This window comes from Vipera ursinii, assembly GCF_947247035.1.
Source record: "Vipera ursinii genome assembly, chromosome: 1".
Taxonomy (NCBI): domain Eukaryota; kingdom Metazoa; phylum Chordata; class Lepidosauria; order Squamata; family Viperidae; genus Vipera; species Vipera ursinii.
The window spans coordinates 316,910,905-316,971,055 of record NC_139512.1 but is presented as its reverse complement, the minus strand read 5'-3'; the positions used below and the strand labels follow the sequence as shown (position 1 = coordinate 316,971,055).

At 39.7% G+C, this 60,151-nt stretch overlaps 1 protein-coding gene and 1 long non-coding RNA gene across 7 annotated transcripts; both read right to left on the bottom strand.

Moving 5' to 3' along the window:
• Positions 1 to 12,497: 12,497 nt before the first annotated feature.
• SOCS5 (suppressor of cytokine signaling 5) lies at positions 12,498 to 53,581 on the bottom strand. 6 transcript variants are annotated; one of them, XR_014493446.1, is made up of 5 exons: positions 27,328 to 27,826; positions 20,984 to 21,086; positions 19,172 to 19,266; positions 16,404 to 16,568; positions 12,498 to 12,601 (listed from the first exon to the last, which is right to left on the bottom strand). XR_014493446.1 is itself a non-coding variant. In XM_083370810.1 (3 exons), the coding sequence occupies exons 2-3, from the start codon at positions 35,081 to 35,083 to the stop codon at positions 21,081 to 21,083; spliced, it is 1,227 nt and encodes a 408-aa protein (XP_083226936.1). In that variant the 5' UTR covers positions 35,084 to 35,095; positions 53,313 to 53,549; the 3' UTR covers positions 19,923 to 21,080. The 6 variants fall into 6 exon arrangements, 4 of the variants coding, with proteins under 4 accessions (XP_083226936.1, XP_083226934.1, XP_083226935.1 ...); XM_083370810.1 differs by lacking the exons at positions 12,498 to 12,601; positions 16,404 to 16,568; positions 19,172 to 19,266; positions 27,328 to 27,826 and adding exons at positions 33,863 to 35,095; positions 53,313 to 53,549 and having other exon boundaries at positions 19,923 to 21,086; XM_083370808.1 differs by lacking the exons at positions 12,498 to 12,601; positions 16,404 to 16,568; positions 19,172 to 19,266; positions 20,984 to 21,086; positions 27,328 to 27,826 and adding exons at positions 31,367 to 35,095; positions 53,446 to 53,581.
• Positions 26,804 to 31,198, bottom strand: LOC310645327. The gene is made up of 2 exons (XR_014493472.1): positions 29,653 to 31,198; positions 26,804 to 27,433 (listed from the first exon to the last, which is right to left on the bottom strand). It is a non-coding gene; the product is annotated as an uncharacterized lncRNA (long non-coding RNA).
• Positions 53,582 to 60,151: the final 6,570 nt, after the last annotated feature.

Below are 60,151 nucleotides of genomic sequence, written 5' to 3'. Positions count from 1 at the left end.
ATTTTTCTTTTTCATTTAAGGTTCTTTCAGGAAAAGATGGCCTATAATGAAAGAAGGAAAATGATTAATCAGATTTTTGCCATAACTTAATCATTCGTTTCAAGTGAAATTTATGCCAAGCTGACGGACAAACCGATTCTTTGATTTTCTTTAAAAAAATTAAGAAAATATCACTGTTTTCCTTTTTTATACACATTTTTGTAGGTAGTATTAGATTTACATTTTTCTGTTTAATAAGTTCTCTCTGTAATATATAAAAAACAAAAATAACAGTAAAGTTGCCAGTCATCAGATGACCCAATGAAATATTTGGGATGTATTTGACAAGCAGTAACAAAAATACATTTCAAAATAATTACAGCAAATTTCTGAGAGAAATTTTAAAAAATTGAAACATGGAAATATTAAAAATGCTCATCAGGGTCAGCTGCAAATATTAAAATGAATTCATTAGTATTATCATATACGGTACATACACACACACACACACACACACACTTCATATGGCATCAATTCCAATCCCATAAATTATTTTTGCAAGATTGGCAATGAACAGTTAATTAATTTATTTGGAAAGAAATGAACCTAGTGTAATTTTTTTTAAAAAAAAATAGATTGGCCACTGTGTCATTCTCCAAATTTGCTTGCTGTGTTTTTGTAGGTATTCAGTCTACAAAATATTCATCCCTATAGCCTTTAAAGTTGGCACTAACTGGAGCACTATCTGTCCATTGGCTTCCTTTAGCATACCAATTCAAGGTTGAAAACTCGTTCTGAGTTCAAAAATCTTTTGGAAGATTTTCCTTCTTTTTCCATGTCTGTTTTCATCTGCCTTGTGCCCAAATATTCTTTTTCCTTATCCTTTTTGCCTATGAAGGCAGCATGGATTCTTTTGTGTTATCTTTGTCCTGAATAATAAACAGTGTGATATGTAGCTGAAAACGTCCAATTGTAGTCCACTTCAATTTGCTGATGCCTAAGATGTCAATGTATAATTTATTCATTTAATATTTTACTATATTGAGCTTCCCTATGTTCATGTTACGGATGCGGTGGCTCAGTGGGTTAGGACGCTGAGCTTGTCGATCGGAAGGTCGGCAGTTTGGCGGGTCGAATCCCGAGTGCCGCATAACAGAGTGAGCGCCTGTTACTCGTCCCAGCTTCTGCCAACCTAGCAGTTCGAAAGCACGTAAAAATGCAAGTAGAAAAATAGGGACCACTACGGTGGGAAGGTAACAGCGTTCCGTGCGCCTTTGGTGTCTAGTCATGCCGGCCACATGACCACGGAGACGTCCTCGGACAAGCGCTGGCTCTTCAGCTTTGAAACGGAGATGAGCACCGGCCCCTAGAGTCGGAAATGACTAACACGCATGTGCGGGGGAACCTTTACCTTTACCTTTATGTTCATGTTTCTTCCATTCCATACCTGGAGTTTTTTATTTGTCCCTCCCAGGAACACCCATCCACCAACACAATTAGAAAGCCTTCTTAAGCAGATTAAAGCTAGGATGCTAGGATGCTGCAGTTGATCCCAGCATACTTTTCTAATGACTCAAGGGCTGGAGAAATGTACATTAACATGGCTATTGAGCAAGAGTCCACATGCTCTTCAGTTCTGTTGAGTTAAAGGAGGCTTTAACAAAAAGTGTGAATTATTTCAGTTTAAACTTACTGTACAGGTAGTCCTCGACTTATGTTCATTTATTGACTGTTTGAAGTTATAACAGCACTGAAAACAGTGACTTATGGCCATTTTGCACACTTATGACCATTGCAGTATCCCCATGGTCACATGATCAAAATTCAGATGCTTGACAACTGACTCATACTTATGACAATTGCAGTGTCCCAGGGTCATGTGATCATCTTTTGTAACCTTCTGACAAGCAAAGTCAATGGGGAAGTCAGATTCACTTAACAACGGTGGCAAGATAAGTCGTAAAATGGGGCAAAACTCTCATTTAGCAACAAAAAGTTTGGGCTCAGTTGTGGTCACAACCTGAGAGCTACCTGTATATAAAATTTACAATAAATATTTAAATAAATTCATATATGGCCATATGAAAAAGTAAATCAAGAAACAGATTAAGAAAAATGTTGGCTTCTTTCTCTGCCCAAAAATAGCATACGCAACTGCATACTGAAGGAGCCATCTGGTTTTGTCAGACCTGCAAAAGTTTCCTCATCTTTCCCTATGCAACAACATATTCCATAGTCTTCAGCTCATGTGTGCATGTGCATGCACACCCACTTAGAATGCCAAATTCTGTTTTGCCTTTATAGCGTTACATGCTCAGTGGAATCATTCTCAAGACAATTATGTCCACAAAACTGATTGGTGTGCTAGTTTATGCCTGAAACAAAAATCCTAAAATTAATTTTATATAGATTTCTCCAATCTGGTATGCTCCAAATAGGTTCATAGTGTGTGTTTGTGTGGATAGAATGGGTGCCTTAAATCTTTCCTAAACAATGCTGGGAAATTGACACTGTGGATTGTAAATACAACTGCAAAAATGGCTCTTCCCAAAACTCATTTGAAAGGTGCCCTAGAGTTTACCAGAAATACCTTCATAAATGCATAATGCCTGGAAATTTTTCTCTCTACCATGAGCTCATACTGATGGCTTCCTAATCACACACAGCCCTTGAACTCCTTCTTTCGTGGCTAAAATCCAGGCTAATGTAAGATTTAATTCACATTCTGAAGGCAACCTAATTTGCTTGGCCAAAGTAAAGAAATGACCGTTGACAAAGTAATTCACCTTGATAAAGAGCAACCACTTCAAGTGAGCTGTGAGGGAGGGCTCCTTTCAGATTCCCCCCCCCCAGGGCTGGCTAAAATGCTCCCAGGCTGAGCAGCTTCAGGTTTGCTGCAATGAACACCAAATAAACCATTTGAAAGCCTTCAGTCTCCAAAGCTTTTCGCAAGTGGCAAGGAGGTGAGTTTTGGCAAGTGCTGCGGAAGAGACACTGTTTGCTGTCTCTGGACTGCTGCCTTCCTCTTTGCTGAAAGCTGAAGAGGACATGGTCTCACCTTCCAAACTTCCAAACTTTTGGTGAACGCCTTGAAGTGGATAGTGATGCCTTCTCTGCAGCTTTCCCCCAGGAAGAAGCAAGTAGCACAACTTCCCCAGCATGTGTCATAGTATTTCCTGACTGAGCAAGGGGTTGGACTAGAAGATCTCAAAGGTCCCTTCCAACTCTACCTCTACTACTACTATTACATCATCATCATCATCATCATTCAACTGCCCAGCCAGGAAGACTTTCATGGAATGTTAAGGGCATTCTGAGCCCGTTTCCTTTGACATAGGCTACAGACCAAAGCCACTCAGTCTCAAAACAGCTGAATCAGCACTGTAGGAGAAGGCACTTAACTTTCTCCTGTAATGCGAGTTTTTCAGAAGATGAATAAATTAAAGTAACACAGTGTCAACAGTGGAGGGCAAAGACTGGTGACTTCCCATGGCTGAAATTTGGTTGGCATTAACTGTGGGAAAAGCCTGCAGCAATTACTACACATAATTTGTGCAAGGTCAGGACTTTTACAGCCCAGGTGTGGTTTCTAATTATTTTTTTCAAAGGTGAAAAAGGCATAGTGAGATAATCAATTTGATCTAATGTAAGTCCTTGACTTACAATCACTTGCTTAGTGATCCTTTGAAATTTCAACAGCACTAAAAAAGTGACTTATGACTGGTCCTCACAGTTACAAAGTTAGTGCATCCTGCGTCATGTGATTGCTATTTGCGACATCCCAACCAGCTTCTGACAAGCAAAGCCAATGGGGGAAAAACTGTGTGCCTTTAACAACCATGTGATTTGCTAACAGCTGCAGTGTTTTGCTCAACAATCATGGCAAAAAGGTTGTAAAATCACGCATAACTCACTTAACAACCATCTGGCTTTGCAACAGAAATTCTTGTCCCAATTCCTAAAAAGTTAGCATGTATGTATCCAAATCAACCACCTAAGTGTTGGAGATGTGGTAGTGAAGAGGCAACTTATTATCATATATAGTGGACATGTAAAAATGTTAAAGCCTTTTGGATAAAAATATGGTGGATTTTTCGGAAAGTCTTTAAGAAAAAAATAAGATTTACTCCACAGCTATTCTTATTGGGGATTATTTCGGATTGTACTGTTATAGAAACTAAATTAATGTTACACTTAATAATGGCAGCCAGACTGTTGGTGGTGCAACACTGGAAGAAAGAAGATTTACCTACAATAGAACAATGGATACTTAAAGTAATGGAAGTAGCTGAAATGGCAAAAGTTTCAGCATATTTGAAAGAACAGTCACAAGAAAAATACATTTTGGAATGGAAGAGATGGATTGACTATATTCAGAACAAATATGGGACTAAAAAGTTTCAAATAGCATATGAATAATTTTTACAATTATAGAAGTGTTATTATAATTACTTTAGTTTTGTTATAAGGGAGTTAAAGGGTGGAAGGTTTGTTAACGTTGTAATAGATATTTAGCATATGTTTGCATAAGATTGCTATATGTAATACCCTGTATTCTGCTTTGGGAAGTCCGGGGTGGGGGGGAGGGAAGGGGGGAAGGGTTGATGGGGAGGAGGGGGTTTATTATTAAAAATTTTGTAAAACTTTTCAATAAAAAAAAAGAAATTCTTGTCCCAATTATGGTCAAAGTTGAGGACTACCTGTAGTAATAAAGATGCTGGACTTAGAAGTGGGAAACCTGAATTGGCTTAATTACAGAAGCCAGCAGGGTGACCTGGGCCAGCTACTCTTTCTCCAAGGACTCTCCAAGGACTCTCCAATTAGCTCTCACACCCTAGGAAGAAGACATTGGCAAAGTAGCTCCAAAACTTGCCAAGAAAGTTGCAGGGATTGTCCAGGCAATCATCAGGAATCAATATATGTATCATACTTTCAAGTCAATATTGAAAATAAATAAAATAACTACTAGGTGGCAGCAAAGAGCTCACTTGAGCTTAATATTGTATAGTGCCCGGATAGAGACATAAGTGTTCTTGGGTATATTAACTTCTGGGATGCTCTGGGTTGTCCACATTTTTTTCCATCAAAATAATTAGTGACAGTTTGATCCACTACCTTATAATTGTTTGCATTTGTGCAGATGAGCTGCAGCTACTGGATAAGTGTTGCTGAAGAGTTGAAGTTTGAAAATATAGGTTTCTTTGCCTGTGTATAGATTGATCTACTTTGCAAAATACAGCAAATAAAGCAGCTTTGGAAGCCAATGTTCTGGTCCCTCACAGCCAGAGTAATGGTACAATACAGAGGAAGGTCCACTATATACCTCCCACCCCCACAGTGAACAAAAAGTCTTCTAGATGACTTCCTTTTCCCTGCAGCACAAAAGAACTGGAATTCAACAGCAGGTTTTCAGCAAGTGGGATTCCAATGTGATCTGAGTTGATTTGATTTGATTGATTTGATTGATTTGATTTATATACCGCCCTTCTCCTGAAGGACTCAGGGCGGTGTACAGGGCAATAAAAATAAGAATACATTAGTTAAAATAATATTAAAACCCAAATCCATCAGGCCAGGCCGGCTTGTTCGAATAGATAAGTTTTTAGATCACGCCGGAAGGAGCGAAGGTCGGGGGCCATCCGGAGTTCAGCCGGTAAGTGGTTCCAAAGGATTGGTGCACCCTCCGAGAATGCTCTCCCCCTGGGGGTCACCAGCCGACATTCTCTGACCGGTGGTACCCTGAGGAGGCCCTCTCTGTGGGAACGTACAGGACGGAGGGAAGTTGACGCCGGCAGTAGGTGCTCCCGTAGGTAATCCGGACCCATGCCATGTAGGGCTTTGGATGTCATCACCAGCACCTTGAATTTCACCCGGAAGGCAACTGGAAGCCAGTGCAGCTCACAGAGCAGAGGTGTAATATGGGAGTATCGGGAGACCCCCAAAAGAACTCGCGCAGCTGCATTCTGTACCAGCTGAAGCTTCTGAGTGGTTCTCAAGGGCAGCCCCATGTAAAGAGCATTGCAGTAGTCTAGACGAGAGGTCACAAGTGCATGGGTGACTGTACGCAAGGCATCCAGGTCCAGATAGGGTCGCAACTGGCGCACCAGACGAACCTGGGCGAAGGCCCCTCTAGTCACAGCTTTTATATGATCTTCTAAGGAGAGTTGTGAATCTAAGAGGACACCCAAATTGCGAGCCTTGTCTACGGGGGGTAATAACTCACCCCCAGTATTGCAATCAAGGCAGGAACTACCATTAGCTCAGTTAGTTGATCTACACACTAAAAAAATAAATCAAATAACTGTAGAAGTTGAAGTCCAGGTCTCTTGAACAATAAAAACAAGCATTACAGAACAGGAGCAAAATCCAGGATCCAGGGAGCAATTAGACCCAAGTGAAGCTGATCAGATCTTCTGACTAGAAATTTATCATCCCAAGCTTCATTCTCCACCTCCCTAGATCAGTGTTTCTCAATCTTGGCAGCTGCCTGGGGAATTCTAGGAACTGAAGTCCATCTATCTTAAAGTTGTCAAGATTGAGAAACACTGACTTAGATTGTCCAAATGAATTGCTTTGTGCCAGTATCACATGGAAAATGGCACTTTCATATTGGAACACATAATAAGGCATCTTTGGGGTAGCTTAGCAGCATGCTGATAAGAGAGAGGTGACACTGCAAGAATATGCACTGGACAGACCTAGGGTATCGTTCACTGGGTCAAGGAGGCTGTGCGACTGGGGCAGAGGAATGCAAGCTCAACTACAGCGAAAGAATGTAGCATGACAGAGACATGATGAAAGCAATCTGAGTCCTGCTATATGCTAGATAACTCTCTCCCAAATTAAGGAAGTGGAAGTCTTTGGTCCGGATCCTCTTACAAAGACAGTTAGCCTTCATTCAATCTGAGACCCCAAGTTCTTGTTGATGTGCACTAATCAGGGCATTAAGGGCTCCTATGAATTACCAGAAAATACAGGGGTCAGGTGGCTGACTGGGTGGGGATGACTACATATATCTTGCCTCAGCCTGCTGCTCTGAAGACCACTTGACACTTTTTCTACAATGTTTCATTAGCTAGCTGTAACAGCCATGATAGCAGAGACTTGGAGTATCTACTTGCCATGGTCTTGCACTTTGACCATGTGCTTCCATGGCATATTGACTCAATATCTCCCTACTTAGTAGATCCATAAACATTCATAGAGAGTGAATAAATGCATTGCTTTAAATAACTGAACCATGGCTGGTCTCTAATAACAGTCTTTTAAGTGTACTAGAAAATCAACGTGCCCTAGCCCTAAGCTGCTATTACTTCCCTGTGGTCAGAAGATAACATTTTTTTTCAAAATTACAGAACATAAAAATTACAATGCTTTGAAATTAAATGAACTATTCCCTTCCTTATCCATTGAGATCCTCTATAAATCCTTTCCTGCTCTTACATGAAATATTCTAAGGCATTAATCTTAGTGATTAGTTTAGTCATTCATTTGTCATGCACAACATCTTGCAAGCATGATAGGAAAAAATAAGAAGAAAAAAGCAAGGCAATTGGTATGCTTTGGCTCTGGCCAAATTTTACAATGATTATTCTGAAACTATATTATTTTTTCCAAAATACGGCTACCATACCAAACCTAGATAACCATTAAAGGTAAAGGTAAAGGTAAAGGTTCCCCCGCAGATGCGTGCTAGTTCTTTCTGATTCTAGGGGCCAGTGCTCATCTCCGTTTCAAAGCCGAAGAGCCAGCGCTTGTCCGAGGACATCTCTGTGGTCACGTGGCCGGCATGACTAGACGCCAAAGGCGCACGGAACGCTGTTACCTTCCCACCGTAGTGGTCCCTATTTTTCTACTTGCATTTTTTATGTGCTTTCGAACTGCTAGGTTGGCAGAAGCTGGGACGAGTAACAGGCGCTCACTCTGTTACGCGGCACTCGGGATTCGACCCACCAAACTGCCGACCTTCTGATCGACAAACTTAGCGTCCTAACCCACTGAGCCACCACGTCCCTGAGATAACCATTAGAAGACTGCAAAAGTATCCCTGCTGTCATCTAATAGCAGTCAGGATTTTTGCAGCCCCTATAGCACTTACTACAGCCTACCTAGATTCATCCTCCCAATTGTAAGGCATATAAGCAAAATCTTGAACTCTGCAAGGCACCCCGATATGGTGAGCTGCTGTATTTAAATAACACCATATTTCAGGGTACTGTGATTCCTTTTCCCTAGCAGCTATATGATAATCCTCTGACAACAATACAGGAACCTTTTCAAAAGGTTCAATGGAACTCTAATTAAAGCTAGGTTAAAGAAGAATATCCACATAAGAGCTGCATTTCTTAATGCCATTAGGCATCAATAACGAGTTTCAGATTTCTGTCAAGAGTTACTTAAACATGATAGATAGTTTTAAAAAAATCTTTGAACTAGGCCAAGAGTAACTTCCAAATAAATCTCACGGCTCTCAACATATGTAAATGATTTAGACCTACGCAATGACTTTTATTTCTGCAACATCCTTAATTGAGGATATGGGGGAGACAGAAGAAGTGCTTAATTCCTTGGCAAGCATAGACAATTAAAAAGAGAGAGATGAGTCACAGTGATATTTGACTCTGAATGGAGAATAGAGCCATTGCTCTGTTGACTAGTATGAGACTCATTATTGCTACCAGAACAGACTCCAACAAATTCTTATTCACTCTGTTTAGTCAGAGGAACTCCCTGGATAATATGATGGGAAGGAAGGAAGAGATATGATTTTTTTTTAAAAAAAAAAGCACATTAGCTATGAGAAATAACACATGCAGACACACCAACACCATGCTCCTCTCCTCCACCCCCACCCCCACCCCCCAAAAAACCCCTGGGGAACATGAGGACGTGGAGTCCTTATTGCTCTCAAAATCCTCTCAGCCAGAAATGAACTATGATTTCTACTTAACAATGGAACTCATTGCCCCTTAGATATGGGGGAATCCAAGGAGGTGGGTTGAGTTCACCAAGCCTTCTTGCTTGCTCACTGCATTGGTGGGAAGGTCTGCTGCCTTTCACTCTTTTGCTGACTGATGGTGGTGCTCTGATGGCAGAAAGAGCAAAATGGGGTAAGGAAGAGGAAGCACTGAAGCCCTCACAAAGACTTCACATTAACAGAAAGATAGGAATTGAGGAAGTTGTCTTATATCATCAGATTATCTGATCTACCCATTCATTATTGTCAGCAGCTATAAGCAACAGCTTTACAAAGGAGTTTTAAAGCCCTAGCTCAGGGGTAGGCAACCTCGGCTCTTTTATGACTCATGGACTTCAACTCCCAGAATTCCTGAGCCAGCTATGCTGGCTCAGCATTTCTGGGAGTTGAAGTCCATGAGTCATAAAAGAGCCAAGGTTGCCTACCCCTGCCCTAGCTGGAGGTACCATGAATAGAGCCTTTGAACTTGTCCATGGTACAACTACTTTCAACATGCCTCCAGAAATGGGAAAAAAGCAGCACGTTATCCTTGGGGATGCTGCATTTATTTTTCTTCCTGTTTGTTCCAATGGAGGAAATAAGTAAAACAGTGAAAACAGTGGAGATGGGCAGAACGGTGAAACATCACTCACTTTCTGCTCTCTTGGCACAGGCTCAGCAGGGCAAGAAAAACAGCAGTCTTTCCAGCATTCAACTACTTCCTCTTCTCCTAATTGGATTTCTCTGTAAAGGAAAACATAGTCTGGAAATGCACAATACTCAGTGATAAATGAAGGCCAAAACACACACATCCGGTTTCCAATATTCTGTAACTTAATACTGTCTTCCTTTGTAATAAGCCTTTTTATTCAAATCTAAGAATCTTGCTTTCTTGGTTGTAAGCTGCTGCAAGGGGCTTGAAATCTTGCTTCAAGCATTGAGAAAGTAAGTTTAAAGGAGCTTTGTTATACCTTATCTTTTCTTTTTAAATAAAAAAGAGCTTTTATATCTCTGCTGTGACCATAATGACTTCATCTTTAATATCTCTGGTGCGACTTCTTTTCTCCAATTAAGGAAGGAAGGACTGAAATCTCTTGTCACACTACTTTTATGCTATGTGGCGAGTAGGTAACATTATTGACATTATTTCCATTCTTTGCTTATTGACCTTTTAATTAGCAAGGTAGTATAAGGGATGAGAGCCCTATTTCTATCTCACGATGAGGTCAGCAAGAAGCAGGTTAGCAGGAAGACAATTTGTGAGATCCCTCAAATTGGCATAAGTGGCAGAGCAAGAACAGGGGTGTAATGTATTGGGCTTGCTTGCGTGGTAACGGCTGGTAGGCTGTTTAAGCTGGGAGCTAGCTAACAGCTCCCAGCACCTCAGACAACCCGTCTCCAGCGCTGCTATTGGTTGCCCCTAGGCAGCAATGGGTTGCTTCAAACCTATTGGCTGCCACCTAGGGGCCAGGGTATAAATTGCTGCATCTGCAGCCCAGCTCTCTAGTTCAGATCCTGCAAGAAATAAACCACGCTGTTTGCTGAACTCACTCGCGTCGTCTTCATTCCTGTGCAACGAACCGAGTACACAACAAGGGGCTTGTGAAAAAGTTACTGGCTTCAAATGATATATAACCGGTGGGTCTATCTTAGTTGAGAATGTCCCTAAGACAAACCTACCAAGCCCAAAGCATGAGACAGGGTCTACATGTATTCCCCTGAAGGGCTTCTGCAAAGAACATTTGAGACCTTCAGCCTTCTACCCCACAGCCTGAACGTTGACAGGTTGACACTCTATTGCAATGATCACCTTGCTTAAAAAGTTAAATATAATTTAACTAATTTTATACCTCATATAAAAACTAATGCTGTGGTGAAGAACAAGGAAGGAGTGATACCAATTGCCTTCTGTTTTCAATAACATCATGAAGGCATCATAAAAAAATAGATACTGGGGCATGTTCACACCATAATTAGGGATTTAAGAGGATGATCCTCCTGTCTCATTCAAAAGGCTGCTAAACCCAGTGCTGAAAACCACAGTCAAAAGACACAATAGTGCTCACCTATATCACTCACCTATATCACTCTCCAAAGCACCTGAAGGCAGGACAAGAAGCAATGAATGGAAACTAATCAAGGAGTGAACCAACCTAGAACTAAGGAGAAACTTCCTGACTGTTAGAGCAATTAATCAGTGGAACAACTTGCCTCCAGAAGTTGTGGGTGCATGAACCCTGGAGGGTTTTTAAGAAGGATTGTTATTCTGTTAAGAGACAGATAATTCTAGCAGGGCTATTTGGGACTAAACTATTGAAATGAGGCAGGAATGATCAGGAACATAAACTGTGCAGTTTAGCAGGGGTGTCAACCTGGAGGCCCACAGGCTGGATGTGTCATGCACAGGCCATGCCCACCCCAGCTCCGCAAAGGCAAAAAACATCACAATACATGATGATACATCACATGCCGTGATTGAGTTTGACACCTGTGGTTTAGAGTCAGAGACCAAGGGTATTTAAGAATCATCCTACTTGTGAATCTTTCTAGGATTCCTATTTTAGAATTTTTAGATCCAAAGACCTTCCTTGGGATTTGAATGATGTCCTTAAATTCTCTCTATTTTGATTTCTTTGGCTGCTTCCTGGTTTGTAAATCTGCTTGTAACTGTATGGAATTTCTGATTCAATTTACAACTTTGAGATAAAATTTTCAGATTTATCATAATCTTAATCCAGGCACGTACTGTGGCTAATGTGGTCTTAGATGCACTGAAACCCACAAATTTCAGTGGTACAAAAAGCACAGATGTGTTATAGTGGGCTTTTTATAAAGTAGAATAAAGTAGTTTACAATACTGTGGGAAAAATGCTTAACTTTTATTTTCAGATAGTGCTGATAAAATGTCTGTGCTCTAAAGAATATGTTCTTTTTTATAAATGTTTGTTAGCCATGTGACTAACAGTCACAAAGGGATTTGAAATTAAACAGCAGCCTTCAGGGAACATTGGTTTATTTTATTCATTGTGCAATCAAAAGTTATGGCAATTGTTTCATTTAGATTATGGATTAGGAGTAGCAGGTTAAACTACTTTTCCCCATGTATTACTATACCAATCATAATTCATCATGTGGGCCAATCTTTAACTTTCAAAAATTAGAAATACAAAATCTTTGAAAAAGATACAGGAATTCAATTTTGAGAGAGAAATACTAGGATTGAGACAAATATGGGAAAAAACCCTAGGGCTCTTCTCAACACTTAGTCCAAATGGCATTTACATTTTACACTCTTGACATATCACTTCAATGAAAATTTTAAACCTATGAAAACCAATTCAAATACATGTTGGAAGGATTGCCAAGGCAAAAATACTTTATGTATGTTCTAGTTACCTCTAAGAGTCATTAAATGTTTGGATATGGTGTTTTAGGAAATTGTACTATTACGTATCAAAAATAGAAAAAATAAACATATCTAAGTCTCTGGCTGTTATTTTCTGGTAAGAATAGAAATCTGAAAAGCAAGGCACCACTAATGTATTCATTTATTTATTGATGACTGGGAGATTAGAAATCCAAAAATATTGGAAATCTGTAGAAAGGGCATCTGAGAATGACCTTGATAACACATCAGTGGAAAAATTAACGCATCACTTGAAGGCACTAAAATGAAAAGAGACAAATGGTTGTTTCCATTATTACTTTATAAAGTCACTAACATACTGAAAAAAATCACAACCATCTAAATCATATTATGAGACACTATGGAAAATACAAATCATGTGAATGCAGTATATTGATGTAATGTCCTTGCTTTAAAAGACATTAAAATGTATTGGCTTAATCTGTGGGGTGTTATTGTTTATAGAGCTGTTGACATAAACAATTTATTATTTAATAAAAAATATGACTTTATGGTAATCACATTAGTAATACAACATATATTTAGGTCTTTGTTGTAGGATGCTCAGCTCAGCTGAAAAGTTGAAACTACTGTAGAATTTCAATGTGAAGTTATTCCAATTTTGCTCTTCATACATCACGACATTAGTAGTCTGTCAAGTTTCCGGCCTATGGGCTTTTCAAGTGACTCTGAGGCATTGTTTACCTTAAAAGTCCTTTATTAGCCTAATACACTGGCAAATGCTTGCTCGAAGGAAGCTGGAATCTGAAATCTCCGCCCCTTGCACAATATATTAAAACACAATTCTCCACCTTTCTAATTTTGTCATTAATCATATTCTCCAATTAATTTAAAGAATCAGTTTCCCTTCCATTAGAAAAGCCGCCAAGGCCTTATCTTCTTAGAGAGAGATGGCCTTGAAAGATGCAATCCTACTCATCCCCCCTCCTAACCTTAAATTAAAGCAATACACAAGTCTTAAAGCAATACACAAGTTTAACATATGAAATAGCTACTTCTTCATCTCTTGTCAAGCAATAACATTCGATGTTAGCAGCGTTGACATACTCCTTGCTTGCAATCATTTGTTTAGTGACTGTTCAAAGTTACAATGGCACTGAAAAAAGTGATATGACCGTTTTTTCACATTTAACTATTGTTGCAACGTCCTCATGGTCATGTGATCGGATGCTTGGCAACCGATTCATATTTCTGTTGGTTGTAGTGTCCTAGGGTCATGTGATCATCTTTTGCAACCTTCTGACAAGCAAAGTCAATTGGGAAGCCAGATTCACTTAACTGTGTAACTAACTTAATAATTACTTAACAACTTTGGCAAGAAAGGTCATAAAATGGGGCAAAACTTACTTAACAGCTGTCTTGCTTAGCAACAGAAAGTTTGGGCTCAATTGTGGTTGTAAGCTGAGAACTGCTATATTTCTAGTCTAGTGTATAGTAGGTCTATATATGGAAGGCTATTTTGAATCCTGTGTTCTTGTATAGATATATTTACAGGGCTGGGTAAAATATGTGTGGATCAGAAGAAATTTAGTGCAAAATTTTCATTTCTCATCACTGGCCCAATAAATCTAGAGGAAATTAGTTCCTGTAATGTGTTTAAGAAATCCACTGTGCAAGTTCTGATTATTATGTTTCAGTGATTAAAGGTAACTAAGCTTTCTTTGAAGTTGACCTTTAGTTTTTATTTAGAAGTGGGTTTTACAACTAGACCAGGAATATCTGAGAGACATATCAAGTATTCATTGGGCCCTTTGCTGCATTTTTATGGCCAAGTAGTACCCATATAAATGGGATGCGGTGGCTCAGTGGGTTAGGACGCTGAGCTTGTCGATCGGAAGGTCGGCAGTTTGGCGGGTCGAATCCCGAGTGCCGCGTAGCAGAGTGAGCGCCTGTTACTCGTCCCAGCTTCTGCCCACCTAGCAGTTCGAAAGCACGTAAAAATGCAAGTAGAAAAATAGGGACCACTACGGTGGGAAGGTAACAGCGTTCCATGCGCCTTTGGCGTCTAGTCATGCCGGCCACATGACCACGGAGACGTCCTCGGACAAGCGCTGGCTCTTCGGCTTTGAAACGGAGATGAGCACCGGCCCCTAGAGTTGGAAACGACTAGCACGCATGTGCGGGGGAACCTTTACCTTTACCTAGTACACATATAGTACATTTACCATTATGTGGCTCAATTAGTTCTCCTTAGCCATCATGGGGTTATTAGCTATGCCAATGTTTTTCCACCTGGCAACTTTAAAAAGTGTGGACTTCAATTCCAAAATTCCCCAGCTTGGTTGAAGTCCACACATCTTAAAGGTGCCAAGACTGAAAAATGCTGAGCTATAATGACTGGGGATGATGGGAGCAGGAATTCAATACATTTGAGGCACCAGGCTATGGAAGGCTGTTCTGCAAAACAAATAAGGTTCCACCTGATTTCTCTAGTTGCTTGTGATACAAGGAGGTCACTAACACAGCACCTGTTTTGACTCAAAGGGATTTTGTATCAGGCATGGAAAATTCCAAGTATGGGATAATCTGACACTTTCCCTTACAAGTCTGCTTTCAGACTTGTAATGAAACAAAATATAGCCATAAGTGACAGGAAAGGAAATGATTTTTCTTTTTTACCAAGTCTGCCAATAATATAGAGAGGAAATTAAGTCAGAGGGAGAAGGGAGAAAAGACAAATATTTGGAGGTCTTTTGACGGTTAAAGCTACTGATGGCTGAAAAGTTTATTTTATTATAGGATTGAGAGTCTGTTCACCTGTCAGTGCAACATTCAAAATTGCCATTTGGATTTAAGTTCTACTTGGTCAAGTTGTTTTGGAAATGCTGGCAACTTTTGTCTTTATTCTTCACACAACAAGCCTATGCACATACAAAACATATTTTAAAACTTGGGAGGTGGGTTGGTGTGTGTGTGTCCTGTTATACTCATGTAATTTTCCATGTTCTGTCATTAGTTCATTTAATGTAAGGATTTCTTGTGAGAGAATTTTCTTTCCTTTGGTCTTTTGTTCCAGTTTGCCGTTTTCATTCTCTTTGTCTGGCAGAGGCCTTCCTTCCTCATTACTCTTGCTTAGTAAAGAGAGTTTGTCTATCTGCTTGCCTGCCTGGTTCTACAGTCTTTCCCACTCCTCACTTGGCCGACAGACCCTTGCAGATTGCAGCCAGACCAAGCCCTCCTCTTCTTAGGCAGACCCAGCCTCCTGGTCTGTCTTCCCTGGCCAAGACCCATCTTCCCACTGTGCTTCCTTGGAGAGCTAGGTATCATCTCAGAAGCAGGCTCCAGCCTGGGATGCAAGAGTGAGTGGGGCTTCCTTGAGAGTGGCACCACTCAGCAAGAGGTTCTTCAAGTGTTGCCTGGATGACCCAGGCAACTAAACCCTGCTGTTGTCAGAAGATTTACCAGGTTTGGCTAAGGTGAATTGTGAGGCTCCCACTACCAAGCCATTTCTCTTCTGGGACTGCTTCCCATATCCACCTTGCAGATCTACTGTATGTACGGCTTAACAGGATTTTGATGGGCAGTATCTTCAGCACCAACCTTTTATTTTTGCATATTTGTATGGCAGGGTGAGATGCTGTGATGCGTACAAGTTTTGCAAATTGGTCTTGAGGTTAAGGAAGCTTTGTTTGGGTGCCAATTCCATGCAAAATATTACTTACACACTGAGAAGCTTATCTAATTAAGGCATTTGTAAGTAGGCACATCTGGTTTTTGGAGAAAGTATATAAGAGGAAAATTTGCTAGACAATGAGGAGGTTGGTATTGTGGTTGTGCTGCACACCAAAGATACTGTGTATCAGAAGACAGAATCCTGGAAGGTGAAATCTGCAACTCAGCAGCCAGCAGGATCAGAAAAGGAGCAGTGCAGAGCAGCCTGGCCGGTGAAAAGGATTTTATTTGGAGAGGACAGACCAGGAATCGGTGAGGAAAGCTTGACTAAGAGTCTGAAATTCCCCAAAAAGTTTGGGAAAGAGTTGTTTTACTCTTTTTTTTCTGTCCCCCTCTCTAGGCTAACACTGTACCCAGAAGTGAAGATACCTTTGAACTGTCGGATAAGCTGAACATAAGATGAAAATATTAAGGAACCACCCAGACGTTTACTTGAAATCCAGTCTGATTGAATTGGCCGAGGATTCAATCCATCCTCACTCATGGCAGCTCACTTGGTAATTTTGGCCCAATCACTCAACCTAACTCACAGTTCTGAGAAGAGAAAAGGTAAGATGGAGCACTGTCAGCTTGAAAGGCAGAAAGGAAGGATGAAACTCTAGCAAATAAGTTAGCAATGGACATTTGTTGGCCAAGAGTAAAGAAAGATTTTTAAAAGGGGGACTCAGCCAGTTTATAATAATAGCTACTCATTACTCAGCAACAAGGAATTAGCCGTTACTGAAGGGAAGGGGGAAGAGTCAGTCATGTGGGTATTTCATTAAATCTGTGTCCCTCCAAAACTTGTGGATTTATTTTCCAGAAAAACAGTTTCAGGAAGATAACTCACTTTTTCTCATAAATAAGCAGCAGGGCTTTTGTGCCAAGGCCTTCAACAGTTTCACCCCTCCTGCTTGATCTTTTTCATTCTTGCAGGATACATTCTTTTCTTTTCTTTTTTTAAGCCTTCAAATTATAGCCATACTTCTGCTGTCCATCACCCCAAACCAGGTCTTGTTCAAAGATCGCTCAGATTATATGCATTCTTATTAAATGACAACCCTCTATAGTTCTTCATTGCAGAAAATAGAAAGTGGCTCTGCTCCCAAGTTTATCAGAAGGGCAGCCAAATGCTAAATTATGCTGTAAGCTCTTGAACGGAGACACTACATTAATCAATGGGTCTTCTGGGAAAGTACATTTAGAATATGAGAGAGAATGGTACTATCTCTCTCAGCAGACACACATGTCCGTCCCCTGGTCACTGCCTTATGTGATCAAGGTTCCAAAAAAAAAATGCAATATTTGAGATGTATATTGCCCCAATTTCAAAAATGTCCTTTAGAAGGTCCTTTAAAATCTGGTTATTTCCTATGACTCTGGCTTAGGGTGGAGGGCAAGGATTTTGTATGCTAAGTTGAAGATATATCCCTTTAGATTTTCCTGGGCTCCAAGATCACTGCAGATGGGGACTGTAGTCAAGAAATTAAAAGACGCTTGCTCCTGGGGAGGAAAGCCATGGCAAATCTAGACAGCACACTAAAAAGCAGAGACATCACCCTGTCAACAAAAGTGCGTATAGTCAAGGCTATGGTCTTCCCAGTTGCAATGTATGGCAGTGAAAGTTGGACCATAAGAAAGGCTGAGCGCCAAAGAATTGAAGCCTTTGAACTATGGTGCTGGAGAAGATTCCTGCGAGTCCCTTGGACTGCAAGGCGTTCAAATTGGTCAGTCATAGAGGAGATCAACCCTGACTGCTCTTTAGAAGGCTAGATCCTGAAGTTGAAACTCAAATACTGTGGCCACCTAATGAGAAGGAAGGACTCACTGGAGAAGAGCCTAATGCTGGGAAAGGTTGAGGGCAATAGAAGAAGGGGACGACAGAGAATGAGGTGGCTGGATGGAGTCATTGAAGCAGTAGGCGTGAGCTTAAATGGACTCCAGAAGATGGTAGAGGACAGGAAAGCCTGGAGGAACATTGTCCATAGGGTCGCGATGGGTCGGACACGACTTCGCAACTAACAACAACAACAACAACAACAACAATTCTTTTTTTTGGTATTTGGTTTTTACCGTTTTATGTTATTCACCACCCAGAGTTTTCATGAAGTTGGACAGCTTTCTGAATTAAATAAATAAATGTATTTGAATTTGAATCATTTTATAAATATATAATATATAAAACAATGTCCTCTTAGTAAGTGGGAGGTGCATTTATAGAGATATAGAGATCTCCTCCTTTAAGGGGTTAAATACCTTCTGTGAGCTGAAGTGTTTGGGGTACTTAGACAACTAAGGGGATAATCTGGTATCAGGCTTACAAAAATCACTCCCTGCTCAGAGAATACGATATATATTTTTAAATAGTAGAACTCTTGTTGAAATCAAGTGGCAGTGAAAATAATGGATCCATTTTGGATATTCATTTTGCCATTTCTGATAAGGGGACATTTATACCTGCTCATCAGTTTTAAAGATTTTTTTTATTTTTTTTATTTTAATTCCATTTATATCCCGCCCTTCTCCGAAGACTCAGGGCGGCTTACAAGCTTAGCAGTAGCCTTCATTCTATGTATATGCCTGCTTATTAGGGCTTTCAGCCCCCACAAGTGGCATTATTACAAAGTCAGCTTAATTGCCCCAACAATCTGGGTCCTCATTTTACCTACCTCGGAAGGATGGAAGGCTGAGTCAACCTTGGCCTGGTGGGATGCGAACCTGCACTAATTGCAGGCAGCTGGTGTTACTTAAGGAGGCATTAGCCCACTGCTCCACCAAGGCTCTTGATCCACCCTCCCTCCCTATCAATCTTCATTATCTAAAGGAGGGGTCTTCAAACTTGGCCCTTTTATGACTTGTGGACTTCAACTCCAAGAATTCCTCAGTCAGGCACACTGGCTGAGGAATTCTGGGAGTTGAAGTCCACAAATCATAAAAGGGCCAGGTTTGAAGAGCCCTGATCTAAAGGGAGATTTAAATCAGGCAGTCCTTCAGGGAAAAGCAACCCTCTCCAACCATGTGCCTTCCAAGTGAGTTGGGAGGTCACCTCCTTCTCCAGACCAATCAGCTGGCCAATCTGGAAGCTGCAGTCCAATCCTTTCACAGGACACCCTGTGAAACAAGGCTGAGGTTGAGAAATGCTTTTGAATACTGATTACCTTTGGTGAACTGGCCATGCAAAGTTTTGGATGAGAGCAGCATTGTTGCTTTTAGCTCAGTTTTAGAAGAATTCTCTGAAGCATCTGGTGAGTAACTAAAAGAGAGTCAGTTTGGTGTAGTGGTTAAGACATCAGGCTAGAAACCAGGAGACTCTGAATTCATCCTGCATTAGGTATGAAGCCAGCCAAGTGATCCTGGACCAGTCTACTCACTCTTATCCTTAGGGAATAGGCAATAGCAAGCCACTTCTCAAAATCTAAGGAAACTGCATGGACTAGTCCAGGTAGTCAATAATAATAATAATGAATAATGAATAATAATAATAATAATAATAATAATAATAATAATAATCTGATTTGAAGGCACAAAAAACCCCAAACAAATGTAAACTAAACTGTAAGGATAAACTTCTAGGTAAAATGCTATTACAGGGCAGACAACACTATTTTGTATTAAAAATGGAGACCTGCCTCTTGCACTCAGTTTTGATGGAGGATTATAAAAAAAGAGCCATGTCAGGCCAGGTTAGTTCTCTGATCAGCCTTGCACCCGGCTCTCCAGGAATGAAGAAAAGACCTGCGTGACTTTTTTCATGGAATTCACTAGGAAACTGGACTTGGGATCTTCTCCATGCAAAACACCCATCCACTACTAAACTACATTCCTTCTAAAGGAGGAGGCTAAGTCCAGAGTCATTTGATTTGTGAGATGGGCGGCTATATAAATTGAAAAATAAAGACATACTAGTGCTTGCTTACGAATCTTACTTTATTTTTGGCTGCAAGACAAACTAATCCAGGGATTGCCATAGGGCATAGTAAAAAAAAAAAGCCCCTTCAAAATAACAGACATTACAATTGAAGCTCTGCCTGTTTATTATATGTGTCACATAACTTTGGCAGAATTTTGATTACACTATTCTGCCCCCCCTTGACCATACACTTAGGACATCATTGAACTAATTCATCGCCATATCCTTTATGGGAGTTAAAGCAAAAATGAAAAAGCAAGTTACGTATCGCAAAAGAGAGACTGCATGCTGCACAACAGATGATATAGACTTAAGACTCTTTATCATTACCCCTTTCTTGGAAAACCAAGATAAAAAAATCCCTAGATCAATCTTGAGCAATCCCTTAGCCTCTTAGGCAGTTCTCAAACGCTTTGCGGCATGGCTTTTTTGAAAACAAGTAAAATAATTCCATATTTATTGGATAGTGTTTTTCCCCTAAATAATTATCTGTGAATTGAGAAGGTATCTTATATCCACGGGTAAAGCTGGAAGCTTTTAAAAACAAAGGAATTAACAAAGGCTTGCAAACATCACTGTTTCAAAGAGTGGCTGTGCTTGCAGGTTGGCCTGAGTTTAATTGCTGGTTGGGAATGGCTGTTTGGTGAATTGCCCTTCTTGGCATTATCAAACAGGCTTGGCTCACTTTTGTTCCCTTCCCTCTGCTGTTCTTCTTAGCTTATGTTCATCCAGTCTTGTTCCTCCTTTTCCCTTCCCTTCTCTTCCAAATACAACTGTTCCTCAACCTTGCCCTGCTCTGATCTTTTGTTCCTTTTGGCCATTTCTCCTGGAAGAAGAGATGGGAGTGTGTGGGCATGTGTGTATATAATTCTCTCCATGGGTGTTTTCTGTATGAGACAACAGTTGGCTTATGCAGAGATTAAATCATTTTATAAATAAGGTGCCTTATTTTATAGTTATTTAATTTCAATTAATAGTTTTTAATTGAATTAATTGATTTGCTTTGTCCTGGCTCTGCCTTTTGTTGGGGGCAGTAATATATACACATGCACAGACTTACCTGTGTCTCATGCATATTCATTGGGGGAGAATAGCTTCAGTAGTAGCCCTCCTCCTTAGGAACAGCTTGCCCTCTGAAGCATATATAACCTCCATCATCATGGCTTTCAAGAAACAAAAGAAAACAGGGCTCTTATTGAGTCTTCAGGTTTATTAGATTGTGACACCACTTTTAAAATTCTGTAATTATTATTTTAGATAATATTTTAGTTATCTTAATTTTCTTAGGTTTTGTGCACGTTGATGAACTCCGTAAGGTTCCCACGCACTAGTTGGATTCAGGCAAGCAAGTTTTAAAAATAAACAGATAATTTCTGAGATCAATCCTCACAGCCTCACACTGTCCAGGAGAGATGCTTTTAGAATTCCTAGCCAGAAGAGTCAGAGCCCATGCTTACTGTCCTGCATATCTTAAGGATATTAGTTTGTTAACTGTGTTTCTCTTTCCACAGGTCTATTCCTATTTATGAAGCTCATGAATACAAACAGAGTTGATGCATGCATATGGGCAAATTTGCACTGATAATGTTTGTAGCTCATGGTTGAAATGAAGGAACCTTGGTGCTGAGCTTGGTTGTTTTCTTGCACGTTTCATTACCCACACTAAGTAACATCATCAGTGCTAGTAAGGAGTGGGGTTTGCTCTTAATTTATATTTGCACTATTATGGAAAACAAACTACATTGTGCCCCATACTACATGTCAACTTGTTATGCAATCTTTGCTGATGCATGAAGCAGGAGCAGAAAGTCATCCAATCTATGGGAAGAGGAAGTGGACACTTTAGTGGATGTGTGATCAGATTTGCTCTTATAATATAAACAAGCCAATTCTCAAAGACTATCTTGTTTGAACATACATGACCAGAAGGGTAGACTTAATGACGTATGTCTGCAAAATATTTATATCAAAATAGAAGCATGTTTACAAAATGAACAAGAAAAAAGGAAGCCAAATCACCTGCCATGATCATCAGTTATGCCGTTTTAGCAAAGGATATATCTACACTTGTTATACCTAATCCAATGATCTATTGCAGGCGTTGTTGTACTTGCAAAACAAGTAAAAGCCTCATTGGCAGGCTGTGTTGTACCATAAAAAACTTATTATTTTCTTCCTTGACTTCTTTTCTATCCATTTGACTTGATGTTCACAAGACTTCTTGCTATCAGATTCCAGTTTGAACAATAAACCAAGTTTTGGACATGATGAAAAAAGATTTATTCAGATGATTATCATAGATTATTAAAGTTGCAAAGAAGTGGCCATTATCTTAAACCCCTTTTGGCAGTACCACTTTTTTGGGGCCACGATAAAGAGATTTGAAACCTGGCTTGCTTTCAGACTGATAATTCTCCTTCCATCCAATGCATAAAGAGCAGATTGGCACTTATACACATCTATTTTTGTAGTTAAGAAATAGACCTGGGAAAGTAAAATTAACATTGAACCATTAAAACTTCATGGAACAAGCTGCAGATAACATTTTAAGCATTCATTTTAATAAGAGAATGGCTCATGTACTAACACTTTCTATTGGAAAATGGAAAGGAACGTGATTCATTATAAATATATCACCAACTTTAGCACTCTCTCTTTGAATAAAAGATGTCCTATTACATTTGAAGCTATGAAATAGTCTTATAAGGCATATCTACATAATATTGCCCCTTCATGGATTACTGCCTTGGCGTGGCGAAGGGGCTTGCGTAATTCAATGAAGCTATGAGCTATGCCGTGCAGGGCCACCCAAGATGGAAAGGTCATAGCAGAGAGTTCTGACAAAACGTGATCCACTGGAGAAGGAAATGGCAACCCACTCCAGTAGCTTTGCCATGAAAACCCTATGGACAGTACCAAAAGGCAAAACAATATGACGCCGGAAGATGAGCCCCTCAGGTCGGAAGGCGTCCAATATGCTACTGGGGAAGAGCAGAGGGCTAGTACTAGTAGCGCCAGAAAGAATGAAGCGACTGGGCCAAAGCCGAAAGGACGCTCAGCTGTGGATGTGTCTGGTGGTGAAAGGAAAGTCCGATGCTGTAAAGATTTTTTCTCCATAGGAACCTGGAATGTAAGATCCATGAATCAAGGAAAGCTGGACGTGGTCAAACAAGAGATGACAAGAGTGAACAACGACATCATAGGAATCAGCGAACTAAAATGGACAGGAATGGGTGAATTTAATTCAGATGACCATCAGGTATACTACTGTGGGCAAGAATCCCTCAGAAAAAATGGAGTATCCTTCATAGTCAATAAAAGAGTAGGAAAAGCAAAACTGGGATACAATCCCCAAAATGACAGAATGATCTGTTCAAATCCAAGGCAAACCATTCCAAGTCTATGCCCCAACCACCGGTGCTGAAGAGGATGAATTTTACTGGTTCTATGAAGCCCTACAGCACCTTATAGAACTAACACCAAAAAATGATGTCCTTGTCATCATGGGGGATTGGAATGCTAAAGTAGGAAGCCAAAAGATAACCAGAATAACAGGCAAGTTTGGCCTTGGACTACAAAATGAAGCAGGGCACAGGCTGATAGAATTTTGTCAAGAGAATACTATGGTGATAGCAAACACTCTTTTCCAAAAACCCAAGAGACGGCTGTACACATGGACATCACCAGACGGTCAACACAGAAATCAGATTGACTCTGTGCTCTGCAGCCAAAGATAGAGAAGCTCTATACAGTCAGCTGAGCAACAACAAAGCTAGTGGAGGTGACAGTATTCCAGCTGAGCTATTCAAAAGACGATGCAGTAAAAGTGCTACACTCAATTTGCCAGCAAATTTGGAAAACTCAACAATGGCCACAGGATTGGAAAAGATCAGTTTACATTCCAATTCCAAAGAAAGGCAGTGCCAAAGAATGTTCAAACTATCGTACCATTGCACTCATTTCACATGCTAGTAAAGTTATGCTTAAAATCCTACAAACTAGACTCCAGCAGTATGTGGATCAAGAACTACCAGAAGTACAGGGAAGATTTCGAAGAGGCAGAGGAACTAGAGATCAAATTGCCAACATATGCTGGATCATGGAGAAAGCTAGGGAGTTTCAGAAAAACATCTACTTCTGCTTCATTGACTATGCTAAAGCCTTTCATTGTGTGGATCACAACAAACTGTGGCAAGTTCTTAAAGAGATGGGAGTACCAGACCATCTTATTTGTCTCTTGAGAAACCTATATGCAGGTCAAGAAGCAACAGTGAGAACTGGACACAGAACCACTGATTGGTTCAAAATTGAGAAAGGAGTCTGGCAAGGCTGTATACTGTCGCCCTGCGTATTTAACCTATATGCAGAGCACATCATGAGAAAGGCAGGGCTAGATGAATCAAAAGATTGCCAGGAGAAATATCAACAACCTAAGATATGCAGATGATACCACTCTAATGGCAAAAAGTGAAGAACTAAAGAGCCTCTTGTTGCGTGTGAAGGAGAGTGCAAAAGTTGGGTTGAAACTTAACATTAAGAAAACCAAGATCATGGCATCCGGCCCTCTCAATTCCTGGCAAATAGATGGGGAAGAAATGGAGGTAGTGACAGATTTTATTTTCCTGGGCTCCAAGATCACTGCAGATGGGGACTGTAGCCAAGAAATTAAAAGACGCTTGCTCCTGGGGAGAAAAGCCATGGCAAATCTAGACAGCACACTAAAAAGCAGAGACATCACCCTGTCAACAAAAGTGCGTATAGTCAAGGCTATGGTCTTCCCAGTTGCAATGTATGGCTGTGAAAGTTGGACCATAAGAAAGGCTGAGCGCCAAAGAATTGAGGCCTTTGAACTATGGTGCTGGAGAAGACTCCTGCGAGTTCCTTGGACTGCAAGGCGATCAAACCGGTCAGTCCTAGAGGAGATGAACCCTGACTGCTCTTTAGAAGGCCAGATCCTGAAGCTAAAACTCAAATACTTTGGCCACCTAATGAGAAGGAAGGAAGAGCCTAATGCTGGGAAAGATTGAGGGCAATAGAAGAAGGGGACGACAGAGAATGAGGTGGCTGGATGGAGTCACTGAAGCAGTAGGCGTGAGCCTAGATGGACTCCAGAAGATGGTAGAGGACAGGAAGGCCTGGAGGAACATTGTCCATAGGGTCGTGATGGGTCGGACACGACTTCGCAACTAACAACAAAATATATACACTGTATATATATACTGTGTGTGTGTGTGTGTGTGTGTGTGTGTGTGTATGTGTGGCATGCCATGGCCCAGTACCGGTGCATGGACTGAGGGTTGGGGACCCCTGCTCTAGGGTACGAGCGCATCATTATTGTAATGCTGTATTTTCCAGCTCATAGTGCTGGAGAGAGACTATACTGGCTACTGCTAATGTGAATCCTCAGATTTGTGCAAGGGAATTATCACTGTTCTCTCACTGCTGTTAAGACTTTTCTCAACAAAGTTGGAAGGAACTAACAGTTTAGTAGCATCATATGGTACAGTATTTCAGTGGAGTTCAGAGTACTGTTGCCCAAATTCTTCTTTGCATCAATAAATTCATCTAAAATAGAAAGCGTATAATGTAGCTGAAGTAATTAAATGTGGCACCTGGTACAGATGCATTTCATATGGTAGGACTGTTACAGTTACATGTTCCAATATCTTGCTACAAATTATTTTTAAATGCAAGATAATAATAACAACAACAACAACAATCTAAGTTGGAAGGGACCTTGGAGATCATCTAGTCCAACCCCCTGCTAAGGCAGGAAACCCTATACCATTTCAGACAAATGGCTGTCCAGTCTCTTCTTAAAAACTTCAGTGTTGGAGCATTCACCACTTCTGGAGGCAGGTTGTTCCATTGGTTAATTGTTCTAACTGTCAGGAAGTTTCTCCTTAGTTCTAGGTTGCTTCTCTCCTTGACTGGTTTCCATCCGTTGCTTCTTGTCCTGCCTTCAGGTGCTTTGGAGAATAATTTTCAGGATTCAAGCAGAACCATGTCAACAGTACTGCAACATGCCAAAGACCATATTGTGACATAATAGGGTTGATTATTGTCTATCTTTGGAACAGAAATTTGTCATTTTGGAACTGAAGCCCACTTGCATTGTTATGGCAGTGATGCATTAAACCCAATCCCGGTGCTTCAAACACTGGATACCTCTCTAAGCATTTTGTTTCTTTGGCTTTCTGCATTAAGTCTATTTCTGTCCCAAAGGTTCCATTCACTTGTTTTGTTTGGTCTCCTTACTGAAACATCCAACTTGAGCCAGCAGTCTCAGTCCCTATAAATGTGCATGATAAAGTTGAAAGGATCCAAGGACACCTTCTGAAATGTGGGTCAGTTCTGTATGTCTTCACTTTCTTAATTCACCAAGCCAACAAAATGGGAGAGGGGAAGAGAAAATGCAGCTAAGCACATTATTCTGGAATATATATATGCTATCACTAAAGCCAAGTCACCCACTGATTACAACTTAGTCTTGACCTTCGTAAAAACATGTTCTTTGCCCAAATATGGTAAGCAGGCAGGAAAATGTATTAGGATTAAAGCAGCAACTGCTTACAAGGGGAAAAAATGCAAGCTACTGCCAAAATAAAAGACTTTGAAGGCAGAAATTACAAAAGTATGATCATTAAAAAACAGATAAACACAAGCACATTAAGAAAATAATAAGATAGTGAATCAAAAATGACTATTACTATCACTTACAGGGCAAAGAAGAGAATAAAAATTGACTTAACTGGCACAAAGCACAATGAAATCAGACAATTAATTTTCAAATGATTTTGTTTGAAAGAACCGGAGACAAAATGCCTCATGTACCTCCTAGACCTCTGCGTGTCTTCAAAATCTACTCTGGAGGAATGCCACATGTTACAATTTTATTTGAACACAATGATCAACAAAATATTGAAAATAATAAACATCTTGAAATAACAAACATTGAGTATAAAAGTGTAATAATAATTATTCCAGAACAAATTTCAGTGTACATGTAGTTCTCGACTTATGACCAAAATTTCTATTGCTAAGTGAAATATTTGAGTTTTGTTCCATTTTACGACCTTTCTTGCCACAGTTGTTAAGTGAATCACTGCAGCTGTTGTTAGTAACACAGTTATTAAGAGAATCTGGTTTCCTCATTGACTTTGCTTGTTAGACGGACGCAGAAGCTGATCATACGACCTCAAGGCATTGCAAATATGAGTCAGTTGCCAAGCTTCTGAATTTTGTTCAGTTTTGTTCACGGGGATGCTGCAACGGTTGTTAAGTGTGAATAATGGTCGTAAGTCTCTTTTTTCAGTCCTGTTGTAACTTCGGTCACTAAATTAACTGTTGTAAGTTAAGGACTATCGGTACATGTTCCAGAATAGAAAAAAGGTAGAAGCTTACTTGCAGTGGAGCCTGTTACCTAGCATCTTGGGTAACCAATTTGCAAAAACTCCAATTCGCTTCTGCATGCAAATAAATTTCTGGTTGGCCATCATCAGAGTATTTTCTGCATGGAGTACAGTAACATTTACAATATTCATTCCCTATTACTTATGTATCCCAGCCACATTTTTGTGGTGGCAGCTCAGCCAGATGAAGGATATCAGTTCAGTTTCCATCTATATGCAGTTCTTGCATTAGAGTAGGTTGATAATAACATAACACATAAAAACATTAGGTTGAACTTCTATTTCTACAGTAACAACTTTTGTTGAAAGATACCTAATGATTTTTCCTGATTCTTCAACATTCCATCTTGGCAACAACTTGTTATAATCACCATTTTAATACTTCTTAAGATATCATTAGGTACCTTTCTGCTGCTGTTGAAATATTGTTAAACATGCTTTCCCTTATGCCCTGTACATTGCTGTGAAGTTATTTTGGGATAGGAGAATATTCTACACTATTCAGAGAAGGGTTCTTAATAAACTGCTTAGTGGGAGAGCAAATCATTGCCTTTCTTTTTCTGATTATCAAAATAAAAATGTATGGCAAATTAATGAGCTCTTCTGTATTTTTAATGCAGACATCAAATGTAATCCATAAAGTTTATTTGCCTGGTCATTTTTCAAGTCCAACAATTAGGAAGGTAGTTTGTTTTGGATGAGACAATATTCCTTCTGAAGGAAAATATATATATTTGAGAGGGCTGTACCTGATTCTATTGTGTCACTGGAGCTCACATGATGGCAAGTGGCAAGAAAGCTCATAGCCAACTTTGCTGGCTCTTATAAGCTATGATACTATGGAGACTGAGACAGACCAGGCTCAGTAATCTCAGTAGTCTATGCCATAATAATGACTTCACGGTCACTTTTCAGAATAAATTGTATATCAGAATTCGTTTTCCAAAGCAGATCATCAGTTTGGATTAGTTGTCTTCAATCTATCAATGTGATGGGTTCTCCCCACTCCTACCCTTTATATCTGCCTGTGCCAATTAGAATAGCTCAACTTGGTGCTGTGTGTGGCTTCGACGAACCAAGTCATTGTTCAAAACTGGAACTGGCTCTATAGATCTTCTATTAATAATCTGTTTATTGCAATGGACAGTGCACTGGGGTCCTGTTGAACTTAGTCTGGGTTCTGCAATGAGCACAAAATACAATCATCCAATTATTAGGACCTCTGGGCCTGAAAGTACTGGACTGGCTGTCTGTAAGCTATCAAGCCCAATTTAAGGTGCTGACATTGCCATGTCCAATATCATCTTACCCACTATAAGGAAAACATAACTCTTACAGCAAAATAGTCAGGAGGAGGGTTTCTTGGTGGATAAAACCCCCTCCTCTTAAATCACAAAAAACCATGCCTGTTTACTCAAATGTCTCCAACACACACTGCAATACATTTAATTTGTTGTATTTAGGATAGATGATCTTATTGACTTTAATTTTACCTAGATCATTCCGGCAAGTTTTGAAATACATATTAACAATACATAACATACACAGAATGTGTGTGCGCATATATATATATATATATATATATATATATATATATATATATATATATATATATATATATATACACACATACACACACACATATACAGACACATAGAAATATCAGACTTGCCTATTTCATAGTACAAGCCTACTTGTATGAATAAAAAAAGTTCCATTATAGTGGAGCTTAATTTTTAGTTTTACTTTCTTCACTATTTAACAAATGCTCATCTATATCAATGTAACTAGGAGAGGTTATATTGAGCAATGCAGTTCAGTGGCACTATTATGCAAAAGATATCAAATTGTATGATACCGGTACATCTAAACATGAAATAGCTGCTCAAATTCTGGAGACCCAATAGTAACTTGCCTCCTTACTATGAATTCAGTAGGTGATATTTGCTTCTAGGTTTTACCACTTTTCCTAATATAGTCAGCTGTTTTAAGGATAATTTCAGCATGTGTTGTGTTTATTTGAGCATTTGTTATGAAGAAATATATGTACTAAAACGAAAAAGCAATGTCATCATTCTTGGAAACGAATGCCATATTTAAAAAGAAATTTGACTTCAAACAAGTTGAGGCTATTACGTTTCCCTGGAAGACCTACCCTGAAAATAAGCCCTAGCTTGATTTGGGAGGGTGGGGGTGGGCCTAATATAAGCCCTACCCCCAAAATAAACCCTAGTTTTGGGGTGAGGCACACACCTAAAAATCAAGCTAGGGCAGGGGTGGTGGATGGAGCTGCCCCATGCACCCCACACCCACTTACCATTGCAGCCAGGCCTCCCATGAATCAACACCTCCCTCGTTGGCCCACTTCTCCAGCTGCTTGTAGCTCAGTTCTTGGCTGCAGAGGCCTTTCTGGAAGGCCCCTGATGGTGAAATGCAGGCGTGGGTGGTGGGGGTGAGGGTGTGCCGCGCATTATCAATCTGGAGTTCCATTCTCAGCTGCAGAGGCATTTCCTGATGGCCTCAGATGGTGAAATGGAGGCCGGGGGCAATGTGCACAAGTGGCTACAGAAGAACTGGGCGGGGCTATCGGTGCCGCCGCTGTAAGACCGTGGAAAAGACATCCCCCCAAAATAAGACCTGGTGCCTCTTTTGGAGGCAAAAAACAGACAGGGTCTTATTTTCAGGGAAACATGGTAAAAGGAAAAAATCTGTCTCAAAAAATAGAAGAAAGAATAACACCATCAAATACTATAAAATCCAAATCAGATGCAAGAGTGTTTTTAGTGAAATCACTGTATTAACAGATCAAACAGAAACTTAATAAGTAAAGGTTTATCAGTAAAAGCATTTCAACTCATCACTAGGATCTCACAGTAATATTATTGCCAGAAATTCACAGTAGAAATAATTCTGAATAAAAGCTGAGATTTGAATGGAGCAATATTTTGTTTTTATGGTAAGAAATAAAAATACATACTAGTTTTAAAATTTAGAACTTCAGAGTTTTTATAGCATTCCAGTTTCAACTCAACTGAACATTTCTTTTTCTGATTCAGTATACAATAAATATGAATTTTCTGGAAGAATATGCAATTCCCAGTTGCTAAAAATGGAGCCAGTGCTGCATGTTTTTTAAATGAAATGAACAAAATGTTATAAAAAAACAACCCACCCTATTTTAATAGTGCTACAGTTCACTTTGAAGGGTAAAATTTCTCAACCCTAGAGAAAGGTATCCTACAAGGAAAGGTATCCTACATCTCTGCAGCAACTAGTATTTCAATGAGTTTGGGAAAATAAAACGCAAAATTCCTGCCTGCACCAAGTTGAAGTAGATTTATAACTGGAAAGGTATTTAAACCTTGAGGATCAATTAACAATCAATAATGGACGGTTAAAGAAATGTATCAATTTCTTCCACAAAATGAAGTATTGCTAAAATGTAGCTGCATGCCTAAAAATATATGGTGTGATATAAATGGAGCCCGCTAAGATAATATATGCATACATTCAGTAAGAGAATATCATGTTCTCTAACTCTGATGACTATACTGTGAAAATTTTAGTACCTGAATATCATCAATACCTGGAAATGGTTGTCTTTTGAATTTTTGATAATTACATTGATGTTGAGATTTGGTGGCCTAGTGGCCTGACCAGCAAACAGATGCAAATTATTTAAAAGTTTGTTTGGTCTGTATCCTGCCTCTCCTCCAAAAGCTCAAGGTGGTAGTTACCTATTAAGCACTCTTGTCTCACCACAACCACCCTATGGAATGAGTTGGCTTGCAAGTGTTGCAGCTGTTGTCTAATTAATTTATATTTGTTAAATTTATTTGCCGTCCATTTCACCATGAGGCTATTCTAGGTGGCTTACAACAATAAAAACAGAAATAAAAAGTGTAAACACATCAGTAGCAAAGTAATGGAATATATAGCTGCAAGCAGATTTGACCGTTTCCAAGGTTCTAAAAATGTTAATAGCTCCAAGAAGTGTTATGCAAATGTAAGAGTAATTGTACAAGAATAAAATTGAAAATATTGTACTTTATTTGCACACACGCACACAAAAAGCTGTAACAAGGCACACCAAGCAGAAGAAAAACATATATGTGGATAAACTGGTTACTGTTGACATACAATATAACTTTCTTGTATATGCAGCTTTGAAGTTTCTCACCTCACATTTGCTGCTATGGAGAAGAATATACTGTCGCAACTGGTTAAGAAACTAAGAAAACTACCCACTGATACAAGACACATAAGCAAAACTAAGGGACTCTGTATTCCAAGACAAATTTTAGTGCAAACACAGCTAGAACAAAACAAGATATGTTCTGTTCCCAAAGGAGAAAGGAAGGAAAAGAGCACATTTTCCAAATTATTTCACTTAAGCAGGAACACAATAGGCAAATTATAAAAAAGCTGCTATACGATTTACAAATACAACAGTTCTGATGCATCAAAGAGGAATCAGAGGAAAACAGAAGTGGGATAGAATATTAATTGTTCTGGGTCAGTTTAAACTAACTAATCTAGATGGTATTGCAGTTTGTAGCAGATATGTAAAATATTTTTCTGAAGAAGTAAAAAAAAAAAGCAGAGTAGTATGCTTTTTAATTTATATTTGACAAGCTACACGAATTGAAATAAATGGTTCATAAGATTCCAATTAATTTTCTACCAACTGAAGCACATAACCCATATTTGAATAAACCTTTTTCTTTAGTACTAGCATCCTCGGAAACAATGCTTTTACAAATAATGGGCATAAGGTTAGGCTGTTAAGAGTCCCTTTAATTACTAAATGCAGCAGCCTGTAGCAGTATTCTATTTTGAAAAGCAGAAACCCGGAACAAGGTCGTGTTAGCTTGTTTCATAATCCAACCCAGATTAAAATGGCCTTGATCACCATGATCAGAAAATATAAATCAAATGCAAGATCGGACGGGTATTCTTCACTGTTACACTAAGTTTCCACAAGCCTCCTGAAACAGAACTTGCAGATCAGACTAAGAACTTCTGAGTTAATAAAAAATCCAGCTGTTAATTCTAGGGCAAGGTTCAGCTTAACCACTATAGTTATTGCAGTGATTAATTCAAAGCCACTGGATTTTTTAAAATACTAAAATGTTAATTTAAAAAAAGGCAGAGTGAGGATGACTCTGATTAATGAAACAAGTAAGAAATGGCTTTTCTGAAGAGGTATTTTTCCTTTGCTGTAGTGATAGGGCAACCTTCCCTTGCATCCATCAGACCTGCTAGACCAGAGAGCCCCAAGCTTTGGGGCACCAGGGACTGGTTCTGTGGAGGGCGGCTTTTCCACAGACTGGCAGGGCATGGTTTCATGCACTGCCTGGATCCTGCACGTGCGTGGATGGAGCTTCACTTGCTTGCACAGCATGGTTCCTGGCAGACCACGGACCGGTGCCAGTCTGCAGCCTAAGAATTGGGGACCTCTATACCACACTATAAGTTTCATCTACTGTCAATATACCTGAAAGTATTTTTTTTTCCTGTTTTAGAATTATTTTTGATTTACATTCTTTTTTGGCAAATTTAATTATCTAATTATTCCCACATGATCAATCTATTAAAATAATTTGGAGACAATCCTGGAACCAACTCTTGGTATAAGAACCTCTTAATGCATGTGATTTAAAAATACAGAAAGGACATGTTATAGTGATTTCCCGTTACTTATGATTTTTCCTCTTAAAACAGTTCTGATATAAAAAGTGGCCTAGGAGATACTGAACTGTGAAAAGTAGTACTTTTTTTGTTGAGAATGCAGTTATACTGAATCAATTTTTGGTATCTAAGTGCTCATATTAATCAAGAAGAAGAAAAGCTAGCAAGCTACTTAATTGTAAATTATGAAACTGACTAGAATTTAAAAGTTAATGCCCAATAGCTTTCTTATATTAATATTATATTAGAAAGTGGACATATTTTGTAAGTGACAAATTATAATGGATGAAAAATGTGACTTTGTGTTCTGTTCATGTTTCAAGAGGTATTCACAACTAACTGGAGGCAGCATCATAAACACAATAAGCTCAAAGTACATTAAAAGCTGAACACTGATGTGCTTACCGTGGGTATACTGTAACAAATACACCAAAAAATCACAATGTGAGTTTACTAGGGATTCTGAACTCTATTCACTTTGCCTTAATTGGTTCCCGCTCCAACCATCGTACTCTAACCTTTTGCTTATAATGATATTCCTTCAGAAAGTCCTGCAACATTGTTGGCAAAGGAAGACAATCAATCCCATCATATGAAGTGTACCTGCAAATTACTGCCCGGCAGATATATTGCAAGCTGAAAGGAAAAGTCCTATTTAGAGAAACTGTAAGTAGCGGTTCAAAAAACATACAAGAAATAGGATCTTTGTAGTGTTCCAGAAGCCCTGTTACAGTGGAGGAGTGAAACACACAGGGATCATGAGCATCAAAACTGAAGTTGTGATTCCATTGCTCGATGCGTGCATGTAAAGACCGGTTATAACGTCGGAAACTCACTGAGAAGAGGTAGTCTTCCTGAGCAGAGTCCCTGAGCAAAAAAGTGCCTTCAGGTTTTCCTTCTAGAAGTGCTTCTGCTTCATAACGGTCCATCACACCCCAGTAGCATGGATTACTGGTAATCTGAAGCAAGTCTGGCACTAGACAGTGAATATAATCAATCTGAGTATGTACTTTCCAAGCTCCTTGTCTACTGATGTGGCTATGGCTCTCACCAGATATTTGGCGCTGCTTTTGTCTACGTGACTGCAAGCAGAGAGTAGTTGTGTCTTCCTCCAAATCACAACTTCCTTGTGTTGTTGAATTGCAGTCTCCCATCAGTTCAGACATGCCAGGGGGCAGCTTTGGCCCTAATTTATATAATGGATTAACCTGTGCAGTAGCTTCAAAAGTATGTATCTGAGCATTGGGAGGAGGATCCACCCCTTCTTCTATACTGAGCCTTCGTCTCTCTCTCAGCCTGTCTTCCTCATCTTCTGTAGAAGCCAAGGAGGAGTCAAATGCATCAAAAATAGCAGAATGTGGGCTCACTGGAGCTGTGTGCTGTTTAATTAAATGCCACTTTTGGGCCAGATCTGACCCAGCAGGAAAAGGACATTTTTCTAACATTAGTTCAGAAAGATGGATCTTCCTTTTGTTGGAAAAAAGAGGCTTAGATTGTTTGCAGTATGTTCTCATAGGGAAACATAAGCCTACAGTTTCCTGCAATCTTTGCCTCAGAGAACGATTTCCTATGGTTCTGCTAGAGATGCTATCGGTATCGTTAACTGAGCTCACACCGTATCTTCTTTCCCTCCTTTGCAAGTGAGAACAGCCAAATCTTTTATCACTTTCCAAAGAGCTCTGGGTTTTTGTAGAGCAGGAATGTTTCTTTTTCCCACCCCATGGAGCATGCCTTGAGTAGGAATCCCTTCGTGCAAATTTAGCTCCCGAGGCAACATTCAAGTCAATCTCTTTCTCAATGCTTATTTCAACAATCTGAGGGATTTCTGTGGCACAGTTTTGATTCTTCCTCGAAAAGCCTTTTGAAGTATTTAGATTAAGTTGCAAAGGACTGGTAGGTTGCTGCTGAGTTGGACCAGGCATGTAAACACTTTTATCTCTAACAGATGCACTATTGAAATTTATGTCTACATTTTCATTTCTATTTCCACCTTCAGGATTAAAGAGACTTTGGCATCTGTACTTGAAGCTGTTCCACATTTTCCCAACTTTACCCATGGATTATGTTACCTACATCACAAAGACAGAAAGACAATTAATTTAGGAGAGTCACTTATTGAATAAAGAATAAATAGATGAATATTTAATTCATGAATAAAATGAAAGTAATTCATCTCACTTTCAGTTTATATCTATCAATAAAAGATTAAGCAACTGAAATAATTGTACTTTAATACAAATCGGCTATATTACTTTAATTGGGAAGAACACTAATTTTTTTCCTCCCAGCATTCCAATGCTTTACTACTGTTTCCATATGGCTATCTGTAAATAAATATATAAATAATTCCAAATGTGTGCAGTTTTACATTTATATTGACTTGAGACATATCATAAGCACCAATCATTGTTGCACGAAAGGGTTAATAATTAGAGCTACTAAAATAAGCAACAGTAATTGTACACACATGCCTAACTAGCCAGTATCTGGCTCCGTTGGATATATAAATATCATGTTGTCAGGTACAGATACAAGATATGTATTACTATTGTCCTTGTCATGTCAATTTCTGGGTGACCATAGCAGAAAGTTCCCAAATGACAAGAGGACTTTATTACAAATGTTCAGGCCTAACTTCACTACTGGAGTGCAGTTGGTTTTCACATTAGTATGCTGTTTAAGGTGAGAACTTTCCAGATGAAAGTAAGATTTCAAGTCCTCTCAAAAGAACTCTAAGCATGTCACAGAGTTTAGATGTGACAGACTTTGAACATCTACATCTCTGTGTGTATGTGCATGTGGGAGCGTGTGTAAAGTTTAGACTGAGATTTCAACACTGAACCCTCAGTATTTCTTTTTACTGATAAATGACACAAATATGGATGCAAAAAAATTGGTATAAAAATATGGTCACATGCTTTCAAGATTTACTTTCTTTAACCACAGCTATTAATCATATTAGAGTTGAATTTTCAGTTTGATTTCAATGATAAAAAATACATCTATACTAAAAAAATACTTATAATGATGTTATAATGGTTGTGCAGACCATTCACTTGATATGTTTATTAACAAAGTATTTCATACTAATGAACTAAAAAAATCTTCTATTAAAAATAATTTTAGACAATTCTGGATCATTGGACATTTTAAAAAGCTCCCTGGAAACCCACTGATGGGAGCTTAAATGCTAAAATCTGCAATATTCCTAAAAGATAACTATTAGCAAAACCCTGTAAAAAGTGTTCTATTCATCTGCAAGTACATTAAAGCAAGAATTCTGAACGATGACCCACAAAGTGGTTGATGATCTGAGGAGTTGGCTGATCATTTGAGCAGGCTGCCTGCTTTTTCCCCCAGCTGCTGCTTAACATCAAAAGGCTACTAAATATATATCTCTTTTCTAATATTAGTTTTCCAGGTAAGTAATTTTTATGGTTGCCATTAAATGATAGAACAAATGATAGAACACTTTGAAAGAGTAGAATTTATTTTCAGTTCACAAGTATTATTAGCTCGCATTAAATTTAGACTATTATTTAACAGACATTAATCAACTACTCTGCTTAACATCAACCTATGGTATCAATATATTGTAATTATGTGCTGTATTCCACCTGACACTGTAACACACATTTGCTACTATGTATTCTATTTTAGTTGTTTATTCTATCACAGATTTTGTCCTAAGAACTGCACCTGAATGTTTCCAATTTCTTAGATTGCAACTCAAAAGGCAATCTTCATTACACTGTTAACTAAACATACTTCCAGGCCCTAACACTTAACAATTCTTCAATATCACCTTCAGTTAATATGAGCTCTTATTCACAGAGTTTAGTTGAAAAGGAGAAAACTCTTTAAAAAAAAGTTGCCTAAGGCTCAACATAGCAACAAAAGCAAAACAAAACAAAATATAATATACAAGCATAATAGTGAAACAATGGCACTTCCTATGACAGTGTCAATTGTCAATGGTCCACAATTTTTCTATTTACACTTAACTAATTTATGAAGAGTGGAAATCATCAACACATTTGCTATTCCTTGTCTCTTTATCCCTTTTGTTGTTTGGTCACATTTCCAATTCAAGCCTTCTTCCATCCTCTATCTCACCTCCAGACCACTTCAAAATGAAGTAGTTATTTTCAGCTGTCCATCGCTTTTACTTCCAAGTAATGTCTCTGAATACATTTGGGATCAAATGTTCTAAGAAATAAAGGCTAGTATTTCATTCTGGAAAAAAATTTTCGTTCATTTGTAACTATTATAACTGAAAACAAAATAAGCTAGGCATATCATACAAGTTTGGCCTTGGAGTGCAAAATGAAGCAGGGCACAGGCTGATAGAATTCTGTCAAGAGAATACGATGGTCATAGCAAACACTCTTTTCCAACAACCCAAGAGACGGCTCTACACATGGACATCACCAGATGGTCAACACAGAAATCAGATTGACTATATGCTCTGCAGCCAAAGATGGAGAAGCTCTATACAGTCAGTAAAAACAAGACCAGGAGCTGACTGTGGCTCAGACCATGAGCTTCTCCTTGCAAAGTTTAGGCTTAAACTGAAGAAAGTAGGGAAAAGCACTAGGCCAGTCAGGTATGAATTAAATCATATCCCTGTTGAATATACAGTAGAGGTGACAAATAGATTTAAGGAATTAGATCTGATAGACAGAGTGCCTGAAGAACTATGGACAGAGGTTCGTGACATTGTACAACAGGTAGCAACCAAAACCATCCCAAAGAAAAAGAAATGCAAGAAAGCAAAATGGCTGTCTGAGGAAGCTTTGCAAATAGCTGAGGAAAGGAGGGAAGCGAAAGGCAAGGGAGAAAAAGAAAGATACACCCAATTGAATGCAGAATTCCAGAGAATAGCTAGAAGAGATAAGAATGCCTTCTTAAATGAACAGTGCAAAGAAATAGAAGAAAACAATAGAATAGGGAGGACCAGAGATCTTTTCAAGAAAATTGGAGAAATGAAGGGAACGTTTAATGCAAAAATGGGCATGATAAAGGACCAAAATGGTAGGGACCTAACAGAGGCAGAAGAGATTAAGAAGAGGTGGCAAAATTACACAGAAGAACTATACAAGAATGAGCTTAACGTCCCTGATAATCACAATGAGGTGGTCACTGACCTCGAGCCAGACATCCTAGAATGTGAAGTGAAGTGGGCCTTAGAAAAGCTGAGCAACAACAAAGCTAGTGGAGGCGACAGTATTCCGGCTGAGCTATTCAAAATCTTAAAAGACGATGCAGTAAAAGTGCTACACTCAATTTGCCAGCAAATTTGGAAAACTCAACAGTGGCCACAGGATTGGAAAAGATCAGTTTACATTCCAATTCCTAAGAAAGGCAGTGCCAAAGAATGTTCAAACTATCGCACCATTGCACTCATTTCTCATGCTAGTAAAGTCATGCTTAAAATCCTACAAGCTAGACTTCAGCAGTATGTGGATCGAGAACTACCAGAAGTGCAGGCAGGATTTCGAAGAGGCAGAGGAACTAGAGATCAAATTGCCAACATACGCTGGATCATGGAGAAAGCTAGGGAGTTCCAGAAAAACATCTACTTCTGCTTCATTGACTATGCTAAAGCCTTTGATTGTGTGGATCATAACAAACTGTGGCAAGTTCTTAAAGAGATGGGAGTACCAGACCATCTTATTGGTCTCTTGAGAAACCTATATGCGGGTCAAGAAGCAACAGTGAGAACTGGACACGGAACCACTGATTGGTTCAAAATTGGGAAAGGAGTCCGGCAAGGCTGTATACTGTCGCCCTGCCTATTTAACTTATATGCAGAGCACATCATGAGAAAGGCAGGGCTAGATGAATCAAAAGTTGGAATTAAGATTGCCGGAAGAAATATCAACAACCTAAGATACGCAGATGATACCACTCTAATGGCAGAAAGTGAAGAAGAACTAAAGAGCCTCTTGTTGCAGGTGAAGAAGGAGAGTGCAAAAGTTGGGTTGAAACTTAACATTAAGAAAACCAAGATCATGGCATCTGGCCCTCTCAATTCCTGGCAAATAGATGGGGAAGAAATGGAGGTAGTGACAGATTTTATTTTCCTGGGCTCCAAGATCACTGCAGATGGGGACTGTAGCCAAGAAATTAAAAGACGCTTGCTCCTGGGGAGGAAAGCCATGGCAAATCTAGACAGCACACTAAAAAGCAGAGACATCACCCTGTCAACAAAAGTGCGTATAGTCAAGGCTATGGTCTTTCCAGTTGCAATGTATGGTAGTGAAAGTTGGACCATAAGAAAGGCTGAGCGCCAAAGAATTGAGGCCTTTGAACTGTGGTGCTGGAGAAGACTCCTGCGAGTCCCTTGGACTGCAAGGCGATCAAACCGGTCAGTCCTAGAGGAGATCAATCCTGACTGCTCTTTAGAAGGCCAGATCCTGAAGCTAAAACTCAAGTACTTTGGCCACCTAATGAGAAGGAAGGACTCCCTGGAGAAGAGCCTAATGCTGGGGAAGTTCGAGGGCAATAGAAGAAGGGGACGACAGAGAATGAGGTGGCTGGATGGAGTCACTGAAGCAGTAGGCGTGAGCTTAAATGGACTCCAGAAGATGGTAGAGGACAGGAAGGCCTGGAGGAATGTTGTCCATAGGGTCGCGATGGGTCGGACACGACTTCGCAGCTAACAACAACATCATACATAAAATGCCAGAACAATTTTGGGTTAAATTGGGAAGGAGTCTCGGTGTGCATTAAGGTTTCTACTGCCAATTTATGGAATAATTAGGGTCCCATATAAAGATCCAAGTGCTGCACAATGGAGTGAGCTCCCGTTCCTGCCCCAGCTCCTGCCCACCTAGCCCTTGGAAAGCATGCAAATCCAAGTAGATTAATAGGTAACACTCAGTGGGAGGGTAACAGCATCCTGTGCGTCTTTGGCGTATAGCCATACTGGCCACATGACCATGGAAAATGTCTTCACACAACACTGGCCAAGAAACGGCGAAGAACTCTGTGCCCCAGAGACAGATATGACTGGACAGGGAAATTTTACCTTTATAAAGGGAACTAGAATATAAGAGGAAATAGTATAGTATAGTATAGTATAGTATAGTATAAATATTGACATATTTATTCTTCAAATTTGTGTTACTGATTTATAAGCCAGTCCATTCAGCCAATCCATTTGTTTAAAGCAGTGAAGTTGCATTATTTTCTCATGTATGATGCATTATTAAGCTATTAATTACTAAGTAGTTCAATCATCAAATATTCATAACCATGCACAGCCAAAAATTAGTATCTCAAAGCCAAATTTAAATAACAGCCACGATACACATAATGAATACAGTTCTTACAGACCACATTTAAAACAAGAAAGCCATGAGAAGCTGCAGTCATGTACCAAACAGCCACTGCAAAGTAATCTGTGGCCTTGTTTCTACCCCAAGAATGGTACTTTCCAGATGTTCAGATAGAAAAGAACTCCAAATGGAAAGCAATAATTATTACTGTATTCAAGGTATCAGAAATACCTATTACTTAAACTAAGTTATAAGCAAACCTGACATTATAATTCTGAGCCTCCTTACATAGTTTAGCAGGATACACTTCTGAACATGAATGCACAGAAGTATTTTGTTAATTAATTCAAACCTTTTTGATTGTGTATCCATAGAGCAACTTTACTCAACAAATTTTATTTCCAGGTAAATATATACTGCTCAAAAAAATAAAGGGAACATAAGATAAGACATTCTACTATTAAATACAGTACATTGTGTTGTTTAAGTGTTCCCTTTATTTTTTTGAGCAGTATATATTGGACTGTATTCAAAATCTATTTCATTGATAAAATCACCATATGAATGCAAGAATGACAAACAATTCTCATCTCATTACTAAAAAAATGGGCAAGGTTCTAAGATATGGTATAAGGTTTCCTGCCTGAGCAGGGGGTTGGACTAGATGACCTCCAAGGTCCCTTCCAACTTATATTATTATTATTATTATTATTATTATTATTATTATTATTATTACTATTACTATTACTATTACTATTACTATTATTTATTAATTATTATTATGTATGAGAAAAAAATACAGGGAATCAATTTTAGAATAACTCAACTTCCAGGTATCATTTTTTTTTATCCTGATCCTCCTTTTTTGGTGTATGTTCTGTTTGGTATAGGTTCACACATACAAATATGGACACAAAAATATGGCAATGTGGCACATCTTCCCTTTTATCATGGAAAAAGAAATTTCCAAAGGTGTTTCAGTGACTGTTGAGAATCTTAGGGATGCTGGGCGTTACTGAAAATTATGTCTACTTTATTCTTCTTTTTGGATGCAGAGCTAGCATACTATGAAATAAAGTACCACCCTCAGTCATCATCTTGATTTCCGAGAATACTTCCAGACCCCACATAAACTAGTAGTTTGTTACACTATGGTTTGTTTAGAAATATACAAATCTGTCTGAGAAATGTGAAAGTAAGTGATACAGTAAATAGTATCTTAAGGATTCCAAAGGGAATGCATGAATTTGCTTCCTGATAAATGGATGAAGATCGTCTTCATATGTACAGAGAAATACAAACATACAAACAGAAAATATTTTTACAATAAGCCTTCAATTTAATGGACTTAATATAGCAGACTTTGGATTAATGACAAAATCTGCTTCAGTACATGCATAAATTTAAAAGACATTTTGCTTTTAACAAACACTTCCTCCCCTCATTAAATGTTAAATTGAGGTTTTACTGTATTTCTTGCTGATATCATATATGCATGTATCTGTCTCCAATCGAATGGCTGAACCCCACAAGAAGGAAAACTGGAGGTTTCCAAAAGGTCCTCTGGTCTTCACACCTTGGACTTGCCTTGTGTTCTGGGGCAATGGCTAAATTGCTCGCACTGTACCGCCTTTGTAGGAATTGCCTCATCCTTCCTCTAACTGATATGTGGGTGGGTAAGGTCTCTCTCATCTCCTGCATGACCTAATAAGGTATTTTTTAAGAAATAAAAATAAAATTTTTATAAGAGAATAATTCTGTAATAATTTTCCTTAGCCAAGCAGCTTAAAGGCATATGACTACAGGTTTCAATTCTTTTTCCCATAAATAGCTTTTCTAATATTATTTTAATTTAACAGAGTTTTCTGAAGCAACAGTTCTATTGTTTCACTTACTTCCAGGTTTTGGGGTAGATTTCACTTTAATCAAAGGTTGCAAAGGAGATAGTAACCCCAAATGTATCTAGCCTCCATTTCTAGATTTGTTCCAAATGAACTATGCTTTGATCTTAAAACACTATTTTTAGCAGAGGGAATCAGACTGTACATGGATAAGGGCATGTATTTTTTGTAGATGCAGACTCTGAAGAAATTGCTTCTATAAGACAAGGAGCAAGAACAATAATCCAATATGCCTTACCAGAACATATAAGGAGGTGAAGGAGATAGCATCATTAGACAGATGTAAGAGATACTTCTAGGACCTATTCTGATATCTGTGTATGACAATAATATTTGATTTGATTTCTATAGCTACCCATCTCAACAAGTGACTCTGGATGATGTACATTGTACATTTACTCATGTATACTGTACATTTATTGCATCGCTGCTGTAAGATTCTTTTAATGCTTTGAAAAAAGTGCTGAATTGTATTTTAGAAAATCTATGATTTTCAGTTGCATTCTTTCACTGATGTTGGTACAGATAGTCCTCGGTTAACAACAGTAACCAGGACCAGAATTTTTATTACAATGCAATGTGGTTGTAAAGCAAAATATCGTATGAGTACATTCCTTAATAATACAATCCTGGCAACCTCTGCTGCCACTGTTAAGCAAGGATCACAGGTCATTAAGTGAGGATTTCTTTGCAACTTTGCTTCCAACAAGCAAATCACTGGGGAAGCTGGCAGGAAGTTGCAAGTCCCAGATATTCACAAGCAGGCTGGCAAATAGGTAAGTGGCTGCTACCAGGTGGGGATAATGTGCAGATGAGTGGTGAGGCATGGCAGAACTAAGAATGGTTGTTGCTGGGCTGGAGAGGGTATGCAAGTGGCCAATGAAACCAATGTAGCTGGTCTAGGGATGGTTGCTGCCAGCCAAGGGAGACTTATGGGAGTGACTTGCAACCTTCCAGCTTCCTCATTGATTTTGCTTAAGGGAAGCCAACAGAGAAGGCTGCAAATGGTGATCATGTGACTGTGGAATGCTGCAACTCTTATTAAGTACAACCCAGATTGCGATCATGTAACTGTATGGGTACTGGAACAGCCGGAACTTCGAGGACCAGTCACAAGACCCCCTTGTTCAGTGTTGTCATAACTTCAAACAGTCACTGAATATGTGATTGTTAACCAAGGATTACCTGTATATCTTTTTTGTTAAGAGATGAATATAGACTCTTTTTCCAATTTCTGAATGCTTTACAGCCAATGAACCTTAAAACTTTTTCCTCTACATTTTATAGCTGCCAAAGACTGCAAGAACATATATATTATCACCTACATTAGGTTCAGCATCATATACCATTTTTATTTTAGTTGTTCCTTATCAGGTGTCAACATCCACTAATTGGATAACTAAGGAAATTTTTACTTATCTGTTATGCTATTGGATAAGTCAAAACAGTATAAAACAAATAACTTTAGTTCTTACTGGTGACAGACTTACAAACAGGAATTATGAACAAAACTGATAAAATTGCTTAAAGATTACCAACTTTCATATACCCTTAGTGCTCAAGATTATCTAGTGGATAAGCTTAACTCAATGGCGTAGCGTGGGGGGTGCAGGGGGGGCCGGCCGCACCGGGCGCAACATCTGGGGGGGTGCGCTCGACGGCGCCGGGATCCGGCAGGGCGGAGGCACCGGAGCCCCAGCCGGGAAGGGCCTGACGCCCCATGGCGCGCCACACACACACATACACACAAACACACAACCACACAGCGTGACTCCTCCTTCGGGCCGCTCTGCCTTCGCTCCAGCGCTGGACGGGAGCCTTCTCTCCCTCCTCCCCCCCGCAAAGGAGAAGGCGGCTCCTGAGCGTGCACAGAGCGCGGCCCTCCTGCAAGCCCGGGGCTCCGCTGCGGAGGCTCTCCCAAGGCGCTCCCGGGGTTGCCAACGGCGGGGGGGGGTGCGGCGGGGCTTGAAAGAGGGTGGATTTCCCGCGGGGGGAGGATCGCTGCAGCGTCTCTCCGGGGGTCCCTGCTCTGGAACGAAAGCTGCGTCAGCAGGTTGCCGATCCAACCGTGCATCGGCGATCGGGACCGCCCCCCCGACACACGTCGCCAGCAGCGAGTTTCCAGCCAGGCCGGCGAATCTTTGGGGTGAGGTGCCAAAGAGAAGGAGGCGGCTTGGCTTGGATAAGCAGCGTCTGGGAAGAAAATAGGTCGGGTGCCGCAGCAAGTATGAATTCCTGGGGTTCAGCCTAAGCAGGCAAAGCTGCAGGGTGGGTTGGTTGGCTTTTCCGGCTTTGGAATAACCTTGGGAAGCTGAGGCATTGTAAGTTGGAAGTCATTGTTTGTCGCCTAACATGTTGGGTCAACCCCACGCCACATGCTAAGCCATAAACCGTGGTTGGTATCCAGGGTTTAGGACAAGATGGAGAAAACTAGCCAATTGTGGCATCATAAATCTTGATGAAGCCCATCATCGCTCCATGTGATGTATGCACTCAATCTACAAACGTAGTCCAAGCCTATACACATCTGTTGTAAGGTCATTCTCTCGTGGGGTTTATCCTGACGTCCACTAAGAGTGGAACAAACATGCCCCATTAACCATTTTCAACGCCATGTCCTCTCTTTGTCTCATCCTAAATCACAGCTGAGGCACCTTAAAGTTGCCTTGTTTCAGTTTTAAACTAGTATTTTCCCTGTTCTCCAGAGACCCTTTTTTGCCTTGAACCTAACTCAGGGGTAGGCAACCTTGGCTCTTTTATGACTCATGGACTTCAACTCCCAGAATTCCTGAGCTAGTGGAAGAGACTCGAGTGCTAAAATCCACAGGTTAGGGGGCGCAAATTACTTTCCTTGCCCCGGGTGCTGACAACCCACGCTACGCCACTGGCTTAACTTGAAAATGAATTTATTTAAAGAAATCTTCAAAACAACCTTGCCCACTAGTGACTTAAATAAATGCTTCCATGCCAGGTTTCTTAACATGTAAGAAAATGCTTTGCAACTGTCTTCTTTGGGGGGGAGGGGTGTTTCAAAAATATTCTCACTGGAATTATTGGGTTCAATTGGGCTTCAATTGGCAGGATTTAAAATATTCAAAAATTTTAAAACTTGTTCAAATATTTTAATATGAAAAGCTTCAAACAGCTAATTCCGGGCACAGTCAATTTTTAATAAATTCTAGTAAGTACACAACTGAAAAAATGATTTAAATTATCACAGAATTCTGCATTGCATTTTAATAGAAAAGCTTATTTGCCTAAATATATTTGTAACTGTTGTTGTTGTTGTTGTTAGTTGCGAAGTCGTGTCCGACCCATCGCGACCCTATGGACAATGTTCCTCCAGGCTTTCCTGTCCTCTGCCATCTTCTGGGCTCCATTTAAGCTCACGCCTACTGCTTCAGTGACTCCATCCAGCCACCTCATTCTCTGTCGTCCCCTTCTTCTATTGCCCTCAATCTTTCCCAGCATTAGGCTCTTCTCCAGTGAGTCCTTCCTCCTCATTAGGTGGCCAAAGTATTTGAGTTTTAGCTTCAGGATCTGGCCTTCTAAAGAGCAGTCAGGGTTGATCTCCTCTAGGACTGACCGGTTTGATCGCCTTGCAGTCCAAGGGACTCGCAGGAGTCTTCTCCAGCACCAGAGTTCAAAGGCCTCAATTCTTTTGCGCTCAGCCTTTCTTATGGTCCAACTTTCACTGCCATACATTGCAACTGGGAAGACCATAGCCTTGACTATACGCACTTTTGTTGACAGGGTGATGTCTCTGCTTTTTAGTGTGCTGTCTAGATTTGCCATGGCTTTCCTCCCCAGGAGCAAGCGTCTTTTAATTTCTTGATTTGTAACTGTAGGAATTAATAAACTTTGAATAGAGAAGTTTTCTAACCTTGCTGAAAAGTATCCATTATTATAGATTAAGTGACTAAATCCTCTAACATAGAATTAGAACTTCCAAGTGCCCAATTCCACAAAATGTAATTCTGTTATTTTTTAAAATTCAGACATGCACCAGTGTTGACAGTACTGAGTAGAAATCTACTCAGTACAACCATTTTTAGTACAAATCAGGCAATTTGCCCTGAAATTTATAAACTATTTTCTATATATATTTAAAAGACATACTGTCTTCAAACCTGTCAAAAATATGGTTAAAAACTAACAGTGACCAGCATCAGTTTTAAAAATTGTTTGTTTACAGGCTTAAAAATGAAGTTTGACAGGTATAGTTACCAATTAAGTAAGCACTGGGGCCAGTAACTCTATGCCTTATTGTTAATTCATTTCAATTATATTTGCACATACATAACTATTTAAACAAAACCGTATATTTAAACAGTCTGCTTAAATTTATTTTCCCGTTGTTCAACTTCTCCCTGAATCCTTTGAATTCTTTGTTCCCTTCCTGCTTTTTCTCCTATCAGTCTTCCTCACTTTTAGCGTTCCAAGTTTCAGCTGTTATAAAATCTGACCAAAAAAGACTAAGCGGGAAGAGAAGCCATTTAAGAAAATAAAAACCTCAGCAAATTTCTACTCTCCAGCTTATGCATCAGAAAATACAGTGAAAAAAGTGTGTGCTTTTTCATTAGAATCCTTTCCCTATCAGCATTTAAGGGTAAAACATTTGGTTTGACTTAACAGCGTCTTATCAAGATAAATATGCAAAATTGGGAAAAGAGATGAGTGGTTAAGATGGTGGAGACTGTGGAGAGTGTGGAAACTTTGGAGCGATGGTTCTTGCTGTGTGAGCTGTATTCTGCATTTTTTGGAGTGGCATTTGCCTGAAGGGAAGTTGGAATTGCTGAAGCTGGATCACTTGACTCACTTCGGATTTCTTGGGCTGGAGAACTGTGCTGGAGGTTGGCAGGGCATGGCTGTTTTATGGTGCTGGCCATGCCTACTGTGCCAATCATGTTTACCACGTTTGTGATCTAGGTGGTTTTTTAAAAAACTGACAATAGCTTTCTCAGACTAGTCTGGCTGCTCCTAAGGGATCTGCTATTGAAAGAACCTGTTTGGGCTGCTTCCTGGAGGAGTGGTCTGGAGGCCAGACTAAGACAGAAGATGTTTAGGGAGCTCACTGGTGCTGTGGAAGATAGTCTCCAGTTTCTCCATCTGTTTTGTTGGGGATGCTGTGGCTTTGAAAGTGTGGGCAGCACCAGGCAGTAGGGAGGTTGCAGTGAACTTCCTTGCCCTGCATAGCCTTTTTTACCTATAAATTTAATTATTTAATCACTGATGAGAAGGCCTTCCTGATATGGTATCACTGAGACCTAGTTGGGCCAAGAAGAGGAGCTAATCCATTTGCAGATACCCCCAGCTGAGTTTGGGGCATGTCATGAGCTGGGGCAGGAGTGGTGAATGTCATCCAGGAATCTCTTACAGCCTTTGGGAGCACTGCATTACAGGTCATCAGATGTGTGTTCATTAAGCTGGGTTTTAGGAATCAGTCAGAATTGCAGCTGTTATACCAGCCTCCCTCCAGCACAGTAACTTTCCAGCTTGAGCTTCTTGACTACATTTCTGGGCGGGCAGTTGAGTTCTTGAGATTTATAGTTTTGGGAAACTTCAATCTGCCTTCTATAAGAGTGGGATCTGAAGTGGCTCAGGGATGCATGGCCACCATCACAGCCATGGGTCTATCCCAGATCAACCAGAGCCTGACATGGCACAATAGCCATACACTGGATCTGGTGTTCCTGTTGAAGCAATGGCAATGCAACCTGAAATTGGGGGAGTTTTTGGGTATCTCCTTTGTTATGGTCAGATAACTGGGTTTCTTCAGCTCTACTATCCACTCCAAGAGGGGCAGGACCCATCAGATGAGAAGACTGTCTTTATATATGTATTGGTTTTGTTGTAAGCTGCCCAAAGTCACTCTTTTGTGAGGTGGGCAGCCATACAAATATGGAAAATGGGTAAACTAACGCCAGGCAAGGTGAGGCGAGATGAGATAAAGTGAGTTTCCAAGCATCCAAAATGAGGTTGGGAAACCGTGGGTGGGGATGACAGTTTTCCAAGTTAGTTTTACAGGTCCTATACCACCTGTTCCAAAGCCATCATAATTTTGAATGGTCATAAAATGACCAGTCATAAGTCAAGCATCATCTGTAATAAATAAAATTCTATGAATACCATAATTCTGGCCTAGTACTTAAATCTAATTCATAAAACACAGAGATATGATTCTTATTTATTAAAATAAGATTATCCAACTAAAACATTAACTGAAGAAAGCTAAAACTTCATCTGAAAATTGAGGTTTCAGAAAACTAAAACATATCTAAACTACAAGGGTTTTTTTTTTTGAAATACAGAACTGATAAAGTCTCTAAACAAATATGTTTCCTAATACTATGCAAAGGCCCAAATTTTCCATTTTTGCTAAAAAAAACTATGACAAATCTTAATAAAATAAATAAATGTTATCAGTATTGCCCAAGAATAAAAAGTTGCTGAATGTATCCAACTGCTCTTGCAAAAAAAAAATCACAAAAATTGCACATTTAAAAATCATATATGAGCAGGCCAAGTATACATTAAACTGAATGTGTTGGAAGGTAAATGTAAAGGAAAATGCAAATTAAACATTAGTTTTGCAGTAAATTACAATTTTAATGGTACTAACAAAAAAAATCCAAAACCCCCAAATTGGATAATACATTTATTAGGACTAGCAAAAATGAAAACAAAAAATCCCAAATCCGCAAATTGGGTAATACATTTATTAGGACTAGCAAAAATGAAACAATAAAGTATGCAAGTAAGTTCAAGAATTTGTCTCTTGGGTATATTTTGTTAAATATTAGAAATAGTATGGAAGTTAATTGTCTTTGAATTTAGAGCTAGAGAACACAATTTTCTTTTTCCTTGTTTCTTTTCAGCATGTTGAAACAACATACTATTCTGTACTAATTAAGAACCCCTCCGACTGCATAACTGAAGTCTGTCCTTCACTTCTTTCAACACCATAATTAGTACAGACATTAACCAAAACATTTTCTTCCTTTCTCTTTTCTTCTAATCTACTCTCTTAATTAGCCAAAGTGACAAACAATAAGTAATATTATCAACTGTGGATTCTGCCTGCTTATTTAGAATTACTTTTTTCCCCAGGTTATAGTGTTAGGATTACAGTCTTGCACAAATAAGTTGGGAGTGCTTGTTAGGACTTTAGATTTACACAGAACTACAATGCACTGTGAACATTTAAAGAATCAGCATTTATCCTGGCTATTTTTAAAAGCATGCTATTATCACCTACAAAAACTGAATATTGTAAAATGTAACAATTTGTCTAGCCAGTACAGACTCAGCAACACCAAAATAGTAAGAAGTGCAGCTGAGTCAACTGAGGACAAAACTTCCTCAACCCATCTGCCTGGCATTACTAGTGAAATGCTGGCACTGGACCACTTTGGCTCTAAATCTATTACTAGCAAGTTGGAAACTGTTAAGACTGTGCAGAAAACCGTATTTCAAGGCCAAGGTGTTTTGGAACACCTTAGAGAAGGGATCACCAACCTTGACCATTTTAAGACATGTGGACTTCAACTCCCAGAATTCCTCAACCAGCTTTGTTGAAGTCCACATGTCTTAAAGTGACCAAGGTTGGAGACCCCTGCCTTAGAACAACTGCATCTTTCCTGGGGTTTGTACAGCTATTCTCTGCCATTGACAAGCAATCCTGTAGAAGGGCAAATCTGATTTTATTAATCAAAATATATTCTTAACCACTATACATAAATGCCCTCACATGATCTGAATCATCTTGTATCCTTTGAATTGTGGTTGCTGTAAATCTCTACATCACAATCAACCCTCTTTATATGTTATATATATTATATAACATGTTAGATATAATTCAAAATGTTTCTCAGTCATACTCAAACCTTCCCTGTTGCACATCTATATTCAAAAATATCAGAATTAATCTCATCCCTAAAGTTGCTGACAAAACTACTTGAGTTCAGAGGATAATGGTTTTATGCAAAAAAAGTAATGGCGTAGCATGATTCTTTGAGAAACCAAGTAGCATGTAGGCAATTATGAAGTATAAATTCAAGTCTGATTTATACTGAATCAAGACCAAACACTTGGATAGTTTTTTCCCCCAATTTCCAGTAAAAAAAAGTAGACTGTTAATAAAATCAAAAATGTAAATCGTGATTGTTTTAGTATTTGAATTGCAGGGTTTGTGTGAGCATAACAAATAGTGATTTTGAAATATCCCAATAAAATCAAATTACATGAATGTCAAACAGCATTTTTCTCTCTATAATTACCACCTGATTTTCCAATATAAATATTGAAGTTTCTTGTTTTACTTAATATTATAATATTTGCATCTCATGGATTCAGTCAGTTAATTGCAGTGTTTCTAGAAGTGGTTTTATCTATGAATTATCTGCATGTCATTTAAGAACTAAGGGGAAAATACAATTTGTACTATGTAAAGTAAGCCTAGGTTTTCGGAAATCTAGTTAATTCAGAGATTGTTAACGCTACTTCCCTTTCAATAGCTTTACTATACCTTAAAACCAAGTAATATTAAGTTCAGCAAAATCAGCGAGCAATCCTCAATTCCTTTAATCTTTTTTGTGGTCCCAAGGGTAAAACCTGGTTTCATGTTCCACTATTTCAAGGTGGAAACTACATGAAAACTACAGTATAAACACAAAACAAATTCTCTGTAAAAACTTAAAACTCCATCTATCCCATTTTGCATCTTTCATTACCTTGTCCACCATAGACATAACCATCCATAAAAATTTCAAGTGTTGCTCTTAAATCATAATTTAGTGCAATACTGATTTGCAAGATAAGCAAAATACCATACTTGTCATCAGATTCTAGCATTTCCTTTATATTTTTTTATCCTAGAAATATAGTTTAATACAGCACAAGGTTAATCCAGTGAGGTTGTTCTGTGTAAATATGTCTGTACTGTAATCTCCATATCACAATAAGAAAAGCTACTTGGCTCAACTAAGTAGTATTCTCCACCCAAGGATTTTGTAATGAATTATACCTACTACTACAGAGAAAAGCAAGAAGGAGATTCTAATATTATTCAATGAATATTTTTATGTTTCTAAATTTTTTATCTAATTCACATCTGTATCCTCAATAGAAATTAGTAATCAGAACAGGTAATACTGAGCATGATAGACCAATGTTAACAAACTGTTTCATGTCTACAGATGTAAATAACTCACAATGAAATTAAAGAGCCTATTTTAGACCTGGTTTAGAAATGTTGATTTAAGATTTAAGGAATAACTTTATTATATAAATTGTAGATTCCAAAAGTAAAGAGGAAAATTATCAGCATTTATGAAGACAATAACAGTAAGTCAATGCATAAGAATATAGAACTTCTGATCAACTGAACAGAAGTTCTATGCTTTGAATCTTAAAGAGACCATACAGTTTTTCTCCAGGATGATCTATCAACCTGGTCCATTAGCTCAACAATGCTGCTAGTCATCCTCCTCTCTTTCCTTCTACCTTTCCCAGCATTAAATCTTTCTATAGAAAACTAGGTCTTCACAAAATGTGTGAAAATAAGATAATTTGAGCTGGTCATTTGTATAATATAATGGGAAAGACCTTGGTAGACAAGGCAAAGAAATGAGAGCAAGGGAGTATCAAATAAAAGACCTGAAGCAGGAATGTGAGTGGGGCAAGAGGCCCACAACAGTATTTCTTGGGCTGTAAAGGAGACAGGAGTAGGGCAATGTAATTTCAGACTTCCAAGTTTTGGTTAATACTTTACAATAAATTAGAATTAGCTCATCTGGTTGTCTTTCAGGTCTACATTTGTGCCTTGAGTGAGAATTCTGAGATGATTTATTCAATGATTCACTTGTTTGTTTTCTTGACTGGTCATTCTGATGTATGTACTAGTATCTTTAGTGAACTTAAGATACAATATTTGCCATCCATTTAAAACAATTCTGTGAGACAGACTGACCTCCGTCTTTGGCACGGGAAATATGATGATCCAAAGAACAGAGCTGACTCCAATATGCCCAAAACTGTACTCAGTAGTGCAATACAGGTAAAAACAAGCAACTTCATGTACTCATATACAAGAATTATACACTGAAGGAATAATCAATGCCACAACTTCATCAAGTTTAAGTTTATACATACGCCTTTGCCTATCTATCATACATAGAATAGCTTCCAGGTATTGTACAACATTCTTCATATTCAAAGATTAGTGGCATAAGACTTTTGAAGCTATGAATAACTGAACCAGTTAACTGGAATCCCTGTCCAACAGAAAAAGATGCCAGCAAATCTGTGACAGAATACTCTACTGATTACTGAACTCTAAAGTAGTTTTCAGACCTATGTTTTTCAAGTATTTGCTTGTAATTGTCTTCATCCTGACTACAATAGACCATCAAGGCCATAAAACAGAAACTTCTATCATCAATAAGAACGCTGAAAATATATTTTTCTATGCAAACATTCAATATGCTATTTAATTCATCTTTAGCCCTAGCTGCCCACCATCCTGAACTGTATTTAAGGCGCCCATCTGCTACTACAGCTTTAACTTGCAAATTAATGCAAGGCACAAATTCCAAGTGCTTCGATCCATCATACATTTCACTTTTCCCCTTCCAGTTAAGATTATCGTCAAAATTATTAATTTCTCGTTTCTCTCCTTTAAATCGCCAATACCTTCGCAAAACTTAGGACGAGACAGCTAGAAGAAGAGTTTACGACCTGGCTTTTTGAGCTTTCCAGAGGGGCGGGGCGGGGAAACGAAAAGTGCTTCAAAGAAGAAATACTGCATACCGCATTTAGCTACTAAGATAAATCTCCCCAAGGAATAAAAAAAACAACTCCTCATTTCGCAGTCCTCCAACTGGGCTTTATAGAATAAAACCGAGCGTACATTTCACTCCCCCATTTTGCGGGTCACCCTCCTGTCCCCTTTCCCCTTAAATTCCGGGGGCGGGAAGCGGCAGCCGAGGAATGTCACTCGCTTCCCCCTCTCCTGACGACGAGCCTTTCAAAGAAAAGGGGCCGGGAAGGGAAGCTTCCCTCCTCTCCCGGCTGCTCAGCTCGAGCTAACCAAATTCACCCACCTAAGCTGCAGCTGCACAGGGTCGGAGGCAGCAACCGGAGGTGCGGACCTGCAAGGCCAGCGCATCTCTCTCTCTCCCCGTTAGCCTCGTTCTCTCAGCGCCACGCCAGCTCCCTCCTGGGTCCCGGCATTACCTCGCGGGCTCTCTCCGCGCAAGCTCCCACCTCTCCCTCCGTCTCTTGCAGCGAAGATACCGTGGACCCTTCCTCGCACGGCCTGACCAGCACTCCCGCCTCAGGCCCAGAAACCGAGAGCGCAGCACCAGCACTGACGGGGGAGGGGGAGGGAGGAGTGACAGCGGCGCAGCCAATCGCACAAAGCGGCTACCTCACTCCTCCGTCCAACCGTTACCCTCGGTAGCGGGGAACGGTGCAGTCTCAGCGCAGCCTATTAGCAACGCAGGCCCCTCATCATTCCCCCGTTAGAAACCGGAGAGCCAATCCTGGCGAAGATATGTAAGCCGCTCCCATAGGCCGACGGCATTTCTCTTTCTCTCTTGGCAGCTGCGTCAGCGAGCCGGAGGGCGGGATTCCCAGCAGTGGGACGGAGGCTGCCGGGGCGGCCATCTTGAAACAGGGAAGACGGTTTGCCATATGCCTTCTGGAGATACAGTAATAATTGTAAAGGCGACGTGTTTTCACTCGGATGCGGTGCCTTCAGTGAAGTTGGTTCCTATCGTCCTATGTCCGCGAAAACCTTTGCATTCGTTTGCAAGCTCTACTGAAGACAGTGACTTTTCAGTCTCAGATTAACCCGAGGTCTCGGGTCAAAAAAAAAGAAGCAAATGGAGTCGACGTAGTTGTTGCTGTTTCCAGCAAAAATAGGCCCTCAGCGAATTTAGCGAAGCTGAGGCAATCGCGGCGAAAACGGCCTCGCCGCGCAGGCGCCTTAGGAATAGCGTGGCGGAGGGCGGAGTTCATTTGCATAAAGCCCGTGATGCAGTGCGGGTAGGAAGAGAAAGGAAAAATGTTTCTTTAACCCCGCTAAACGTCGCCCTTTCTCCTTCAATCGTGCACGTGGTTGGCATTAAGATAAGCTCAGTACCGAGCTGGTGCTATTAAAGAAGTCGGGAGCGAGAGTTGCTGTAACGTCAGGAAAGGTCGCTTGCAGGGAAAAAAATGGGTTTCGTCTTCTTTGTGCGGAGCGCGGAACTGTTCTCGAGTGGAAAGGCTATATTTCTCCGTTAATGCTGGGAAATTTATTGAGATCCAAATTCTATTGAGGATGTGTTTTTTGCTTTTAAGAGAAAAGCGTTCTGTTCTCCGTAAAAGTGGAATTTCCCAGTTTCCCCCCCTCCCAAAAAAATCTGATTACTGTTATTATTTTTGCATTGATTTCCGTAAGCTGAGAAAATTCAAAACACAAAATATGAAAACTTATTTTATTGCCGCAAGGTATGGACCATAAGAAAGGCTGAGCGCCAAAGAATTGAAGCCTTTGAACTCTGGTGCTGGAGGAGACTCCTGCGAGTCCCTTGGACTGCAAGGCGATCAAACCGGTCAGTCCTAGAGGAGATCAACCCTGACTGCTCTTTAGAAGGCCAGATCCTGAAGCTAAAACTCAAATACTTTGGCCACCTAATGAGAAGGAAGGATTCACTGGAGAAGAGCCTAATGCTAGGAAAGATTGAGGGCAATAGAAGAAGGGGACGACAGAGAATGAGGTGGCTGGATGGAGTCACTGAAGCAGTAGGCGTGAGCCTAGATGGACTCCAGAAGATGGTAGAGGACAGGAAGGCCTGGAGGAACATTGTCCATAGGGTCGCGATAGGCCGGACACGACTTCGCAACTAACAACAACAACAACAATAAGATAATTTTGAAAGATTTTGCTAGAGCAGGGGTTCCCAGACAATGCAGAGGTGCAGAGTCCACGGCTGGGAAGAAAAGTTTAATTCTATTATAATACATCCAACTTGCCCAAAAGTTTCATTATTCATTAGTGTTAATTTTGTTTTGATTTGTAGAGGTAATGTATATTAAGCTACATTAAAAGAAGGTGTGATGGCACAATTTGAATATTTTTATTTTTTCCAAAGGCATTTGGAAATGCTAGTGTGCAGTGTCTTGACTGTACGTTCCTGTATAGTTGATTCTATCTTTGTTGTCAATTTTAAGGCTAGTTTTTATATCTGCTGTCATTAATTTGGTCTTGATATTTAATCATAGCCCCTTTTTTACATTTGCATTTTTAGTTATCACTAAACTAAGGTTATGTTATGATTTATTATGCTTCAATTGTCCAAGCAGATCATTTAAAAAATCCTGAGAATGTCCTAAAAGTAGGTCTTGTGGCTATATTATAATATGCATCAGTATGATTCAGTTTCTTATACCTAAATTGAGGACAAGAAGAAATTGTTCTCACCTCCTGCTTGAGGAACTCCAAAGATACGATGCATTGGAAGAAAAAAAAGCAAAAGCTACCTTGTTTTCCTAATGCATTTTTCAGGGGGAAAAAAAAACAAAATTATATTCATGAAGCACACTATAAAATACAGGTAGTCCTTGACTTATTACAATTGAGCCCAAAATTTATGTTGCTAAGTGAGAAATTTGTTAAGTGAGTTTTGCCCCATTTTATGATTTTCCATGCCACATTTGTTAAGTGAATCACTGTACTTGCTAGTAACACAAGTGAATCTGGCTTCCCCATTGATTTTGCTTGTCAGAAGGTTGTAAAAGGTGATCGCGTGACCCCATCATAAATATAAACCAGTTGTCAAACATCCAAATGTAAATGACATGACTATGGGGATTCTGCAACAGTCATAAGTGTGAAAAATGATCATAAGTCACTTCTTCCCATGCCATTGTAACTTTGAACAGTAACTAAATGAACTGTTGTAAATTGAGGACTACCAGTAGTTTACCAACAAGCAGTATGATTAACACATGTAATGGTGAGATGGATATGAGAGATCAGATTTTTTCAATTCAGTCTGCAGATAATGCCATGGATATCTGAATCTTTTTCTTGAATTTTCTTGCTACATACAACCAAAGAGTCCCTCAAGCGCATTACTACAGGGGACTGGCACCCCAGCCTGGCTGATTTCTTGTTATGCCAGCATACAACGCCTTGCACAGCTACAGGCAAGAGTCCCACAGAGCTTCGCTGGGGCAAGAGGCTAATAACCAAACTGGACAGACTGCACCCCGATAGAGTAGCCTTCGACACGGCACATCCGAACGCACTTAAGAATTTACAGGTGGGGGACTGGGTTTGGACTCGGAACTAAGGGCAAGGGCAGTTGTGGGTGGCAGCGGAAGTTGTTAAAGTGTCAGGACCACTCTCCTACAAGGTGGTCCTGGAAGATGGGCGAGTCATTTGCTGACATGTCGGTCAGTTGCATTGGCGACTAACAGCAGTTGTTGGCTCAGGACTCCCAAGGAGGGCAGACTTGGAGTCTACAACCTCATACTTCAGCAGAGCAGTTCAGACGCTCTGAAACATTTTGTGCAAAAGAGAACGGGGACGGGGGCATAAAAGCGCTTCCCCTGACTGAACCTCAGCGGCCCAGCAGTCACCCGGCACCCAGCAGCAGCCTTGCCAATTTCGAGGCACCATTAGACTTTGGGCTGGGCTGACCAGGATAGGTCAGCCAAAGGGACTCGAATTGTTTTGACTTCTTTTTTTAAAAAAATTTTTTTATTGGTTTTATATAAACATATATTTAAACAAAAAAAATACATATAAAAACAAGACATGACATAATACAATCAACAACAAAAATACAAAAAGAATACTTAACTTCCATTATTCCTAATCTTTCTAATCATTTTCAGGTGACTTCCTCGAATCCCCCCTATCTGCGTTTCTTCGTTAATCCTCATTAGCAATTTCTATTTCATAATTTTAAATCATATTTAATATCTACCTATATTTAATTTCTTATCATTTAACAATCATTATTTCATAATATCCTTAATACTAAACATTAAATTCTAAAACTACAACCTATAAACATCTCCAAGTCCATTTCAAACTAGTAGGTATAGCAATATTTCTTCAAATAATCCTTGAATTTTTTCCAATCTTCTTCCACCGACTCTTCTCCCTGGTCATGGATTTTCCCTGTCAGTTCAGCGAGTTTCATATAGTCCATCATTTTCATCTGCCATTCTTCCACCGTTGGTATTTCTTGTGTCTTCCAATTCTTAGCTATCAAAATTCTCGCCGCTGTTGTAGCATACAAAAAGAAAGTAACATCTTTTTGGGGAATTTCTTTTCCGACTATACCCAATAAGAAGGCTTCTGGTATCTTAATAAATGTATTTTTCAAAACTTTCTTTAATTCATTATAAATCTTTTCCCAGAAGTCTTTTACTATGGGGCAAGTCCACCACATGTGGTAAAAGGTTCCTTCTACAGCAGACATGTCAAACACAAGGCCCGGGGGCCGGATCCGGCCCGCGAAGTGGTTTCATGTGGCCCGCGAAGCCATCCTGGAAACAGTGAGGGAACGGCCCCCTCTGCCTTGGCCTTGGCCCTGGTCCAGAGACCCTCAGATCTGTCCCACCCCTGCCCAGGCCCCCATAAGCACCCTTGATGCCAACGATGTAGAGCTGGCAATGCCCACCCAGTAGGCCATACGCGCTCTAGCCACGCCCACCCAGTAGGCCACGCCCACCCTGGCCATACCCACCCCGGCCCCCTGAGGGCAACCGCAATGCTGATGCGGCCCTCAATGAAATTGAGTTTGACACCCCTGTTCTACAGCTTTACATTTCCAGCATTATCATATGTATGATTAATTTTAGCAAGTTTAACCGGTGTTAAATATCACCTATACATCATCATATTTTCTTTCAAAACATTACATACTGTGAACTTAATACCCTTTTTCCACATCCTCTCCCAGTCCTCCATCATAATGTTATGCCCCACATCATTAGCCCAATCAATCATCACTGATTTCACTTGTTCATCTTCTGTGTGCCACTCCAGCAATAAATTATACAGCTTGGAAAGATTCTTTAATTTTGTATCTATCAGTAACGTTTCCAATTTGGATTTCTCTATTTGAAAACCTCTTTTTTATCCATTTTATACACTTCATTCATTTGGTAATATTGAAACCAATCATCAACATTCTTTCAACTGCTCATATGTTTTTATCTTAAATTGGTCTCCTTCTTGTACCAATATATCCTTATATTTCAGCCACTTGGTTTCCATATTTGACCTTTTCTGAGTCTTAGCCTCTAGTGGCGAAATCCACCTGGGTGTTTTACTTTCTAACAGGTCTTTATATCTCATCCACACATTAATCAATGACTTTCTAATTATATGATTTTTAAAGCCTTTGTGGACCTTTATCTTATCGTACCATAAATATGCATGCCATCCAAATACATTGTCAAAACCTTCCAAATCTAATACATCTGTATTCTCTAACACAAACCAATCTCTCAACCAGCAAAAAGCAGCAGCTTCAAAATAAAGTTTCAAATCTGGCAGGGAGAAGCCCCCTCTATCTTTTGAATCTGTTAATAACTTGAACTTAATTCTAGGTTTTTTCCCCTGCCAGATAATCGAGTTGTTTTGACTTCACCAAATCACAGAGCCCGGGTCTACCCAGCATGGCAGATGAACCGGTAGACTGGGAGATTCTGGCAATCCCCCAATGCTCTGAGCAAGGCCGAAGACCCCCCAGATATCTACAAGATTTTGTAACCAACTTCCCATCGTCCTGTGTGCTCCCACAGGGAGAGCCTTCTCAGGGTACCGCCGGTTAAGCAATGCCGGTGGGTTATTCCCAGGGGAAGGGCGTTCGCTGTGGGCGCGCCGGCCCTATGGAACCAACTTCCCACAGAACTCAGGACTGCCCCCAACCTTCGCTCATTTTGCCGGGACTTGAAAACCTGGTTCTTCGAGCCGTTTGGCCCAGACTGAGGGGATTTAATTTAATTTAATTTAATTGGGTTTTAGTTTAACTTCAGGGACTGTAATTTAATTAATAGTTTTAATTGATTTTAATTTTGTATACTATGTATTTTAATTTTCCCTGTAAACTGCCCTGAGTCCTATGGGAATAGGGTGGTATATAAATTTAAATAATAAAATAAATAAATAAATGTGTGTACCATCCAGGGGGAAGGGCTGTAATGTATTGGGTTTTTTATATGCACTGTTTGCTTATGTTGCACTGCTTGATAATTGCGTAAGTTCAATTGCTAAGTGCTAGTTCACATGTATGCTTGTAACGGTTGCTAGCTGGTCCAGACTGGTTGTCTCCAGCCGGCTAAGTAGGTCTTTAGGCGGGAAACCACTGCTTTAAACCTATTGGTCGCAGCCTATTGGCCAACCGTAAAATTGCTGCGCAGCAGCTCCTATGTTGCTTCTGTTATGTTCTGACCTTCAATAAAGCCTGTTGCTGTTTTGAACCTTCCATCTGCCTGCAAAGAACAGGCTACACAACAGCAACCTTCATGGGAATCATTCTTAGCACTAGTAACTCTAAACTTTAATGTGATGAAAATACAAGAGATTATGTTAGGGTGAGCCATATCATGAAGCAGATTGAGCCAGCTACCTCAAGTGGAACATACTGGAGGATATGTAGTAGTGATGAGGTATTAGAGGGCAGACCTGTGCTATTCCTAGCTACTCTACTTTTTCCCACAAACTAGCCTTCTGCCCTTAGCTACAGTGGAGAATGCTCACCTAATTGTGATGAAGTAATATTTAATTGCCAATTCATTCAGCTTCTGTAGATGGGATGGCATCTGTCTAAGGATGGAATTTTATATTTCAAACAGTTTTAATCTTTAATAATATATAGGTTTTTAATCTTGTGTTTGTCCATAGTTTAAATCAGGCCAGTGTTTAAAAGAC

Bases quoted from the DNA above. Each gene is read 5' to 3' on its own strand.
- SOCS5 (XM_083370808.1), bottom strand. From the start codon at position 35,083: ATGGGTAAAGTTGGGAAAATGTGGAACAGCTTCAAGTACAGATGCCAA.